At 41.6% G+C, this 72089-nt stretch overlaps 2 protein-coding genes and 1 long non-coding RNA gene across 8 annotated transcripts; 2 read left to right on the top strand and 1 right to left on the bottom strand.

Moving 5' to 3' along the window:
* Positions 1-14194: 14194 nt before the first annotated feature.
* Positions 14195-45723, bottom strand: LOC106567394 (vitamin K epoxide reductase complex subunit 1-like protein 1). The gene is made up of 3 exons (XM_014136576.2): positions 45303-45723; positions 26574-26683; positions 14195-17696 (listed from the first exon to the last, which is right to left on the bottom strand). The coding sequence occupies exons 1-3, from the start codon at positions 45491-45493 to the stop codon at positions 17470-17472; spliced, it is 528 nt and encodes a 175-aa protein (XP_013992051.1). The 5' UTR covers positions 45494-45723; the 3' UTR covers positions 14195-17469.
* Positions 45724-45846: 123 nt separating this feature from the next.
* On the top strand, positions 45847-50763 carry LOC123726229 (uncharacterized). Of its 6 annotated transcripts, none has more exons than XR_006758594.1 (8): positions 45853-46412; positions 47802-47957; positions 48170-48300; positions 48906-48969; positions 49067-49175; positions 49414-49457; positions 49604-49807; positions 49974-50763. It is a non-coding gene; the product is annotated as an uncharacterized lncRNA (long non-coding RNA). The 6 variants fall into 6 exon arrangements; XR_006758592.1 differs by having other exon boundaries at positions 45855-46412; positions 48170-48273; XR_006758590.1 differs by having other exon boundaries at positions 45847-46412; positions 48906-49175.
* Positions 50764-56979: 6216 nt separating this feature from the next.
* ggnb2 (Gametogenetin-binding protein 2) lies at positions 56980-58711 on the top strand. Its single transcript, NM_001146450.1, is given in 2 exon segments — positions 56980-57086; positions 57677-58711. Coding segments are annotated over 2 exon segments (249 nt in total). The 5' UTR covers positions 56980-56993; the 3' UTR covers positions 57833-58711.
* Positions 58712-72089: the final 13378 nt, after the last annotated feature.

The raw sequence follows: 72089 nt of genomic DNA, 5'->3' as shown, positions 1-72089 counted from the left end.
TTCCATTACCGTACTTCGAAGCATGTCAAACGCTGTTTAAAATCAATTTTTATGCGATTTTTCTCGTAAAATAGCGATAATATTCCAACCGGGAGACGTTGTATCCGTTCAAACACTGAAAGTAAAACATGGAGTTGTCACCAGTGCCATTGTTCTCAGAAGGACCACTCTCCAAAACCCCTGCTGTTTTTCGCCCAGAGACTGCAGAGCTATCATTCAACATTCTGGCGCCTTCTGAGAGCCAATGAAAGCCTTAGAAAATGTCACGTTACGGCAGAGATCCTGTATTTTCGATTAAGAGGCTATAGAAGGCCAAGAAATGGTCAGACAGGGCACTTCCCATATAGAATCTTCTCAGGTTTTGGCCTGCCATATGAGTTCTGTTATACTCACAGACACCATTCGAACAGTTTTTGTTTTCTATCCAAATCTACTAATTATATGCATATTATAGTTTCTGGGCAGGAGTAATAACCAGATTAAATCGGGAACATTTTTTATCCGGCCGTGAAAATACTGCCCCCTATCCCTAACAGTTGAAAATAGCTTTACGGAGAAAGCTAATTTTTCAATATTCTGAGTACATAGCTCAGGCCATCAAAGCAAGCTATTCAGATACCCGCCAAGTTCTGGGGTCAACTAAACTCAGAATTAGTATTATAAATATTCTCTTACCTTTGCTGATCTTTGTCAGAATGCACTCCCAGGACTCCTACTTCCACAAGAAATGTTATTTTCGTTCGAAATACTCCATATTTATGTCCAAATACCTGTTTTGTTCGTGCGTTCAGATCACTATCCAAAGGCATAACGCATGAGCGTAAACCCAGACACGAAAAGTAAAATAGTTCCATTACCGTTCATAGAAACATGTCAAACGTTGTTTACAATCTATCCTTAGGGTCTTTTTAACATAAAACGTCAATAATATTCCAACCGGACAATAGCGTATTCATTCCAGAGGAAAAAGAAGGAGCGGCGAACCAAAAGTGCCCGCGCAGTAAACAACTCACTGGTCCCAGGCAGTCCACTCATTGACTGAGCTCCTATTTTCTGCCCAGTAACAGAAGGATGAAACACGTTTCTAAAGGCTGTTGACAGCCTTAGGAAGTGCAACGTGACCCCACAGACACTGTAGTTTCAATAGGGATTCAAAAGAACTACAATTCTCAGATTTCCCACTTCCTGGTTGGAATTTTCTCAGGTTTTTGCCTGCCATATGAGTTATTTTATACTCACAGACATAATTCAAACAGTTTTACAAACTTCAGAGTGTTTTCTATCCAAATCTACTAATAATATGCAAATATTTGACTCTGGGCCCGAGTATTAGGCAGTTTACTCTGGGTATGCTTTTCATCCGAAAATGAAAATACTGCTCCCTATACCTTAAAAAGTTAATGGAAACCTCTCAAATATAATCCAGTTAGAATCAGGAATTTCCCAGGGTAGCTGTTTAGGCCCCTTGCTTTTTCAATTTTTACTTACTGTCTATGTATGCGGATGACTCAACATTATACACATCAGCTACGACAGTGACTGAAATGACTGCAACACTCAACAAAGAGCTGTAGTTAGTTTAAAAGTGGGTGGCAAGGAATAAGTTAGCCCTAAATATTTCTAAAACTAAAAGCATTGTATTTGGAACAAAACACTCACTAAACACTAAATCTTGTAATAAAAAATGTGGAAATTGAGCAAGTTGAGATGACTAAACTGCTTGGAGTAACCCTAGATTGTAAACCGTCATGGTCAAAACATATTGATGCAGTAGTAGGTAAGATGGGGAGAAGTCTGTCAATAATAAAGCATAGCTCTGCCTTAACAACACTATCAACAAGGTAGGTCCTACAGGCCCTAGTTTTGTCGCACCTTGACTACTGTTCAGTCGTGTGGTCAGGTGCCACAGAAAAGGACTTAGGAAAGTGCAATTGGCTCAGAACAGGGCAGCATGGCTGGCCCTGGGATGTACACAGAGGGCTAATATTAATAATATGCATGTCAATCTCTCCTGGCTGAAAGTGGAGGAGAGATTGACTTCATCACTACTTTTATCTATGAGAGGTATTGACATGTTGAATGCACCGACCTGTCTGTCTAAACTACTGGCACACAGCTCGGACACCCATGCATACCCCACAAGACATGTCACAAGAGGTCTCTTCACAGTCCCCAAGTCCAGAAAAGACTATGGGAGGCACACAGTACTGCATAGAGCCATGACTACATGGAACTCTATTCCACATCAAGTAACTGGCGCCAAGCAGTAAAATTAGATTTAAAAAAACAGATTAAAAAAGTACCTTATGGAACAGCAGGGACTGTGAAGCAACACAAACATTGGCACAGACACATGCATACACTCTCTCTCACTCACACACACACACACACACACACACACACACACATTTACATTTAAGTCATTTAGCAGACGCTCTTATCCAGAGCGACTTACAAATTGGTGCATTCACCTTATAATATCCAGTGGAACAACCACTTTACAATAGTGCATCTAAATCTTTTAAGGGGGGGTTAGAAGGATTACTTTATCCTATCCTAGGTATTCCTTAAAGAGGTGGGGTTTCAGGTGTCTCCAGAAGGTGGTGATTGACTCCGCTGTCCTGGCGTCGTGAGGGAGCTTGTTCCACCATTGGGGTGCCAGAGCAGCGAACAGTTTTGACTGGGCTGAGTGGGAACTGTGCTTCCTCAGAGGTAGGGAGGCGAGCAGGCCAGAGGTGGATGAACGCAGTGCCCTTGTTTGAGTGTAGGGCCTGATCAGAGCCTGAAGGTACGGAGGTGCCGTTTCCCTCACAGCTCCGTAGGCAAGCACCATGGTCTTGTAGCGGATGCGAGCTTCGACTGGAAGCCAGTGGAGAGAGCGGAGGAGCGGGGTGACGTGAGAGAACTTGGGAAGGTTGAACACCAGACGGGCTGCGGCGTTCTGGATGAGTTGTAGGGGTTTAATGGCACAAGCAGGGAGCCCAGCCAACAACGAGTTGCAGTGCCTGGATTAGGACCTGCGCCGCTTCCTGTGTGAGGCAGGGTCGTACTCTGCGAATGTTGTAGAGCATGAACCTACAGGATCGGGTCACCCCCTTGATGTTAGTGGAGAACGACAGGGTGTTGTCCAGGGTCACGCCGAGGCTCTTAGCACTCTGGGAGGAGGACACAAGGGAGTTGTCAACCGTGATGGCGAGATCATGGAACGGGCAGTCCTTCCCCAGGAGGAAGAGCAGCTCCGTCTTGCCGAGGTTCAGCTTGAGGTGGTGATCCGTCATCCACACTGATATGTCTGCCAGACATGCAGAGATGCGATTCGCCACCTGGTTGTCAGAAGGGGGAAAGGAGAAGATTAATTGTGTGTCATCTGCATAGCAATGATATGAGAGACCATGTGAGGATATGACAGAGCCAAGTGACTTGGTGTTTAGCGAGAATAGGAGTGGGCCTAGAACAGAGCCCTGGGGGACACCAGTGGTGAGAGCACGTGGTGCGGAGACAGATTCTCGCCACGCCACCTGGTAGGAGCGACCTGTCAGGTAGGACGCAATCCAAGCATGGGCCGCGCCGGAGATGCCCAGCTCGGAGAGGGTGGAGAGGAGGATCTGATGGTTCACGGTATCAAAGGCAGCAGATAGGTCTAGAAGGATGAGAGCAGAGGAGAGAGAGTTAGCTTTAGCAGTGCGGAGAGCCTCCGTGACACAGAGAAGAGCAGTCTCAGTTGAATGCCCAGTCTTGAAACCTGACTGATTAGGATCAAGAAGGTAATTCTGAGAGAGATAGCAAGAGAGCTGGCCAAGGACGGCACGTTCAAGAGTTGGAGAGAAAGGAAAGAAGGGATACTGGTCTGTAGTTGTTGACATCGGAGGGATCGAGTGTAGGTTTTTTCAGAAGGGGTGCAACTCTCGCTCTCTTGAAGACGGAAGGGACGTAGCCAGCGGTCAAGGATGAGTAGATGAGCGAGGTGAGGTAGTGGAGAAGGTCTCCGGAAATGGTCTGGAGAAGAGAGGAGGGGATAGGGTCAAGTGGGCAGGTTGTTGGGCGGCCGGCCGTCACAAGACGCGAGATTTCATCTGGAGAGAGAGGGGAGAAAGAGGTCAAAGCACAGGGTAGGGCAGTGTGAGCAGGACCAGCGGTGTCGTTTGACTTAGCAAACGAGGATCGGATGTCGTCAACCTTCTTTTCAAAATGGTTGACGAAGTCATCCGCAGAGAGGGAGGAGGGGGGGGGAGGATTCAGGAGGGAGGAGAAGGTAGCAAAGAGCTTCCTAGGGTTAGAGGCAGATGCTTGGAGTTTAGAGTGGTAGAAAGTGGCTTTAGCAGCAGAGACAGATGAAAATGTAGAGAGGAGGGAGTGAAAGGATGCCAGGTCCGCAGGGAGGCGAGTTTTCCTCCATTTCCGCTCGGCTGCCCGGAGCCCTGTTCTGTGAGCTCGCAGTGAGTCGTCGAGCCACGGAGCAGGAGGGGAGGACCGAGCCGGCCTGGAGGATAGGGGACAGAGGAAATCAAAGGATGCAGAGAGGGAGGAGAGGAGGGTTGAGGAGGCAGAATCAGGAGATAGGTTGGAGAAGGTTTGAGCAGAGGGAAGAGATGATAGGATGGAAGAGGAGAGAGTAGCGGGAGAGAGAGAGCGAAGGTTGGGACGGCGCAATACCATCCGAGTAGGGGCAGAGTGAGAAGTGTTGGATGAGAGCGAGAGGGAAAAGGATACAAGGTAGTGGTCGGAGACTTGGAGGGGAGTTGCAATGAGATTAGTGGAAGAACAGCATCTAGTAAAGATGAGGTCAAGCGTATTGCCTGCCTTGTGAGTAGGGGGGGAAGGTGAGAGGGTGAGGTCAAAAGAGGAGAGGAGTGGAAAGAAGGAGGCAGAGAGGAATGAGTCAAAGGTAGACGTGGGGAGGTTAAAGTCACCCAGAACTGTGAGAGGTGAGCCATCCTCAGGAAAGGAACTTATCAAGGCGTCAAGCTCATTGATGAACTCTACAAGGGAACCTGGAGGGCGATAAATGATAAGGATGTTAAGCTTGAAAGGGCTGGTAACTGTGACAGCATGGAATTCAAATGAGGAGATAGACAGATGGGTCAGGGGAGAAAGAGAGAATGTCCACTTGGGAGAGATGAGGATTCCAGTGCCACCACCCCGCTGGCTCGATGCTCTAGGGGTATGCGAGAACACGTAGTCAGACGAGGAGAGAGCAGTAGGAGTAGCAGTGTTATCTGTGGTAATCCATGTTTCCGTCAGCGCCAGGAAGTCTAGGGACTGGAGGGTAGCATAGGCTGAGATGAACTCAGCCTTGTTGGCCACAGACCGGCAGTTCCAGAGGCTGCCGGAGACCTGGAACTCCACGTGGGTCGTGCACGCTGGGACCACCAGGTTAGAGTGGCAGCGGCCACGCGGTGTGGAGCGTTTGTATGGCCTGTGCAGAGGGGCGAGAACAGGGATAGACAGACACATAGTAGACAAGCTACAGAAGAGGCTACGCTAATGCAAAGGAGATTGGACTGACAAGTGGACCACACGTCTCGAATGTTCAGAAAGTTAAGCTTACGTTGCAAAAATCTTATTGACTAAAATGATACAGTACTGCTGGCTGGTGGAGTAGGCTAGCTAGCAGTGGCTGCGTTGTTGACTTTGAACGTGTAGCTGGCTAGGTAACCTCGATAGTTTCAGTACTACACCTTGTCATGATACAAAGCAACTTTGTAGCTAGCTAGCTAACATAACACTAATCAAGACGTTCCTTGTATGTATTTAGTTTCTACAATGCTGCTCGTCGGTAATAGTTGGCTGGGTTAGGAAAAATGGCGTCGCGGGGGATGGAAATAGCTGGCTAGCTGACCTCGATGGCTGGCTAGCTAACCTCGGTAATTACTAAACTACACAATTATCAAGCTATGACAAAGACAACTATGTAGCTAGCTAGCTAACACTACACTAGTCAAATCGTTCCGTTGTAAAGTATTAGTATCTACAGCGCTGCTAGTCGGTAACGGTTGGCTAGCTAGCAGTGGGTTAATGATGACTAGGTGTGTTGACTAAGTCTGGCGCCGCGTCGCGGCTGGCTAGCTCACCTCGATAATTACTCAAACTACACAACTATCTTAGATACAGAGACAGCAAAGACAACTATGTAGCTGGCTAACTAACACTAACACCACACTAATCAAGTCATTACGTTGTAATGTAATAGTTTCTACAGTGCTGCTAGTCGGTAGAAGTTGGCTAGCTAGCAGTGATGACTAGCTAGCTAGCAGCTAGGAGTGTTGACTACGTTAGGAGGACGAAGATAGCTAGCCTCGATAATTACTCAATTACTCTAAAACTACACAATTATCTTTGATACAAAGACGGCTATGTAGCTAGCTAAGAAGAATTGCTCAGATCAAACAAATCAAGCCGTTGTAATGTAGTGAAGTGTAATATTACCTGTGGAGCGAAGAGTAGTGCGACTGCTCGCTCCAAACCGGAAGCAAAACAAACACACACACAAACACACACATGGATTTAGTGCTGTAGATATGTGGTAGTGGTGGAGTAGGGGCCTGAGGGCACACAGTGTGTTGTGAATGTATTGTAATGTTTTTAAAATTGTAGAAACTGCCTTAATTTTGCTGGACCCCAGGAAGAGTAGTTGCTGCTTTGGCAGAAGCTAATGGGGATCCATAATAAATACAAATACGTGATTAAATTAAACCATGCAACAATTAAACCATTAATAACCTGGGGCACCACGGAAGCATTCATTTATATAGAGCGGTTATCTCCCGAATCCACTCTCTTAAAGATCTGAAGATCTTTAATATCAATAGCAGTCAATTGTTAATTGCTACCTTATTCAATCTCATTCTGATGGTCGTAAAGTACTTGTTTATCCATAATAAATACAAATGTACTTACATTCAGTAATCTTGCTCTGATTTGTCATCCAGAGGGTTCCAGAGATAAAATGTAGCGTAGTTTCTACAGTTTGACTCCACTGCTGTCTCTGGCTCCACACCCACCCCGCCCGGCCATCTAGAAGTGTGAGGTTAGTGTCTTTTCTGTAGGGAAGCTAATGATCCATCATGTATGACATTCCTGGGAGTGTGCAAACTTAACATTTTTATTACCATAGCATTTTTGTATGTTCTCTATAGTTATGTACTTGAAAATGTATCAATTGACCAATTCGGTCACTTTGGTACATTTGGGCAAAATCGTCAAGGACACCTGGCAGGTGTGTCTGGGGGTGATTACATCCTAATATTGAATTTCATGAACATGTGTACAGTACATGTCTATACAATAGTGACCTATCCATTTAGCTAGATGTGTCTGGGGGGTGGTTATAGCATTTATTTCACATGACCCATCAATTTAGACAAGTGTGTCTGCTAGGGGTATGCCGACATGGCCATACTGGTATTCATAATCGTATCCGTAAATTGACAGTTGATAGTCAGATCGGATGATACACATAATCGGAAAAAACTGAAGTGTTTTAATATGCCTAAATAGATGTTGGAAAAATACATCCCTGCATGTTTTCACTGCAAAAAAAGCTGCAGATTAGGAGAAGCGCACAGAGGAGTGGGTGTGTCTGTGTGTGTGTCCTCAATTTACAGTGGGCAGCCAAGTTTGCTGTCAGTCAGTCAGAATGCACATTTTCCCTACCCTTGCCCCACTTGTCAGATATTATGCACATTGATTGCTTGTTAGCAAACAACCTCAATAATGTGATTTATCATAGTAGTAGGCAGCAGCAATCGAAATGATCAGACCGAAAACATGCAAGGAAAAGGGTGAAATTATGAAGCTAGTGGAGGGAGAAATACAGCTTCACTCTATCCAATCAGAGCAGCAGAATCAACATACAGCCCGGCCTTCTCTTTACAGACAGGAAAATTAGACAGTTGAGTTATTTTGACCATGCAAGTGACTAACTCAAAGACAGTACAGTATGGTTCACATTTTTGTATGTTCTCTATAGTTATGTACTTGAAAATGTATCAATTGACCAATTCGGTCACTGGTACATTTGGGCAAACTGTGAAGGACACCTGGCAGGTTTCTCATGCTTGCGGGCACCTGAATTTTTCTTCTTCTTTCAGATTACAGATAATTACAAAAAATACTGGGATCATAATCATATCTAGAAAATTGCATCCTACACAGTAGCAGTGGTGTAAAGTACTTCAGTAAAAATAATTTAAAGTACTAGTTGTAGTTTTTGGGGTATCTGTCTGTACTTTACTTAACTATTTATATTTTTGACAACTTTTACTTCACTACATTCCTAAAGAAAATAATGTACTTTTTACTCTATACAGTTTCCCCAACACCCAAAAGTACTTTTTGGGTGTCATTTTGACAGGAAAATGGTCCAATTTACACACTTATCAAGAGAACATCCCTGGTCATTCCTACTGCCTCTTATCTGGCGGACTCACTAAACACATGCTATGTTTGTAAATTAAATTGTTGAACTTGGGTCAAACGTTTCGGGTAGCCTTTCACAAGCTTCCCACAATAAGTTGGGTGAATTTTGGCCCATTCCTCCTGACAGAGCTGGTATAACTGAGTCAGGTTTGTAGGCCTCCTTGCTTGCACACGCTTTTTCAGTTCTGCCCACACATTTTCTATAGGATGGAGGTTAGGGCTTTGTAATGGCCACTCCAATACCTTGACTTTGTTGTCCTTAACTTCTTTGGACTCAAATCCTGTTAACGGGATCGATTTGACAACATTCGGTGAAATGGCAGAGCGCCAAATTAAAAAAGAAATTGCTAAAAATATTGAACTTTCATACATTCACAAGTGCAACACACCAAATTAAAGCTTAACTTCTCGTTAATCTAGCCACCATGTCAGATTTCAAAAAGGCTTTACGGCAAAAGCAAACCATGCGATTATCTGAGGATAGCACCTCACCAAACAAACATAGACAATCATAATTCAACCCGCCTAGGCGCGACACGAAACTCAGAAATAAAGATATAATTCATGCCTTACCTTTGACGAGCTTCTTCTGTTGGCACTCCAATATGTCTCATAAACATCACAAATGATCCTTTTGTTCGATTAATTCTGTCGTTATATATCCAAAATGTCCATTTATTTGGCAAGTTTGATCCAGAAAAACACCGGTTCCAACTCGCGCAACATGACTACAAAATATCTCATAAGTTACCTGTAATCTTTGTCCAAACATTTCAAACAACTTTCCTAATAGAACTTTAGGTATTTTTTAACGTAAATAATCGATACAATTTAAGACGGGATAAACTGTGTTCAATGCCGGAGGAAAACAAAGAAAGCGCGTTCCAGGTCGCACGCATCAAAACATCAGAGAGCCCTAGGCTGGACCCTCGTTCTGGACAGCCGTACTTCTTAATTTCTGTAAAGAAAAACATCAACCAATTTCTAAAGACTTGACATCTAGTGGAAGCTATAGGAACTGCAAGCATATTTCTATTAAAACGGGCTTACCATAGAAAACCAATGGAAAACAGATTGACCTCAACAAGTTCTGTTATACTCAGACATTATTCAAACAGTTTTAGAAACTTTTGCATGTTCTATCCAAATCTACCAAATATATGCATATCCTAGCTTCTGGGCCTGAGTAGCAGGCAGTTTACTTTGGGCACACTTTTCATCCGGACGTGAAAATAGCGCCCCCAAGCCTAGAGAAGTTAAGCCATTTTCCACAACTTTGGAAGTATGCTTGGGGTCATTGTCCATTTGGAAGACCCATTTGCGACCAAGCTTTAACTTCCTGACTGATGTCTTGAGATGTTGCTTCAATATAGCCACATAATTTTCCTACCTCATGATGCCATCTATTTTGTGAAGTGCACCAGTTCCTCCTGCAGCAAAGCACCCCCCCCCCCCCCCGTGCTTCACGGTTGAGATGGTGTTCCCCCATGTGCAGTTGCAAACCATAGTCTGGCTTTTTTATGGCGGTTTTGGAGCAGTGACTTCTTCCTGCGTGAGCGACCTTTCAGGTTATGTCGATATAGGACTCGTTTTACTGTGGATATATATATACTTTTGTACCTGTTTTCTCCAGCATCTTCACAAGGTCCTTTGTAGTTGTTCTGGGATTGATTTGCACTTTTTGCACCAAAGTACGTTCATTTCTAGGAGACAGAACGTGTCTCCTTCCTGAGCGGTATGATGGCTGCGTGGTCCCATGGTGTTTATACTTGCGTACTATTGTTTGTACAGATGAACATGGTACCTTCAGGCGTTTGCAAATTGCTCCCAAGGATGAATCAGACTTGTGGAGGTCTACAATATTTTCTCTGAGATCTTGGCTGATTTCTTTTGATTTCCCCATGATGTCAAGCAAAGAGGCACTGAGTTTGAAGGTAGGCCTTGAAATACATCCACAGGTACACTTCCAATTGACTCAAATGATGATCAATTAGCCTATCAGAAGCTTCTAAAGCCATTACATTATTTTCTGGAATTTTCCATGCTGTTTAAAGGCACAGTCAACTAAGTGTATGTAAACTTCTGACCCACTGGAATTGTGATACAGTGAATTATAAGTGAAATAATCTGTCTGTAAACAATTGTTGGAAAAATTACTTGTGTCATGCACAAAGTAGATGTCCTAATAAACTTGCCAAAACTATAGTTTGTTAACAAGAAATTTGTGGAGTGGTTGAAAAACGAGTTTTAGTGACTCCAACCTAAGTGTATGTAAACTTCCGACTTCAACTGTAGCATATCGTGCTCACTAACTGAAGTTCTATTATCTTCGTGATGCTTCGCTCTGGCAGTAAGCTACCCTGAAGAAGCAGAACCCTAACAAAGACATGCATTAATAAATGGTTAAATGTACACGTGGTGTTTTCTTTCTCAAATAAAGCTAACCAGTTCAGATGGGAAACCTGAGTGTGGCGGCATCAGCGGATATTGTGCCAGTTGGATTCACACAAATTACATGTGGTCTATTTAAGTTGACCAGTTCCACACGTTTTCTCAATGCCAGATGTCACGCGCTCGCATGTGCTGGGTTCTCTTGCTGCTGCTAGCTGTTACTCGCTATGCTCGCTGTGCCCTAACACCAAGACATGCATTGTTATCTTTTCTAATGAACAGTTAAATGTATGTGGTGTTTTTTTCCCTGAAATGTATTATATCCAGCAGAGAGGAAGATAACCCATTTTAACAAAATACTTTTATGATAAGACCTTTCAGCCTTTATACAAAGTAGGTAAAAGTCTAAACAAAGATGTCTAGCTATAGTGCCATTGCCGATATAACCTATTATACTCAGTGGTGTAGTGCTATTTTTGTAGGTGCCAGAGCGCAAAAAGAAAATGTCATAATTTTTATAACACTTGCATCGTAGCCTGTTAAATAATATAATTTTATATGCATAAAACGCATCATCCAAATGCAACGCATGCCTACACACATTGACTTTAACAAATGTTTGTATTTTTAATCCCCTCAAACTGTAATGGAGATGCAGGGAGTCAGGAAGCAGGTGCAGTTGGTGAGTTTAATAATAAACAAGGAGTGATAAAGAAACAAGAGCAGCGTCTGGACATGAAAACAGAACCAATGCTTCCTGATGAGTGAAGCTACAGAGTGTGAAATAAAGGGAAAGTAATCAAAGGTGGTGTGCATGATGATGGTTGCCAGGTGTACATATTGATGGGTTGCCAAGACCGGTGGTTTGTAAACCGGTGACGTTGAGCGCTGGAGCGGGAGTAGACATGACACAAACACCAAATTAGGCTTCACTAATTTCAAAATAGGCCATCATCACTGTCAATCGTGAATTATAATTCTTCTCGTTTTACAGGTAAAATGTCCAAGCTGCATCTGAATGACAACCACAACCATTTGATCTCACTCAGTTTCATGAGAATATGCATTTAGATCATCTTGAGTGATGTGAGTAAATACTCTTTGAGCGGATGATATTAACAAGCTACAGACTAGCCTACCTTTATTGTTTCCATCAGAACACATTTATCTTATGGCGTGCGCTGTTCAATTTTGGCAGCATCATGAGACAAAAATGTGACCTTTCAGGACTATCATCCTTATATCTCATAAGAAATGTGGTGTTTTTGGTATTACAGTAATGTTATAGTATGCTATAATATTCAGGTTGTTATGCAGAATACGAATGACTAAGTGAGTCATTCTTATATTTTTATGTACATATTCGTATTAATTCCTTTACACTTGTCTGTATAAGGTGTTGTGAAATTGTTAGGTTATATTACTTGTTAGATATTACTGCATGGTCGGAACTAGAAGCACAAGCATTTCGCTACACTCGCATTAACATCTGCTAACCATGTGTATGTGACAAATAAATTTGATTTGATCTTGCAAAACATTGATTCGTCGCTCCGGTGCACTCCTGATTATACTCAGTTTACCAAAATGACCCCCAACTAACTCCATATTGGACAGTATTCACATGCCCATATCTCCATAAATAATTGGTATATACAGCCCAATGATGGCTTAAAATGTTTGAGGGGGTCTGAAGAACACAATAAAATGGTCCAAGTATGCCATATACTGTCTACAGTGCCGTGAAAAGTATTTGCCGCTTTCTGATTTTCTCTATATTTGCATATTTTTGATACTGAATTATCAGATCTTCAACCAAAACCAAATATTAGATAAAGGGAACCTGAGTTAACAAATTACAAAAAAAAATGTATACTTATTTTATTTATTTAATTTATTAACAAAGTTATGCAACACCCAAATCCCGTGTGAAAAATATATTTCTCCTTTACACTCAATAACTGGTTGTGCCACCTTTAGCTATACTGACTCCAACCAAATGCTTCCTGTAGCTGTTGATCAGTCTCTCATATCACTGTGGAGGAAATTTGGTCCACTCTTCCATGCAGAACTGCTGTAACTCAGCGACATTTGTAGGTTTAAGCTAGCATTGCCCGTTTCAAGTACTGGCATAACATCTCAATTGGGATTAGGTTTGGACTTTGACTAGGCCATTCCCAAAAGTCTTGCTTTTTAGCCATTTTCATGTAGAATTGATTGTGTGTTTTGTATCATTATCTTGCTGCATGACCCAGCTGTGCTTCAGCTTATAGACAGATGGCCTGACATTCTCCTGTATAATTCTCTGATACAGAGCAGCATTCATGGTTCCTTCTATTAAGGCAAGTTGTTCAGGTCCTGAGGTAGCAAAGCATCCCCAAACGATCACACTACCATCCCCATGCTTGACCGCTGTTATGTTCTTACTGTGGAATCCAGTTTTTGGTTTTCGCCAGGCATAATGGAACACATGTTGTCCAAAAAGTTGATTCAAGTTTGCCAAAAAGCACCTGGATGATCATCAAGACTCTTGGAAGAATGTTTTATGGACAGATGATTCAAAAGTATAACTTTTAGATGACATTACCCAAATCCACTATGCCTGGTGAAACCAAACACTAAATTCCACAGTAAGAACATCATACCATCGGTCAAGCACGGTGGGTCAAAAAATTAATGGATGTGAATAAGGCATTTCCATTTCAAATGTATACAGGTCATTCCACAGTAAATTCTTAATTTTTCTGAGCTACTTATGTCTCTCAGATATAGGAGACAGACACTTCATACTTCCTTGGGACTTATTTTGGGACTGTTTTGCCATGTATGAATGTGTTATTGTCAACATAGAAACTCATTGAATAAGGCCAAATTCAATGTTTAGTAATAATAAAAAGTGATACCTACAGGGGTCCTAAAATTCAAAATGAAATAGCTAAATGATCCATGGTATAACCATTTTAAATCAACCCCCCCCCAAAAAAAACTAATGAGGTGTGTAGACTTTCATTGGGTACTGTATGTCGGCACAATCGAAAATTAGGTTTAAATTTAAATCAAGCTAAATAACATGGATCTTCAATGTCCAGATTGAATCTAGCCCGTAGTAATGAACTGTAGAGATTCTTAAATATTGTTCCTTCCTTACCAGTAAGTCCGTTCCCTGGAAGAGAACCTCCACAGCTTTATACTGTGAAACCTTGACATTATCAACCCAATGGATTTAAGTTATTTTCAACACCCAACGTTACGTGTTGAGACAGCAAACATTGAATAGCTGTTGCCAATTAAACATTTTGCTAGTTGATAAGATTTTCAGTTACATATTTTCAGTGAAATATTATTAATTCAAGAGTGAGATGTCATAGGAAGAGGCACAGAAAACTCACTTCAGAAGGTGTTTTAATGGTAGACCATTTCCACACAACGACACAATTAAAAATGTTCACTCGTGTCAACTTCCGCAACAGTTTCTCACAAATACAGAATTTCATCCGATTGTTTCTCTGCACCCATCTCATCAACCATTCATGTAACACTTGTTCCATGTAAGAAAATACAGCATTTTTTCAACTTAATATTTGGCAAATACAAAAGCAAACCTAGTCTTCCTCCCACAAAGAAATGTGATGACATGGATTCCTAGACCTCCAATCCTTTTTCTACTAAAATAACCCATAATTTTAACTCTATACAGCTGGGTGTAGTTACTAATGGAGTCCATTTATACAACATTAGGGGAGAAATAACTATTTCACTAATTCACAGTCAGAGAAAGAAATATTGTAATTTGGACAATGTATTTTTTTTTTTTCAGAAACAAGTGTCCATCTCTAATAACAGAGAAATTAAAGATAACATTTTAAGACGAATGTACTGAAAATATAGTTAAGAGAATTGGGGGAAAAAAAGGGGAAAAAAGAACAATGACCGTTTAAATACAAGACGGGGCTTTTTGGTGGGTCATTTCTACCCACAAGGTCTATGGAGTAGCCTGGTCTCAGATCTGCTTGTGCTCTTGCCAACTAGCCAACAGAAGGCACTTTTGATGGCATTTGTTGATGCAGCGAACATGACTGTCTTAGTTCGAAATCTTGGGACCTTTTAGAATTCACTCAACACTTCATGAACAGGACACTGATCAAGATTAGCCGAGGGCGTATTATGCATTTAGCTGTATTTCTATTGACTTTATTAATAAATTATTTTAATTTGACGTAAAAACATACGTCAAATGTGGTGACTCTTTATCTAACAGGTAAGGAACACCGCATGTAAGCTTCTTTTAGGGACTTTGACTTGTGTGATTTAATAAGCCAAACATATTCCCCACCCACCTCTCTGGAATTGTGGGACTATTATTAAGTCTCCCAAATAATTCCATAGTAACATGGTTTATGTCCCAACATTACTGAACTACTGTAGCAACGATTGCTATTGTAGTTTGTTGATGGCTGACAGTGCCAACATAGACACAGTGAGTAACCCATAGGAAAGTCTGTACTGTGCAACCAGATTACTTTAAATCAACCTCCAGGAGTGGAGCTTTAGAAGTGAGCACACAGGCTTATTTCTTGATCAGTGTCATCATGCCCAATGACCTCAGTGAGTTTGTCACTGCTAAAATTCTGATGCAACAACCATGTTTTGAATACCAAGTGCAGAGCTAGTGAGTGAGTTACAATGCAAACAATATGTACCTCATAAACCAACTTGTGTAACAATCTGAAATATAACATGTAGCTATGATAAGTGCCCATTTAAAACCATATCAATGAGATTGTTCAATGTGAGCCAGGGGATGTTGCATTGGAAAGCAACCTCACAAACAAGTGCAATATTATTTGGAGTTGAATGGCTTTAAGCTGATCTATCAGCTAGTCTGCTTCCCTTGGCGCTGGTTCTGGACGTTCCAACTGGCTTGGTTTGTTCCACACACCTTAGGCAATACTGAGAGGTAGTGGCAAGGACACCGAGTACTGTGTGGTTTCCTTCCCCACAAACAGTGCTGTTGTACCATTAAGAGAGAGACAATGCACCTTACTTCTCAACCAACAACAGTAACCTACAAAAATGCCTTAAGAGCTTTTTTTTAACAAAACAGCCTACTACTACTACCACCACCACCACCACCGAGCGGACAGACAATCATTGCTTGTTTAGCCGCATGTGCTACATTACCATTAGAATATACAGGAGAGGGGTGAGACACTAACATAGCATTTAAGTACCCAATTCAGGTAATAAAAATAAAAAAATCTAACAATGGTGAGAATGAGCAAAAAGTAGTGATACATTACATATATCCCTCCTCCCAACAAAATAAAGGTAATTCTCTTCATCTCTTTTAGGCACATAAGTCTTAATGGATCCCACTCCTACAGTAGCGTGTGGTGTCAGGAATGCTTTTCACACGTAATAAAAGACAAGACAGTGAAGGTGCCATTATGGAGAGTAAGTAGTCTCGGCAGAGGAGAAATGAACTAGGGCCATGTTCATTAGGCACCAAACGTAAGAAATCTAAATAAAACACCTGGGACTACCTGGACTTTGTTTTCCAGTGTAAATAGTTGAACACTGAGGAAGGGCTTATCAGATGCCTTGGGACCTCAGTGAGTGCGACTGAGAAAGAACTGATCAGTGAGCACTTGACTTGACTTACATTAGATCCACACAACTTAGAGCAGCATGCCTCGCTTGGGATTGTAGGAACTTAAGATGTCACACACTGACTGACTGCAAAACAGATCTTCATATATACTCAGATGACGACTTGATTTCAGTTACTTTTTTGTTCCTCATTTTGTGATTCAATTATTTGATTTTACTTAAAGTCTATGTTAACACTAAATCACAATCTAGCCTGGAATACTGCTCAGCAGCTATTTACAGAATTTCTAAAAGAAAACAAAAACACAATAATGTGACTGAATTACACACAATCTCAAATGTTTCATATTAGTGGTCCTTTTCAAAAGACAAAATAAAATTGCTGTAAAGTGTAAACATAAAAACTATTGTATGGTCTTTGTTGTTTCTCTCTCCTCATGGAATCATAGCTGCTGCTGCGAACTGTATGATTGTTCACCCCATGACCATGCATTTTGTATTCTGACCCATTTTTCAGTTCCGCTCAGGTTGTAGTAATGTTACAGCTAGCTTCCGGATCCGGGCAGGTGTGCAGGAACAGGACCTTCCTATTTATTTCAAGTATACACCTTTTTATAAGTCCCAGTTTTCTTCCATGTTCTGGTCCTTCTGGTTCAGAAGGGTGTCCTGTCCTCCCATCTTCCACAGTGAAGACCGGCATTCTGCCTTTGCTTTCCTGCTTGCTTGGATTGAATGTGTTTTTACCCCCATAACCCTATTTATCACCTGTGTCACAGGGGTTGGATAATTTTTTTTTTTTTTAAAGAAACAAATTATTCCCCCTCTTTTTTTATATCCTTCCATCACGTATGCAACAATGAACTTGAGAGATGTCTGGCCCAATTTTTTTTTTTTAAGGTAACCTTGTTTCTTTTATAACACACAGCAGAATAAACATTGTTTTGGAAGCAAGGTCTCCTGGTGGCAAGTCAAAATGTTCTGTTCAAGAGGTCACATTTCATTTTTTGTTTGTTATATTTTTCACTTGCCTACTGTACTATACAACCCATCTTAGTCCTGTTTGGCTGGCACCTGCTGCTTCCAGGCCTCATTCAAGTAAACCAGTCGCTTGTAGTTGAGCATAAAGAGAATGAAGTTCAGTGCATATGTGGTGATGCAGATGATGCAGAAGTCCTTGAGGACAAAGTAGAGGATGTAGCCCAGATAGAGCGAGCCCATCACCGATAGGATAGACGTCGTCATGAGGATCAGGGCAGCCATCGCACTCACGGTGATTCCTGTAACCAACCACATAAGAGAGCAGGGGCTTAGGCTACTGCCATGACGTGCACTGCACAAACAAGTACAGTAAGACATACTGTGCAAAGGTGGCAGTGAAGAAATATAATCACTTTGACAAACACTACTACATGGAAAAGACAAAAGCAAGAGTGTTGGATAAAAACAGTGGTCACGAAATGCCTGGACCTTGAATCAGGGGGGAATACATTTGGTGACTTTGTATGAGAGCCAGTCAGCTTGAAGTCTTAACACTTATTTGCTTACTCATGCTTGACGTTGATGTACATAAATACAGAGATCAGACACCTGGCTGTTAATGGCATCCTATTTCCCATATAGTGCACTACTTTTGAACAGGGCCCATAGGAATCTGGTCAAAAGTAGTGCACTATATAGGGAAAAGGGTTTGCAGTTTTAGGACTTGTCTTGGTCCAATAAGCCAGGCAAGCTCAATCAAACCCAGAAAGTTTTTGAAATGACTTAGTCAACATGGATGTGGAGTCTCTATACACCATCATTGAACATGAAAAAGGATTGGCAGCTATGCACCATTTCTCGAGTACCCGGCCTGAGACAGATGCCTCCCACAGAATTCATCGTCTCACTGACTGAATGGACTCTAATAATAACATCTGTCTTTCAGAACAAGTCAAAGGATGTACCATGTGAGCTTGCTACAGCCCTTACTACGCTGGTTTGTACTTATGGGAAAAATACTTCAGTTTAGATCCTTCTAAAAACCAGTTATTTGACCGGATTATATGGTGGGGATACTATATTGATGTTTGCCTGTTCTGATCTGGCTCAGAAGATTAACTTATTTTCTTCCACCAATACCTTAACAGCATAAACTAACATCACACTATGGAGTACAGCAAGGCTAACATTTTTTGGACCTTGATTCTGAGGGCAGACAGCTTCCAACCCAAAAGGCTAAAAGAACATTCCATATGGCCAATTCCAAAGAATCCGCAGAATTTGCGATCAGGAAACAGACTAGTGTCAAATCTGCTGAATTGGAGAATCGCTTCTTGAAATCGGGGCTACGGCACTCAGGTCCGGAAAGATGTAGGTAATAGGGCTGGACGACTTGACAGAGAGAACATGTTGCGAAGGGGAGCGCCTCGTGATGCACCAGAGTGTACTTTCTCACAAAATACAGGACTGAAGCAGAGCACATTAAAATAATAATTAAAAAGAATTGGGGAATCTTCCAAACTGATACGCCACTACGCCAAGTCTTCCCAGAGCCACCAGTTAAAAGCTTTAAGTGATGTCCTACCCTAAATGACAAATTAGTCTACAGCTATCTTCCTGGTGACTCTCAAAAACTTTGCTATACCACAAAACCAGGGGCTCATTTAAATGCAAGTATTTTGTTGACAGCTTCTAAAATGGAGTATCAAGTCAAGCATTTCATTAACTGTAAAACCACTAATGTGGTTACAGATTTATCGGCATCATCTTGAAGGCAAGATGGCGCCGATAGAGATGGCAGCTTCGCTTCTAGTCCTTAGGAAACTGTGCAGTATTTAGTTTTTTTTTATGCATTATTTCTTACATTGTTAGCCCAGAAAACCTTAAGTGTATAAGCATTTCACTACACTGGCAATAACATCTGCTAACCATGTGTATGTGACCAATTAAAATTTGATTTGATTGGAATGTCCACAGTGCAAGGTGTTATACATTGGACGGACAAAGAGACGCCTTCAAGACCACTTAGTTGAACACAAGTATGCCATATGGGTAGGCAATGAAGACTACCCCATGGCAAGGCACTACAAGTCCTTACAGCATTGCAACCCTGCCTCCCTACAAGCTATGGGCATTGATCATGTTCCAGCCTCAATTAGAAAAGGGGACCATCTTAAACAGCTAAACCAAAGGGAAAGTTTTTTTATTTGCAAACTACAGGCCACTAAGTACGCTGGTTTAAATTAAGATATGGATTTCTCCCCTTTCCTGTAGGGTCGTGAGAGGTCCCTTTGCTGTCATCTAGTGGACATTTTGCTCTATTTCCCTCAGCTATATTTAGACTGTTGTGGTCCTTGTTAGCTGTGTAATAGTGTACTATAAAATAAATGGTTATCCTATTCTTAACACTGTGACCAGTTATATTCAGGGTTGGAACTGCCTTTCTCGGGGTTCTGATGCTTCTAGCCTTGAGATGCATTTCTGCTAACATATCTACAGTATTTCACTTTTTAATGTGTATAGTATTGCTTACTAGGTGTTAAATTATTTCTGTAACCAACCACTCTTCAAAATCAGGGTTGATCAAATCAAAGATTATCATATCTTTGCACTCACTGACGAAGGCCATGTACCCGAAAAGCGTTGGCGTTTTTAAACTTTGTTTCCATTGAACATGCCATACAAATAAAGGCATTTTATCTTGGTCCTCCTTTCTTTCTGATGACTTCAAATAAGTGTTTGAACAAAGGTCTGCTTAAGAAAGTAAACCACTGAGCCAGATACATGACAGGACACAGGACCCTCTGGTTAAAGGAGGAAGAAGAGCAGGTGTTCTAGAGTAGAGGACATTCTAAACAGACATGTTCTGGTTCTGGCACAGGCTTCTATTCATAGTGATGAAATTATATTAGAGGGGAAAGGGACAAACAGTGCTCACATATTCTGTACAAGGGCGGGAGTGCTACAGGATAAGGTTAAAAGCTACCGGTTTTTAGTTAACAGGGGGAACTGTGTAAATACAGTGTGAAAGAAGCAGCAAGAATGGGGCAACAGAAACCAAATGTACAGTAAGCCTTAGGCCATATCTTTTGGCCTAAGTCTTCTTAGCTGACTTGATCATGAGAATAAAAAATGTCCACAATGTCCAGTGGCCACAGATGAAAAGGCCCTCTCGCTCAAGCTCTTTTTAGGAGAATTCCCATTCTGAGACACCAGCTAATCTATGGTCCCTTCAACCTACGTGTCTAAATGATTTTTTTTTTTTTAATAACTTATCTTCACTAACCCAACAAGGCCTGGACAAGTTTCACCCACTGTACCACTGTTGTGTTAGTCAAATCCAGCTGTGTAGTAAATAGATATGGGTAATCTGGCTCTAGTTCTGAGGCAGCACCAGTTGGCTAAGCAGGGCCCTTAGGCCAGTCAGCAGGGGAACAGATCTAAACCAGCAGGACTGAGTCAGAAAAACCTCCAACCTGCCACAAGGACATCAGACAGTCAGGCGGGAGTGTATAGTATGACTTCACACAGGGAAGGGGCCCTTAGAGGGGTGCAGCAAGAAGCATTATTACACTGATCTAGGCCTACTACCTTAAGGACACCAACATTTCAGGTATATAATAGAGCAGGGTTCCCACAACTGGCTTCCCGTGGGCCGACTTTGGCCCGTGGGTGATTTTATTTTCCCCCCCAAGTTTATTACTATTTATTTAAAAAAAAAAAAAAAAATTGTTGGACATAAGACTGTAAAAGCACAGGCAAATAAGCTCCAAGTGATTTTACATTTTGGAAATCTGTTCCAAAGTATTCCCACGCATAAAATAGAGATGTGATCGTATACAAACGTAAGCAAGATGTGAAAATATAAATGTTATCGGTTTGAGCTTCTTGCGGTCAATTTGCAGTCCCCAAATTATTTAGAATTATGTTCCAGCCCCGACCATCCCCGTAATAAAAAATATATAAAAATAAAAATAAAAAAAAATCGTCCCACGGCTGAATCTATTTGTTGATCCCTATAATAAGTTTGTTAACAAGCATATAATATTTATGCATCCAAATTTAAGTGGCTTTGACCTCTAAAAATATACACAGTGGTGAAGGACATAGTCAAGTGTTCCTAATTCTATGGAGGACACTGAAAGGACGCTTTAGGTTTCACTCCTCTAATTAGTGTTGTACGGTATACCTAAACATCGGTACTTATTCGATACTATTTTAATTTTTGTTGCTTTCGGTGCTGCTGTCAAAATGTCTCTCACATAGTATACTGGTTGAGAGGACCAGGTCCCCTCATCAAAGCTTGTCCCCAAAAACATGAATTCACTTAATCTCTCCCTCACGTCCAAATATATACTTTCCCCTTTTGTCTAAAGCCTTCCACATGCGTCAGTTTGATTAGGCAAACAAGTGTGCCCGCATTCTTCCTTAATACCGAGAAATATTTTATTTTTCACACATTAGGTGGAGCACAGTGTCTCATCTATCTGGTCAGATGCGCTGGGGAAAAGGAGAGAGCAGGGAGATGGACCCGTAAGAGACGGACCCTTTGCTGCTCTCTCCGTCTCCGTCCCGAGACTGACCATTAAATGGAGGCGCCATCAGTCCAGTAAAATAAAAGTGAATTATTTACAAGTATACTCAGCTGTGCCTCGCAAGTAATACAACTGATCTATTTTGTTATCATAGCTCGAGTTTTGAAATATAATATGGTCTGACACAGTGGTTCCCAAACTGTTTAGTCACGTACCCCTTCAAAAACATTCAACCTCCAGCTGTGTACCCCCTCTAGCACCAGGGTCAGCGAACTCTCAAATGTTTTTTTGCCATCATTGTAAGCCTGCCACACACACAGGATACATTTATTAAACATAAGAGTGTGTTGTCACACCCTGCTCGTGGGAAGTGACAAAGAGCTCTTATAGGACCAAAGCACAAATAATAATAATAATAATAATAATAATATTATAATAACCAATAATTTTGCACTTTATTTAACATTCTTACATATAAAACCTTATTTGTTCATCGAAAATTGTGAATAACTCACCACAGGTTAATGAGAAGGGTGTGCTTGAAAGAATGCACATAACTCTGCAATGTTGGGTTTTATTGGAGAGTTCCAGTCTTAAATCATTTTCCACAAACAGTCTGTGCCTGTATTTAATTTTCATGCTCGTGAGGGCCGAGAATCCACTCTCACATAGATACATGATTGCAAAGGGCATCAGTGTCTTAACAGCGCGACTTTTCAAGGCAGGATACTCTGAGCGCAGCCCAATTCAGAAATCTGGCAGTGGCTTCTGATTATCCTGTTTGGGATAGAGGGCAGTATTTTCACGTCCGGATAAAAAAAACGTACCCGATTTAATCTGGTTATTACTCCTGCCCAGAAACTAGAATATGCATATAATTAGTAGATTTGGATAGAAAACACCCTAAAGTTTCTAAAACTGTTTGAATGGTGTCTGTGAGTATAACAGAACTCATATGGCAGGCCAAAACCTGAGAAGATTCTATATGGGAAGTGCCCTGTCTGACCATTTCTTGGCCTTCTGCTGCCTCTTTATCGAAAAAAACAGGATCTATGATGTAACGTGACATTTTCTAAGGCTTTAATTGGCTCTCAGAAGGCGCCAGAACGTGGAATGATAACTCTGCAGTCTCTGGGCGAAAAACAGCAGGGGTTTTGGAGAGTGGTACTTCTGAGAACAATGACACTGGTGCGCGCGTGCATGTGACGATTCCATTTTCTTCTTTCAGTGTTTGAACGGATACAACGTCTCCCGGTTGGAATATTATCGCCATTTTACGAGAAAAATCACAAAAATTGATTTTAAACAGCGTTTGACATGCTCTGAAGTACGGTAATGGAATATTTAAAAAAAAATTGTCACGAAACGCGCCGGTGCGTCACCCTTCGGATAGTGATTTGAACGCACGAACAAAACGGAGCTATTTGGATATAACTATGGATTATTTGGAACCAAAACAACATTGGATGTTGAAGTAGAAGTCCTGGGAGTGCATTCTGACGAAGAACAGCAAAGGTAATCCAATTTTTCTTATAGTAAATCTGAGTTTGTTGAGTGCCAAACTTGGTGGGTGTCAAAATAGCTAGCCATGATGGCCGGGCTATCTCCTCAGAATATTGCAAAATGTGCTTTCACCGAAAAGCTATTTTAAAATCTGACACCGCGATTGCATAAAGGAGTTCTGTATCTGTAATTCTTAAAATAATTGTTATGTTTATCGTGAGTAATTTAGTAAATTCACCAGAAGTTTGCTAGTATGCTAGTTCTGAACAAAACATGCTAATGTAAAAAGCTGGTTTTTGATATAAATATGAACTTGATTGAACAAAACATGCATGTATTGTATAACATAATGTCCTAGGAGTGTCATCTGATGAAGATCAAAGGTTAGTGCTGCATTTAGCTATGGTTTTGTTTTTTGTGACATATATGCTTGCTTTGAAAATGGGTGTGTGATTATTTCTGGCTGGGTACTCTGACATAATCTAATGTTTTGCTTTCGTTGTAAAGCCTTTTTGAAATCGGACAATGTGGTTAGATAAAGGAGAGTCTTGTCTTTAAAATGGTGTAAAATAGTCATATGTTTGAAAAATTTAAGTTTTTGCATTTGAGGTATTTGTAATTCGCCCCACTCTATACCATTGGATATTGGTGAGGCGTTCCGCTAGCGGCACGTCTGTCCCTAACAGGATATTATAATCAAATTTTCACAGAACCGCTTGTTGCAATTTTGATGAGGCTCTCTTGTTCAGATATCAGTAAGTTGACTGGAGGCAGGGCATGAAATGGATAACGAATCTAGTGTGTCATCCGTTTTGGTAAAGTACCTGTGTAATTGCGCAACCAACTCACTCCGGTGCTTCGCTATATCACATTTGACATTGTCCCGTAAACTTGAGTACATTTGCACATAAAATCATACAACGATGGAAAGACCTGTGTGTTGTCCTTGTTAATGCAGTCAGAGAAGAGCTCCAACTTCTTAATCATAGCCTCAATTTTGTCCCGCACATTGAATATAGTTGGAGAGTCCCTGTAATCCTAGATTCAGATCATTCAGGCGAGAAAAAACATCACCCAGATAGGCCAGTTGTGTGAGAAACTCATCATGCAAGCGGTCAGACAAGTGAAAATTATGGTCAGTAAAAATAACTTTAAGCTCGTCTCAATTAAAAAAAAAAAAAACGTGTCAATTCTTTGCCTCTTGATAACCAGCGTATGTTGTAAAAGCATTACATGGTCGCTGTCCATGTCATTGCAAAGTGCAGAAAAAACACGAGAGTTCAGGGGCCTTGCTTTAACAAAGTTAACAATTTTCACTGTAGTGTCCAAAATGTCTTTCAAGCGGTCAGGCATTCCCTTGGCAGTAAGAGCCTCTTGGATGCTGCAGTGTACCCAAGTGGTGTCAGGAGCAACTGCTTGCATGCATGTTACCGCTCCATTATGTCTCCCTGTCATGGCTTTTGCACGATCAGTACAGATACCAACACATCTTGACCACCAAAGTCCATTTGATGTCACAAAGCTGTCCAGTTCTTTAAAAATATCCTCTCCTGTTGTCCTGGTTTCCAGTGGTTTGCAGAAGAGGATGTCTTCCTTAATTGACCCCCCCATAAATGTAACGGACATAAACCAGGAGATGTGCCAGGCCCGCCACATCCGTTGACTCATCCAGCTGTAATGCATATAATTCGCTGGCTTGTATGTGAAGCAGTAATTGTTTCAAAACATCTCCTGCCATGTCACTGATGTGTCGTGAAACAGTGTTGTTTGATGAAGGCTTTGTCTGTATAGTTTTTTTGGCCTTTTCCCCCAGGATTGTCCCAGCCATATCCATGGCAGCAGGAAGAATTAAGTCCTCCACAATAGTATTGGGCTTGCCCGTCCTAGACACTCGGTAGCTCACCATATAAGACGCTTCTAGCCCCTTCTTATTAATGGTATCTGTTGCTTTTATACACGTCTTACTACTCGAAAGTAGTCTTAATTCTCGCTCAAACTCCTGTGGCTTATTTTTCAAATTGGAATGTTTTGTTTCTAAATGTCTGCGCAATAGTGAAGGTTTCATCGAGTTGTGAGATAGTACTTACGCACATTTATCACACTGTGGCTGAGGAAAGGCACTACTCCCAATATAAGTGAAGCCCAAATCAATGTAGTTCTCATCATATTTGCGCCTCTTCGATGGTCCAACGTCCCTGTCTGTTGTTCGGTGCTTTCCCGGGTAAGGAGGCAGTAGCTCTTCGGCCGCATCAGACTCACAACTGTCAGGGTCCATGCTAGCTGAGCTAACAACAAATGTAGAATTACTGACGCCAGCATTGGATCTGCTCGTGGAAGCAGAACAACTTGTGTCATCGACAGGTGCAGTGCTGCTGGTATGTGTCTCTATGGGCCTTAGTTTAAAAAAATAAAAATAAAATGTTTATCCATTTTCGAGCAAACGGAATGAGCAGCAGCTAAGTTTGGCTACATACGGAACGTTAGTGGAATTCCCACAAGAGAGGAACGGTTAATGTGATTGGATGTTAATTATTTGACTAGGCTACCTGCATTTGACATTGTGTTGTTATTTTGCTCAACACTAGATAGTTTACATTTTATTTTTGGCAGTGAAACGAGGCTACTCAGGCAAGAAAAATACCTCACCCAAATGTATTGCCCCGTTGGAAAATATAAATGGATTGTTTGAAAATGTGAAGAAAAATGTTACTTAACTTTTTTTAAATTATGAATCACTTTTTGGTGTACCCACGACGGCATTGCGCGTACCTCTGGTTTGGGAATACCTGGTCTGAGAACACCAATATTGGCAGACCATGCCAATATGTGAATGTGGCAATGTATTAGGCCTACTGCACAAACCCAATTCCTACAGAACGTTTATTAGGTTAATGTTGTATATGCTTACATTTTGTAAGTCTTTTATTTTTTAATCTGAGAGGTAAGGCCTAACTCAGGACTTATCTGAGCCAGGGTGCAGTCAAATATGGTAAAGAGGGAGTGAGGGCCTGACAGGATGGTGTGTCAGCACAAATTGCCCAAAGTGACTATTCAAGGAGGCTTGTCAACTAAATTCTCTCCATACTTTGAATAGCATGTTTGGGAATCCCATCAGGTGGCTGTGGAATCTAGTCTTACCTAGTAACAGTTGAAAGACATAAAAGAAAATTCCATAGACACTGTTTGGCTGGTTCATTGCACTGTCGATTCCGAAGATTGAGCCCAACAGTCCAAATCCTCGACCCCACCTACACAGGGAAAGAAATTAGAAAAAAAACGAATGGAAATTTGTTAGTAATTTTGATGATGAATTGCAGGGCCAAATTCACATGTATTCAACCTGAAAAACAAATAGCAATGTATGCCAAGGAAAATGTCTGAGAAGGTTATTATTGGGTGAGATTTTGATAAGGTGATACACCAAATTACACCATTTAGGCAAAGTTATAATCATAAAGATATGACGGGTGACGTCTACAATCATAAGTTATATAACCATGTTGATACAGTATCTCAATAGAAAGGCTTAACAGTGTCATTTACAAGTTACATTGGGGCAAAAAAGTATTTAGTCAGCCACCAATTGTGCAAGTTCTCCCACTTAAAAAGATGAGTGGCCTGTAATTTTAATCATAGGTACACTTCAACTATGACAGACAAAATGATTTAAAAAAATCCAGAAAATCACATTGTAGGATTTTTAATGAATTTATTTGCAAATTATGGTGGAAAATAAGTATTTGGTCAATAACAAAAGTTTCTCAATACTTTGTTATATGCCCTTTGTTGGCAATGACACAGGTCAAACATTTTCTGTAAGTCTTCACAAGGTTTTCACACACTGTTGCTGGTATTTTGGCCCATTCCTCCATGCAGATCTCCTCTAGAGCAGTGATGTTTTGGGGCTGTCGCTGGGCAACACGGACTTTCAACTCCCTCCAAAGATTTTCTATGGGGTTGAGATCTGGAGACTGGCTAGGCCACTCCAGGACCTTGAAATGCTTCTTACGAAGCCACTCCTTCGTTGCCCGGGCGGTGTGTTTGGGATCATTGTCATGCTGAAAGACCCAGCCACGTTTCATCTTCAATGCCCTTGCTGATGGAGGTTTTCACTCAAAATCTCACGATACATGGCCCCATTCATTCTTTCCTTTACACGGATCAGTCGTCCTGGTCCCTTTGCAGAAAAACAGCCCCAAAGCATGATGTTTCCACCCCCATGCTTCACAGTAGGTATGGTGTTCTTTGGATGCAACTCAGCATTCTTTGTTCTCCAAACACGACGAGTTGAGTTTTTACCAAAAAGTTTTATTTTGGTTTCATCTGACCATATGACATTCTCCCAATCCTCTTCTGGATCATCCAAATGCTCTCTAGCAAACTTCAGACGGGCCTGGACACGTCTGGCACTGCAGGATTTGAGACCCTGGCGGTGTAGTGTGTTACTGATGGTAGGCTTTGTTACTTTGGTCCCAGCTCTCTGCAGGTCATTCACTAGGTCCCCCCGTGTGGTTCTGGGATTTTTGCTCACCGTTCTTGTGATCATTTTGACCCCACGGGGTGAGATCTTGCGTGGAGCCCCAGATCGAGGGAGATTATCAGTGGTCTTGTATGTCTTCCATTTCCTAATAATTGCTCCCACAGTTGATTTCTTCAAACCAAGCTGCTTACCTATTGCAGATTCAGTCTTCCCAGGCTGGTGCAGGTCTACAATTTTGTTTCTGGTGTTCTTTGACAGCTCTTTGGTCTTGGCCATAGTGGAGTTTGGAGTGTGACTGTTTGAGGTTGTGGACAGGTGTTGTTTATACTGATAACAAGTTCAAACAGGTGCCACTAATACAGGTAATGAGTGGAGGACAGAGGAGCCTCTTAACCTCTTGGGGCTAGGTGGGACGCTAGCGTGCCACCCGTGGTGCACTCCATCAACAGCAGGTGCATTTCAAGAGCGGCAAATTTGAATCCAAATAAATGTCAAAATTCAAATTTTTCAAAAATACAACTATGTTACACCATTTGAAAGATAAACATCTCCTTAATCTAACCACGTTTTACGATTTCAAAAAGGTTTTACGGCGAAAGCATAAATTTAGAGTATGTTAGGACAGTACATTTACAAGAGTTGTGTGTAATGTTTTGTCAAGTCAAAGACAGGGTCACCAAAACCATAAAACCAGCTAAAATGATACACTAACCTTTTACAATCTCCATCAGATGACACTCCTAGGACATTATGTTAGACAATGCATGCATTTTTAGTTCTATCAAGTTCATATTTATATACAAAAACAGCGTTTTACTATGGCATTGATGTTGAGGAAATCGTTTCCCTCCAATAACCGGCAGTCAAGTCAGCGTCACAAATTAAATAATTAAAATTAGAAAACATTGGTAAAATATTATATTGTCATTTAAAGAATTATAGATTTACATCTTTGGAACGCAATCAACTTGCCAGATTTAAAAATAACCTTACTGGGAAATCACTTTGCAATTATTGAGCACTCGTGCCCAGAAAATAGAATATGCATATAATTTTTAGCTTTGGATAGAAAACACTCCAAAGTTTCTAAAACTGTTTGAATGGTGTCTGAGTATAACAGAACTCATTTGGCAGGCCAAAACCTGACAAGATTCCATGCAGGAAGTGCCCTGTCTGACAATTTCTTGGCCTTCTTGATTATCTCTATCCATTACAGGGGATCTCTGCTGTTACGTGACACTTCCTACGGCTCCCATGGGCTCTCAGAAGGCGGCAAAAAGCTGAATCGTGGCTTTGCAGGCTCTGGCTGAAAAAAAGTAGCGCGTTTGGATAGTGGCTGGTCACAGTACTGTGAGACTCAGGCGCGTGCCCGAGTCGACCCCATGCCTTGTTTTCTTTCGTCTGTTTACCTAAACGCAGATTCCCGGTCGGAATATTATCGCTTTTTTACGAGAAAAATGGCATAAAAATTGATTTTAAACAGCGGTTGACATGCTTCGAAGTACGGTAATGGAATATTTAGAAATCTTTTGTCACGAAAATGCGCCATGCTCGTGACCCTTATTTACACTTCGGATAGTGTCTTGAACGCACGAACAAAACGCCGCTATTTGGATATAACTATGGATTATTTTGAACCAAACCAACATTTGTTATTGAAGTAGCAGTCCTGGGAGTGCATTCTGACGAAGAACACCAAAGGTAATCAAACTTTTCTAATAGTAAATCTGACTTTGGTCAGGGCTAAACTTGGTGGGTGTCTAAATAGCTAGCCGTGATGGCTGGGCTATCTACTCAGAATATTGCAAAATGTGCTTTCACCAAAAAGCTATTTTAAAATCGGACACCTCGATTGCACAAAGGAGTTCTGTATCTATAATTCTTAAAATAATTATGTTTTTTGTGAACGTTTATCGTGAGTAATTTAGTAAATTCACCCGAGGTTTGCGGGGGGTATGCTAGTTCTGAACGTCACGTGCTAATGTAAAAAGCTGGTTTTTGATATAAATATGAACTTGATTGAACAAAACATGCATGTATTGTATAACATAATGTCCTAGGTGTGTCATCTGATGAAGATCATCAAAGGTTAGTGCTGCATTTAGCTGTGGTTTTGTTTTTTGTGACATTATATGCTAGCTTGAAAAATGGGTGTCTGATTATTTCTGGCTGGGTACTCTGCTGACATAATCTAATGTTTTGCTTTTGCTGTAAAGCCTTTTTGAAATCGGACAGTGTGGTTAGATAAAGGAGAGTCTTGTCTTTAAAATGCTGTGAAATAGTCATATGTTTGAGAAATTGAAGTTTTTGTATTTTTGAGATTTGTAATTCGCGCCACGCCTATCATTGGATATTGGAGCAGGTGTTCCGCTAGCGGAACGTCTAGATGTAAGAGGTTAAAGAAGAAGTTACAGGTCTGTGAGAGCCAGAAATCTTGCTTGTTTGTAGGTGACCAAATACTTATTTTCCACCATAATTTGCAAATAAATAAATTAAAAATCCTACAATTTGATTTTCTGGATTTTTTCCCCCTCATTTTGTCTGTCATGGTTGACGTGTATCTAAAATTACAGGCCTCATCTTTTTAAGTGGGAGAACTTGCACAATTGGTGGCTGACTAAATACTTTTTTGCCCCACTGTATAACCACAAAAGTAAAAGCAGAATTTCATCAACCCTACCATAAAAGGCTAAGTGATGTGGCTTATTTATTATACTTCAGGGCGCAACGTTGATATTAAAAAAAATCTAACATTTTACAAGGAGTACATGTGCTCCTAATTAGAAATGTAGTAGCACACAAATCTAGAAGGACTAAAGATTAAAGTTTTGATAAGAAATTACAAAAGGTTTATGAATAAAAGTCCTTAGGAGTGATCCATGCTCAATCAACCACAATCATTAGGTGAGACAAAAATGTTCAGCTGCCCCTTTAACCTCTCTGGGCTAGGTGGCACCAAATCGTCCCACCTACGTAACTTCCAGTTGAATCCTGTGGCGCGATTTTCAAATACCTTAGAAATGCTATTACTTCAATTTCTCAAACATATGACTATTTTACAGCTATTTAAAGACAAGACTCTCGTTAATCTAACCACACTGTCCGATTTCAAAAAGGCTTTACAACGAAAGCAAAACATTAGATTATGTCAGCAGAGTACCCAGCCAGAAATAATCAGACACCCATTTTTCAAGCTAGCATATAATGTCACATAAACCCAAACCAGAGCTAAATGCAGCACTAACCTTTGATGATCTTCATCAGATGACAACCCTAGGACATTATGTTATACAATACATGCATGTTTTGTTCAATCAAGTTCATATTTATATAAAAAAACAGCTTTTTACATTAGCATGTGACGTTCAGAACTAGCATACCCCCCGCAAACTTCCGGGGAATTTACTAACAATTTACTAAATTACTCACGATAAACGTTAACAAAAAGCATAACAATTATTTTAAGAATTATAGATACAGAACTCCTCTATGCACTCGATATGCAGAATAAAAACAGAATATTGCAAAATGTGCTTTCACCAAAAAGCTAAGTACATAGCCCAGCCATCACGGGCTAGCTATTTAGACACCCAGCAAGTTTAGCCTTCACCAAAATCAGATTTACTATAACAAAAATTGTATTACCTTTGCTGTTCTTCGTCAGAATGCACTCCCAGGACTTCTACTTCAATAACAAATGTTGGTTTGGTCCCAAATAATCCATCGTTATATCCAAACAGCGGCGTTTTGTTCGTGCGTTCTAGACACTATCCGAAATGGTAAATCAGGGTTACGAGCATGGCGCATTTCGTGACAAAAAAATTCTAAATATTCCATTACCGTACTTCGAAGCATGTCAACCGCTGTTTAAAATCAATTTTTATGCAATTTATCTCGTAAAAAAGCGATAATATTCCGACCGGGAATCTGCGTTTCGGTAAATAGAGGAAAAAAAAGAAAGACGGGGAGACCAGTGCATGCGCCTAAGCCCACTGTCCCCTGATCGGCCACTTGACAAAGGCGATAATGTGTTTCAGCATGGGGCTGGAATGACGACATTCAGCTTTTTCCCGGGCTCTGAGAGCCTATGGGAGCCGTGGGAAGTGTCACGTTACCGCAGAGATCCTTTGTTTTGGAAAGAGATGTCAAAGAAAGCCAATAAATGGTCAGACAGGCCACTTCCTGTAAAGGAATCTCAGGTTTTTGCCTGCCATATGAGTTCTGTTATACTCACAGACACCATTCAAACAGCTTTAGAAACTTTAGGGTGTTTTCTATCCATATCTAATAAGTATATGCATATTCTAGTTACTGGGTAGGAGTAGTAACCAGATTAAATCGGGTACGTTTTTTATCCGGCGGTGTAAATACTGCCCCCTAGCCCTAAGAGGTTAACCTCTTGGGGCTAGGTGGGACGCTAGCGTGCCACCCGTGGTGCACTCCATCAACAGCAGGTGCATTTCAAGAGCGGCAAATTTGAATCCAAATAAATGTCAAAATTCAAATTTTTCAAAAATACAACTATTTTACACCATTTGAAAGATAAACATCTCCTTAATCTAACCACGTTTTACGATTTCAAAAAGGTTTTACGGCGAAAGCATAAATTTAGAGTATGTTAGGACAGTACATTTACAAGAGTTGTGTGTAATGTTTTGTCAAGTCAAAGACAGGGTCACCAAAACCATAAAACCAGCTAAAATGATGCACTAACCTTTTACAATCTCCATCAGATGACACTCCTAGGACATTATGTTAGACAATGCATGCATTTTTAGTTCTATCAAGTTCATATTTATATCCAAAAACAGCGTTTTACTATGGCATTGATGTTGAGGAAATCGTTTCCCTCCAATAACCGGCAGTCAAGTCAGCGTCACAAATTAAATAATTAAAATTAGAAAACATTGGTAAAATATTATATTGTCATTTAAAGAATTATAGATTTACATCTCTTGAACGCAATCAACTTGCCAGATTTAAAAATAACCTTACTGGGAAATCACACTTTGCAATAATCTGAGCACTGCGCCCAGAAAAATACGCGTTGCGATACAGACTAGACGTCATGTTGGGGAGATCTAAAATCGAAAATACTATGTAAATAATCCATTACCTTTGATTCTCTTCATCAGATGTCACTTCCAGGTATCACAGGTCCATAACGAATGTAGTTTTGTTCAAAAAAGCTCATCATTTATGTCCAAAAATCTCCGTCTCGTTAGCACATGATGTAAGCCAGCCGGACTTCTCGTCATGAACGAGGGGAAAAAATATATTTCCGTTCGTTCAAACATGTCAAACGTTGTATAGCATAAATCATTAGGGCCTTTTTTAACCAGAACATGAATAATATTCAAGGTGGACGAATGCATACTCTTTTATAACGTATTGGAACGAGGGTACCCAACATGAACTCGCGCGCCAGGTGTCTAATGGGACATCATCGTTCCATGGCTCTTGTTCTGTCAGATCTCCCTCCAGAAGACTCAAAACACTTTGTAAAGGCTGGTGACATCTAGTGGAAGCAATAGGAGGTGCCAAAATATTCCTAAGCCCCTGTGTTTTTCAATGGGATAGGTTTAAAGTCAATACAACACATCAGGTATCCACTTCCTGTCAGAAAATGTCTCAGGGTTTTGCCTGCCAAATGAGTTCTGTTATACTCACAGACACCATTCAAACAGTTTTAGAAACTTTAGAGTGTTTTCTATCCATATAAGTATATGCATATTCTAGTTACTGGGTAGGATTAGTAACCAGATTAAATCGGGTACATTTTTTTTATCCAGACGTGCAAATGCTGCCCCCTAGCCCCAACAGGTTAAGGGACAGGCCATTAGGGAGTATACGTTATTTATAATAAGAGTCACCTGGAGAAAATCTGACCTCAAATGAAAATGGATGGCCCTCCCATCAGCAAAAATTGACCTTCCCCTTTAGCAAAATAAAAATGTAAACAAAGTGGATAGCAGATTTTACATTTACATTCATGTCATTTAGCAGACGCTCTTATCCAGAGCGACTTACAAATTGGTGCATTCACCTTATGATATCCAGTGGAACAACCACTTTACAATAGTACATCTATATCTTTTTTGGGGGGGAGGGTTAGAAGAATGATTTAATCCTATCCCAGGTATTCCTTAAAGAGGTGGGGTTTCAGGTGTCTCCGGAAGGTGGTGATTGACTCCGCTGTCCTGGCGTCGTGAGGGAGCTTGTTCCACCATTGGGGTGCCAGAGCAGCGAACAGTTTTGACTGGGCTGAGCGGGAACTGTGCTTCCGCAGAGGTAGGGAGGCGAGCAGGCCAGAGGTGGATGAACGCATTGCCCTTCTTTGGGTGTAGGGACTGATCAGAGCCTTAAGGTACGGAGGTGCCGTTCCCCTCACAGCTCCGTAGGCAAGCACCATGGTCTTGTAGCAGATGCGAGCTTCAACTGGAAGCCAGTGGAGTGTGCGGAGGAGCGGGGTGACGTGAGAGAACTTGGGATGGTTGAACACCAGACGGGCTGCGGCGTTCTGGATGAGTTGTAGGGGTTTAATGGCGCAGGCAGGGAGCCCCGCCAACAGCGAGTTGCAGTAATCCAGACGGGAGATGACAAGTGCCTGGATTAGGACCTGCGCCGCTTCCTGTGTGAGGCAGGGTCGTACTCTGCGAATGTTGTAGAGCATGAACCTACAGGATCGGGTCACCGCCTTGATGTTAGCGGAGAACGACAGGGTGTTGTCCAGGGTCACGCCAAGGCTCTTAGCACTCTGGGAGGAGGACACAATGGAGATAACATGCCTACCGTTTACCAGAGATTTCGATTTGCAGTTTTATAAACTGTTCTTCGTACTGTAAGCATTTGCAAAACATACATCCATAGTAGACCTGATTACCAACAATGACGAGACAGCCTACAGGGAGGTGGTGAGGGCCCTGGCGGAGTGGTGACAGGAAAATAACCTCAACGTCAACAAAATGAAGGAGCTGATCGAGGACTTCAGGAAAAAGCAGAGGGAGCACGCCCCTATCTACATTGACAGGACTGCAGTAGAGAAGGTGGAAAGCGTCAAGTTTCCCGACGTACAAGTCACTGACGATCTGAAATGATTCACCCACGGCATCCCCAGCGGTGCAGTGGTCTAACACACTGCATCGCAGTGCTAGCTGTGCCACTAGAGATCCTGGTTCCAGTCCAGGCTCTGTCGCAGAACAGGTGTGACCGGTAGACCCATGGGGCGGCGCACAATTGGCCCAGCATCGTCCGGGTTAGGGGAGTGTTTGGCCGGCCGGGATGTCCTTGTCCCATCGCGCTCTAGCGACTCCTGTGGCGTGCCAGGCGCATGCATGCTGACACGGTCGCCAGGAGTACGGTGTTTCCTCTGACACATTGGTGCGGCTGGCTTCCGGGTTAAGCGGACATTGTGTCAAGAAGCAGTGCGGCTTGGCCGGGTCGTGTTTCGGAGGAAGCACAGCTCTCGACCTTCGCCTCTCCCGAGTCCGTACGGGAGTTGCAGCGATGAAACAAGACTAGACTAACTACTCGTGATATCCAAGGTATAAACACCTTGGATATCACGAAATTGGGCAGAACAAGGGGTAGAAAAAAAATTACAGGTTGGAGTCAAATTTCTTGTTAATAACAAACTATCGATTTGGCAAGTCGGTTAGGACATCTACTTTGTGCATGACAAGTCATTTTTCCAACAATTGTTTACAGGCAGATTATTTCACTTATAATTCACTGTATCACAATTCCAGTGGGTCAGAAGTTTACATACACTAAGTTGACTGTGCCTTGAAAAAGCTTGGAAAATTCCAGAAAATGATGTCATGGCTTTTGAAGCTTCTGATAGGCTAATTGACATAATTTGAGTCAATTGGAGGTGTACCTGTGGATGTGTCTCAAGACCTACCTTCAAACTCAGTGCCTCTTTGCTTGACATCATGGGAAAATACAAAGAAATCAGCCAAGACCTCAGAAAAAAAAAGTAGACCTCGACAAGTCTGGTTCATCCTTGGGAGCAATTTCCACACGCCTGAAGGTACCACGTTCAACTGTACAAACAATAGTACAGTATAAAGTATAAACACCTTGGGACCACGCAGCCGTCATACCGCTCAGGAAGGAGACACGTTCTGTCTCCTAGAGATGAACGTACTTTGGTGCGAAAAGTGCAAACCAATCCCAGAACAGCAGCGAAGGACCTTATGAAGATGCTGGAGGAAACAAGTACAAAAGCATTTACATCCACAGTAAAACGAGTCCTATATCGACATAACCTGAAAGGCCACTCAGCAAGGAAGAAGCCACTGCTCCAAAACCGCCATAAAAAAGCCAGACTATGGTTTGCAACTGCACATGGGGACAAAGATCCTACTTTTTGGAGATATGTCCTGTGGTCTGATGAAACAAAAATAGAACAGTTTGGCCATAATGACCATCGTTATGTTTGTAGGAAAAGGGGGGAGGCTTGCAAGCCGAAGAACACCATCCCAACCGTGAAGCACGGGGGTGGCAGCATCATGTTGTGGGGGTGCTTTGCTGCAGGCATCATGGCATCATGAGGAGTAAAATTATATGTATATATTGAAGCAACATCTCAAGACATCAGTTAGGAAGATAGAGCTTGGTCGCAAATGGGTCTTCCAAATGGACAACGACCCCAAGCATACTTCCAAAGTTGTGGCAAAATGGCTTAAAGACAACAAAGTCAAGGTATTGGAGTGGCCATCACAAAGCCCTGGCCTCAATCCTATAGAACATTTGTGGGCAGAACTGAAAAAGCGTGTGCGAGCAAGGAGGCCTACAAACCTGACTCCGTTACACCAGCTCTGTCAGGAGGAATGGGCCAAAATTCACCCAACTTATTGTGGGAAGCTTGTGGAAGCTTAGCCAAAACGTTTGACCCAAGTCAAACAATTTAAAGGCAATGCTACCAAATACCAATTGAGTGTATGTAAACTTCTGACCCACTGGGAATGTGATAAAAGAAATATAAGCTGAAATAAATAATTCTCTCTACTATTATTCTGACATTTCACATTCTTAAAATAAAGTGGTGATCCTAACTAACCTAAGACAGGGAATTTTTACTAGGATTAAATGTCAGGAATTGTGAAAAACTGAGTTTAAATGTATTTGGCTAAGGTGTATGTAAACTTCCAACTTCAACTGTACATAGACATGGAATCACTGGTCACTTTAACAATGGAACACTAGTTACTATAATGTTTACATACTGCTTTACTCATTTCATACGTATATACTGTGTTCTATTCTACTGTATTTTAGTCAATGCCACTCCGACTTTGCTCGTCCAAATATTTATACATTACTTAATTCCATTATTTTACTTTTAGATGTGTGTATTGTTCGATATTACTGCACTGTTGGAGCTAGGAACACAAGCATTTCGCTTGTCATGACTTTCCTGTGAGGATCCAAATAGGTCAGATCAGCTTTGTAATAAATAACTTCAACCAGACCCCTTCTCACCCACAGAGGAGGGTGAAGAAAACTGGTGGGGGTTGACAGCTCACACCCAGTTGTAAATCAAGGAGAGAACATTCAGCAAATCCCTCTCTAAATTCACCTAAGGAATGTGCTTTTGTTTCAACAGACCTTCTCCCGCCGAAACTAACACGTTCTAAAGCGAATACTGGAACAATATTGCTAACATAGGACGTGGGGAATGGTCAGGGGCGATCTGGAGAACACTGGTGACGTTTGGGTGTTATTTTATGTCAATAAAAATTCCATAAAGGAAATACTGTAACTTGGAAAGTTTATCAACTATATGTGTGGTGTCCAGCCGATGCATTGTGCATGAAAAATTCTGAGTGTTTTTGTTAAGAGAGGGACATGATTTTAGGAGCCATTGTTTTTGACAAGGCACGCCCTTGAGTGAGGTCAGAGAGCGTGTCAGCCTGACTGAACCGCCCCTTTTGAATGAACTGTATAAAATGATGGTTAAGAATGAACATATCAGACCAGAGACGTTGAGCTACAGCTCACGTTTAAAGTGGTTTGAACTCTGAATCTAAACACAAGGTAGAGACAATAAAGTCACCTCCCGGACAATCACTGGTAAGGCTGATTAGTTGTCCTTAGTAAAAAAGCAAATTGAAGTGGGACAATTCTAGTACTTGGCTCAATCCACCGTAGTATACTACTCTCATCACCCCACTGGGATCCATCAACACGGCTGACTAGCCTATTTTCAAAGCAGCATCTTCCAGAGCGGATGGAAGGAGAATAAACTTTTAGTTATGTTCAGGACTACACGACAACTCACCGGATACCGGACAACTGCAGAGAAGAACAGTAGAAGACAGGTTGGGATCCCTTTTGGACAATCAGAGCCTTACAAGCGTGCCCGCAAAAAAGGCCCAACCAACCCCCTTTCCAAAGCAGCCCGTTTCAGAGAGATACATGGCGAACCAAGGAATTTCCACGTGAATACATTAATGACTTCTTACTCCAAGCGGGCGGCGGTTCGTGTGCAAAGTATAAGTGAGAGTAGTTTCAAAATGTTAAGTGTCTGTCCCTCTCTCTCACCATCTCCATGTCTTTTGGAACAAGCAGCCATATTCTAGTCAGTCCGCTAGGGACCTGTTTCCAATGCATTAAGTGTGTATGTTTATCCTGTGCTAACATTTAGTTAACTAGTAAATAAATAATTCAACCAATTTGTGTAGTACTGAATCATAAGTAAGGCTTGGGTTTTTGCAGAAGCAAGGTTATGACTGTTCAGAATGATATGATAAGAGGTTATGATTAATAAGCTGACTGTTTATGGATGTGATAGGTAAAGACCTTAAGAGTTTAATTTCGGAGATGGTAACTCTTTAAAAGAACCGCTCTCGTGGTGCCCCAGATCCAAATTAGGTAATTGTTACATGATTAATTTAACCGAGTAACAAAACATAGTTAATTGGTTAGATAAATAAGTCTTCAAATTAATGAAAGTAAAGTCGTGCTACACCCGCAATAACATCTGCTAAATGTGTAATGTGACCAATACATTTTATTGGATTACATGGCAATGCAGAAATTGATAGCGCACATAGCTGCGAGCAAGAAGGTTGTGGGTCAGCAGACCACCGTGGACAAGAGTAGGGGTGGAAATATCTTTATAGTAAAAGCATTGCATGAATCATGTATAGTATTTGCGGGTCCAAGAAAAAAAATAGCCTTTTTATGTCAAGCAGTTCTACGGTATTTTACATGACTGGAGACCTTAGTATGATTTTTTGTAATACCACAGAAATTAAAGGCTAAGCATGTACAGAGATGGGCCTATGTTAATTGTATCATACACTAAAATAACACATCCTAGATCTGAATGAATGAAATAATCTTATTAAATACTTTTTTCTTTACATAGTTGAATGTGCTGACAAATCACACAAAAATAATCAATGGAAATCCAATGTATCAACCCATGGAGGTCTGGATTTGGAGTCACACTCAAAATTAAAGTGGAAAACCACACTACAGGCTGATCCAACTTTGATGTAATGTCCTTAAAACAAGTCAAAATGAGGCTCAGTAGTGTGTGTGGCCTCCACGTGCCTGTATGACCTCCCTACAACGCCTGGGCATGCTCCTGATGAGGTGGCGGATGGTCTCCTGAGGATCTCCTCCCAGACCTGGACTATAGCATCCGCCAACTTCTGGACAGTCTGTGGTGCAACGTGGCGTTGGTGGATGGAGCGAGACATGATGTCCCAGATGTGCTCAATTGGATTTAGGTCTGGGGAACGGGCGGGCCAGTCCATAGCATCAATGCCTTCCTCTTGCAGGAACTGCTGACACACTCCAGCCACATGAGGTCTAGCATTGTCTTGCATTAGGAGGAACCCAGGGCCAACCGCACCAACATATGGTCTCACAAGGATCTCATCTCGGTACCTAATGGCAGTCAGGCTACCTCTGGCGAGCACATGGAGGGCTGTGCGGCCCCCCAAAGAAATGCCACCCCACACCATGACTGACCCACCGCCAAACTGGTCATGCTGGAGGATGTTGCAGGCAGCAGAACGTTCTCCACGGCGTCTCCAGACTCTGTCACGTGCTCAGTGTGAACCTGCTTTCATCTGTGAAGAGCACAGGGTGCCAGTGGCGAATTTGCCAATCTTGGTGTTCTCTGGCAAATGCCAAACGTCCTGCACGGTGTTGGGCTGTAAGCACAACCCCCACCTGTGGACATCAGGCCCTCATACCACCCTCATGGAGTCTGTTTCTGACCGTTTGAGCAGACACATGCACATTTGTGGCCTGCTGGAGGTCATTTTGCAGGGCTCTGGCAGTGCTCCTCCTGCTCGTCCTTGCACAAAGGCGGAGGTAGCGGTACTGCTGCTGGGTTGTTGCCCTCCTACGGCCTCCTCCACGTCTCCTGATGTACTGGCCTGTCTCCTGGTAGCGCCTCCATGCTCTGGACACTACGCTGACAGACACAGCAAACCTTCTTGCCACAGCTCGCATTGATGTGCCATCCTGGATGAGCTGCACTACCTGAGCCACTTGTGTGGGTTGTAGACTCCGTCTCATGCTACCACTAGAGTGAAAGCACCGCCAGCATTCAAAAGACCAAAACATCAGCCAGGAAGCATAGGAACTGAGAAGTGGTCTGTGGTCCCCACCTGCCGAACCACTCCTTTATTGGGGGTGTCTTGCTAATTGCCTATAATTTCCACCTGTTGTCTACTCCATTTGCACAACAGCATGTGAAATGTATTGTCAATCAGTGTTGCTTCCTAAGTGGACAGTTTGATTTCACAGAAGTGTGATTGACTTGGAGTTACATTGTGTTGTTTAAGTGTTCCCTTTATTTTTTTGAGCAGTGTATTTCTCAAATTCCAAATCAATGTGTTTGCAACAAAAATGTCCCTGTTTGCAAATAATTAAATCTAAGGCATCATTATGAATCTGAGCATGGTACTTTCAAAAGTTAAGACTACCTTTTCAACCCAGACAGAGTAGGCCTACCAACTCAGAAAAATGTAAGCTTTAACTTCTGACTACTCTTCTCCGGTGGCTTAACCCAACGAGAGAAAGTCACAAGTGTTTCCCTAAAAGCTGTCTTGGTTGAAACATTTTCTATTGTAAAGAAAGTGAATAGCTTAATCAATTGATAGTGACATAATTAGATTACTTCCCAAGCTATAGGTTGTAGCTCAGCCTCAAAGTCAAAGAAACAAAACAAAGATATCACCATATGCATTGGAGTCACCTCTAACCCGTGTATTTCACAACTTGTTTCTAGCATAAAGCATTGTTAACGATCATTTCATATAATTGAATCCGATTTATTTTCTTCTAAATCTTAAGCTAAAAGGCATAGGCTTTTTGCCATTTTCTTTTAATTCAAGGTATTCCGATGGCATACCCTCTCAATTCAAGTCCTGGTTTTAACTTAATAGCTCTTCACTGACACAGAGGTAGGCTATTTAAAGACTGTATGGTGGGTGGAGGAATTGGCCGAAAAAAAATAAATAAATAAATTTAAAAAAAGGTAGACATACCTTTTATTTCTTAAATAGGAAGAAATAGGCTCCAACAAAGCCCTCTGGTTGTTAGTTTAGTCAAAATGAAAATTTGACTGTTTAAATTAACTATGCCTACTCGAATTTGCCTACATTCAGCACTATGAGCTGTCCATTTCAGATTGACTGTGCTGCAGCTGCTGCTTCAAGTTTCAGCACCAAGTTACTTGAATCTGGATATAGCGAGGTCAATAACTCTGATTACTACATCATAGGCAAGAAACATACTGTTTTATTCAAATCAATTATAGTAGTAGCAAGCTATCAAAGTTGACCCTCAGTCCTCACATTCGCCATCTCAAACTGAACAGATCATATAGGCTAGTCCACGCGTACAATATATACTTTTTTGGACTAGGCCTAACCAAAAATTACTTTGAGAAGAAGCCTTTGACTCTTTTCATGATCAATATTCCCAGGTAAGAAGTTTTAGGTTGTAGTTATTATAGGACTATTTCTCTCTATACCGTTTGTATTTCATATACCTTTGACTATTGGATGTTCTTATTGGCACTATAGTATTGCCAGCCTAATCTCGGGAGTTGATAGGCTTGAAGTCATAAACAGCGCTGTGCTTCAAGCATTACGAAGAGCTGCTGGCAAAAGTGTGCAGGAAAGTGCGGTTTGAATGAATGCTTACGAGCCTGGTGCTGTCTACCACTGCTCAGTCAGACAGCTCTATCAAATGATAGACTTAATTGTAATATAATAAACACAGAAATACGAGCCTTTGGTCATTAATATGGTCAAATCCGGAAACTATCATTTTGAAAACAAAACGTTTATTCTTTCAGTGAAATACGGAACCATCCCATATTTTATCAAACGGGTGGCAACCTTAAGTCTAAATATTGCTGTTACATTGCACAACCTTCAATGTTATGTCATAATTATGTAAAATTCTGGCAGATTAACTAGTCTTTGATAGGAAGAAATGGTCTGCATATACCCTGACCCTAATGCGCTTTTGTGAAATCATCACCCGTTTGGCGAAGTAGGCTGTGATTCGATGATAAATTATCAGGCACCGCATTGATTACATGCAACGCAGGACAAGCTAGTTATACTAGTAATATTATCTACCATGTGTAGTTAACTACTGATTATGTTAAGATTGATTGTTTTTTATACGTTTAATGCTAGCTAGCAACTTACCTTGGCTCCTTGCTGCACTCGTGTAACAGGTGGTCAGCCTACCACGCAGTCTCCTCGTGGATTGCAACGTGATCGGCCATAATCCAAAAATGCCGATTACCGATTGTTATGAAAACTTAAAGTCAACCTTAATTAAATCAGCCATGCTGATTAAATCGGTCACCCTCTAGTTAATGTCTTGTTAAAAAGAGGGGAGTCACAGCTTTCCATTCCTACTTTATTTCTCAACTCCTAAATATGTGCGAACTGCACCATTTTAAACCCAGGGTTTTTAGCAGAAGCATGGTTAAGCACATTACCAAAATAATTGATTTAGAACTACTCAAATTGTGATGAGACAGATAATATTTTTTGTTGAGCAAGAGTAGTGGAAACCAGGGAAAGTGTTGGGGGAGAAATTGTTACATGAAGTGGTTTCTGTGAGAAGTACAGGCAGGGGGCTTTTTACCCCGGGTGGCGAGTTACCAAGTTACCCTAACAGGTAACATTATATTCAGTGTTTATGCAAGTTTTTTGGGACATAAAATGTATCTATGATAATAACTAGTTAAAAGATCACATTTGAGATCTGGCTAATGATTAGCCTAATAGGGTAAATGCAGATAGGAACCCCATGCTTCAGCCTATTTATTTGTACTTTGCTGCATCAGTTGGGCTAAAGGTGATAATGTTTATTGCTAATGGCTTGGTCCATATCAGGTATGCTTAGGCTATATGTGACTCGTTTAAGAAAACTAGGTGTATGTTGCGTGTCACTACTTCACAGGAGCGCCATTTGAATGTAAACTTTCTTTTCTCTTTCTTTTTTTTTTTTTTAAACGTTTTTTTTGGGGGGGGGCAGAAATGCATTCCGGAACATGTGAAATTTCATGTGCCTTAACAAAATTGTATGCCATCTGTAAATACAAATACAATTGTTAATTAATGAGCCTAGTTGGTTTAGCCATGGAAAAAGCCCGCAACCTTTCCGCTAGCCATGATTGGCTGAGATAATGAGTGGGCTGGACATGCCGAGAGATAAGTTGATTGGTCTGCCATGTAGCAAGGTTCCGTCTATAATATGAGCTGGTTAGTATGTGTAGGTAATCCTTTCTAACATGGCTGTTTTGAAAGATATCACGTAGAAGAACTGCTTAAGTGGTGCTCTCCACTTTCTGGAGGACCGAGTTTTGAAATCAGTGGAATGCCCGGTGGAATTAGAGTATGATAGCTAAGGAGAAAATTCTGCCGTTTGATTGCAAATATGAAGACGGAGTCGAAAAGAGAACACACAGAAGGCTCCGGATTACATGTTCAAACTAAGGGCAACCATGGCATCCGTGACAGAAAGGGAGAAGCATCCATCCATGTATACGGGTAAGTGAGTCTAGCTAGCTACATTTTCAGATATTACACATTTCTAATTTTATCAGAAAGTCGTTTTCATTTCAAGTTAAAGTGTACTTCCTAGCAGTTAGGGCTACTTCCCTATAGGATTCCTGTATACAGTTCACAGACATGCCACACAGACAAAGAGCATCCAGTCAATACTCTCTACCATAAAAAAAAAAAAACTCCCCTTGTTGAGACAAAATACTGTAGTCCTACACAATGACACTTCACAGGGCAGGTTGGTTATTTGCTTCGGTGTTATTCAAGGCTGCTTATGATGGTGTTTGGCAGGCAGATTGTGGTTTGTTAACTGAATGTCCCAGCAGTGTTGTTCTCATGACTTGTGCATCATGTCTGAAAAAACGATTCCCTGCATTTCCCCCAGAGACCTGACATTGCCTGGATGTCTGCATTTGTACACCAAACAGGAGTGTGTATGTCCTACAACCCATATAGCTACTCACAAATAAATTACCTAAGATCACTTGGACACATGAACTATGTATGACCAACAATCATGAACTGAACTCTAATGACACTTTCACTTTATGACTATAGTTTAATTCAACAGACTATTCAACAGTTTCAGACAACAGATGCCCTTATGTGAATTCAGCTTTGTCAATATACAATTATCTGTATTTCCCAATCTAAGGATTAGGTTGTTTCTTGTCATTGACATATTACAGCCCACATTCCAACTAATCGCATCGAGGGCAGAAATGCAAGGCCCATATTTGAGATTGCTATGGAATTATACAAATGCAGCATAGTTTCTAAAATTGTAGTGAGACTTATTAAAATGATATCAGTTTAAGATCTTGGTAAACTTGTTTAAGGTACTCTAATGTATTTAATGTATAGAGTAGACAGCTGATTCACATAGTTAAGAAAATGTTACACAAAACTGGCTGAATGGCTACGCCTCTCGTCTAGCTAGCCAATGTTAACTTAATAAGGGTGGCGCCCCATTCGCTAACTAGCTAATTTAGCAATCTAATTAAAACTAAATATCAGTGTTAAGGTTGGAGAACAAGTGTGCATCCATGCAAATTAAAATACACTATTTCATAGCATCTAACAGCCAGCTAGTAGCTAACTTAGTTGTTGCCTGGTGAATAGCTAAGTAACTTACCGTAGTGTTAGCAATTTGGCTACGATAGCTTCGACACACTAAACAGACTACGTTAATTATCAATAGAGTTGAAATGTTTAATATACTAAAGTTTAATATACGACAGTTTGGCACAATGATGGCAAAAAACCGCCCAGTCTCATCCGGAGCGCTGCTAGTACTCGGCGCCGCTGTTGAATTAAAATTACCTGGAGGTGAAGACTTTTGAACAGCTGATAGAATTGCTCACGTCGCACATGGCCCGATAATTCGAGTCTCTAGCCTTTTCCGTTTCCACATGATAGGCGTATAAAGACAACAATATGCCCAATACGCAAACAAGGAGCCTGGCTATTCTTTCCCATCGAGGGGTGGACACTCTCAGGACGGGCGCCGCCATCTTTCCGGCCTCGCTCGAGTCGTGCACGCAACCGATGACGAGAACTGCGACGTGGAAAACCGTCAAAACGTGCCACACGACCAGGGCAGAGGCAATCGGTGTTGATGCCTCATTCAAACACTAGTCGGAACTAGGAAACTCGAAAATGTCCGACTTGCTGATTCGATGTGGCACCTGTATAACTACTGTTAGTACGTCGGAAATGTCCGAGTTTCTACTTCCGAATAATACGTAAATGCTGATTGGCTGACAGACGTGGTATATCAGAACGTATACCACGGGTATGACAAAACATGTATTTTTACTGCTCTAATTATGTTGGTAACCAGTTTATAATAGCAATAAGGCACATCTGGGGTTTGTGGTATATGGCCAATATACCACGGCTAAGGGCTGTATCCAGGCACTCCACGTTTCATCGTGTTAAGAACAGCCTACACCACACCCCATCATGCATTATTGCTTAAGTATAAGTCCTAATACCCATATGCTAATTACCTCTAATGTGGCTATCATACAGAACTAACTACACATCCTGCCTCAAGCTTTGACGTCATTACCAAGGCACGTTTCTCCATGCAAACTCATCGACAAGTAAACTACCATGTAGATACAGTATAGCCTTTTTAGTTTCTCGTGTAAATTATTGTAAGTGTGTATTTCTCGTAGTCTTGTTTAGCTTTTTTATTTTTTATTAACTAGCTACGTTTTTAGCAGTTTTTAAATTACTAGATATTTTTTATTTTATTAACCTCTGGCCTTTTGTAGCGAACTAGCTAACCTTAGGTCTCTCCGTCGATCAGAAGCACGGATGGTTCTGTGCTATGTACCGGATTGTAATCACTACTCCAATAAGCGCGCACACATTTATTTTATTGTTTTCTGACCTCGAGAGACGTCGCTGGAGCAGTGTGTTAAGGTAAGCCCTGCTTGCTAGCTACCAACAAGCTATTTTGGTTAGGTCAAAGCTCTGTGTTTAGCTATATACTTATGAAAATTGGCTAGATAACCACCGACCGTAGGTAACGTGCGTGTACAATGCACGTTACCTACCTTAGAAGTAAAAAGACAACCAGCATGTGCTAGAATGACTGTTGAGTGAGCTATTCAGCTAGTTAACGTTAGCTCACGGTTTGTGTAGTCATACTTTTTCACGTGGTGACATGCTAGTTAGCGTTAGCCCACCAGGGAAGATCCAACTGACTTCACAGATCATTTGATTAGTCATGTACAACATATGCACTTGTGGAACAAAACCGTTTCTGTGTTTTGTATGGGGGAAAACATTGAGGCCGCAAGTCCCTTGTGAGCTAGCTAGCCAACTTTAGCAAATGTAGTTAACTAGCCAACCAAGGTGCCTAACTAGCTATTCAACCAGGCAATATTTAGCTAGTTAACTAGTTAACATTAGTTCACCATTTGTGTAGTCAGACTTACTACATTAACTAACATTAGGGCGACACCACGGCAAGGATAGTTGGTTACTTAGTATGTCACCACTTAGAAAAGTCTGACTACACGAACGGTGAACTAATATTAACTAGTTAGCTAGCTAAATATTGCCTGGTTGGCTAGCTAGTTAGGCACCTTGGTTGGCTAGTTAACTACATTTGCTAAAGTTGGCTAGCTAGCTCACAAGGGACTTGTGGCCTCAATGTTTTCCCCATACAAAATACAGAAGCGGTTTTGTTGCACAAGTGCATCTGTTGTACATGACTAATCAAATGACCTGTGAAGTCAGTTGGAAATGTCAACAGGGATGGAAATTAAGCTTGCCCGAGGCTAGTACTTTTCAGACTGGGCTTGTAGACAATGTGCCAAACTAGCCTGACACAGCAGTGAAATGTTGCCTTTACAAACATTGCATGCCACAGATTTAAACCTGATTGTTACCCAGGCTAGTAGAAATCCTTATGTTCTACCCCTGCATGTCAGTCCCCTTCAGACGATTCCCTTATCACTGTTGATCCTCCTCAGTGACCTCACGGCTGAGGGTTTTAACTTTCCTCTTGAGAATTAGAATCATAAGTACAGCCGTATAGCTCATCGCAATACTTCACCTCTTCGGGCAAATAGTGTCTTAGACTGTCTTGATCATCTAGTTGAGCATTCCAGATAATTCCAGCAGAAATGTCCCATCCACATAGTAGGATTTTAGATGTGCAGATAGACCAAAGTCCAGTCTATTTTACCGTTACTATAGTCAAGTCTGTGGGTTATGGTGTTTAAATATAGATGTTACCATTTTAGTAATCAACCTATTGGGGGGGGGGGACTACCACTGACTGAATGTATCTTTGTTTTCCAGTCCAACAGGAGTGCATCCCTCAGACCATGCGGTGCATGGACATCCTGTGCCAGTGGTATGACATCCTGTGCCAGTGGTATGACATCCTGTGCCAGTGTGATCCGAGCACAACCGTCCAGTTGTAGACTACAGCAGATCGAGCCTGTGGACAGAGAGGTCAGTAACTCATCAAATGTGATACAATGAATTTGTAGATATATCTGCACAGTATGGTTCCCATGAGTTAAGATTGGGTGGTGAGGGGCCACTTGTCACATTGTCCAAGGTGTGTTTGTGTTATGAAAAACTGTGTTTTCTGTCCAGATAAAGATGGTGATACAGCATTGAAAAAGACCTATCACTGACCAAATGTCTCTTTTGTTTTCCAGTCCAACAGGAGTGCATCCTTCAGACCATCCGGTGCATGGAAATCCTGCGCCAGTGTGATCCAAGCATGAGCGTCCAGTTGTGGAGGCTACCAGTAGTGGAAAAAGTACTCAATTGTCATACTTGAGTAAAAGTAAAGATAACTTAATAGAAAATGACTCAAGTGAAAGTCTTCCATTTAAACCTACTTGAGTGAAAGTCAAAGTATTTGGTTTTAAATATACTTAAAGTATCAAAAGTAAATGTAATTGCTCAAATATATAAATATCAAAAGTCTAAATCATTTAAAATTCCATATATTAAGCAAACAAGACAGCACCATTTTCTTATTCTTTTAATTTACGGACAGCTATGGGGCACATTCCAACACTCCGATGTAATTTACAAACAAAGCATGCGTTTAGTGAATCCGCCAGATCAGAGGCAGTAGGGTTGATAGGGAATGTTACATTTACATTTTAGTCATTTAGTAGACGCTCTTATCCAGAGCGACTTACAGTAGTTAATGCATATATTTCATTTCATGCATTTTTTGTACTGGCCCCCCCGTGGGAATCGAATCCACAACCCTGGCGTTGCACACACCATGCTGGTGTTGCAAACACCATGCTCTACCAACTGAGCCACAGTGTGTGTGAATTAGCCGATTTTCCTGTCCTGCTAAGCATTCAAAATGTAACAAGTACTTTTGGGTGTCAGAGAAAATGTATGGCGTAAAAAGTACATTATTTTCTTTAGGAATGTAGTGAAGTAAAAGATACCCCAAAAAACTAAAGTACTTTACACCACTGGAGACAGACAGGTCAGTAACTCATCAAATATGATACAATAGTTTAAAACATTGAATTTGTAGATGCATTGAAATTGTCATTTTATGTCCCCTTTTCCCCATGTTTTAGATGAGGCGTGACATGCGAAACATCAGTCTCACCCCACGAGAAGCAGTGCATGATCAACGTCATCCTCAGCAAGGAGACCTGCTGGAAGTGATGTACTCTCACACTGGGGGTAAGACATAATTTAAACATCACAGATATAAATTCCTACTGTGACCATGATAATATGCAATGTGAATTGTGTTGTACTACTTATTAACAAAACTAAGGAGCTGCACTGACCAGACTTTGTGATTGAACTAAATTACTTTAGTTGGCTGCTTTGAGCAAAACTTTAATGTAATAACCTATTATAGGAGCCTATTATTTGTATGGTCTTTATATATTTTTCACTTTTTCAACAATGTCAGGTACAGGTAGATGACTGGGGCTTTCAGCAAGTAAGACACAAGGGGTAAGAAATAATTGGAACATCACAGATAAATTCCCACTGTGCCCATGATAAAGCTGCTTTGAGCCAACTTGTATATAATATAACCTATTCTAGGAGATTTGTGTGTATGAACCATGTGGAATATTTTTGGACCATTGGCTTCCCAGAAAACGGGTACCGACAGGAGGAGCAATACGAGTCTGTCAGAGGTCGTCATGCTGGATAGTGATGGAAGCTTGGTGGTCCACAACACAGAATCAGGTGTTCCTTCGTGATGTGGCCCTGACCTTGGACCTGGTTCCAGTAAGGATGGTCTTCACGGAGGCTGAAAGACCCTCCCTCCTTGATATAGAAATCCTTTGACTTCAATGGTAAGGCCCTTGCACCATAAGGACACTTGACCTCTAACCACTGCAGTGGTGCTCACCAGACCATCCAGTGAGTCTCCCAGGACCTAAAGCCCTGACTCCCACACATCCATCCCTGTAGCCATTTTGAATGCCTGATGCCCTCCTCTTTATGTGCCCCACTTTACAGATAACACCCCATCCAATGAGTCTGATCCCCCGACAGCACCATGCTAGCCTGGTTGCCTGCATGCCCCAGGTGCCCTTGTTTTTGAACAATGTCTGGTACAGGGAGGGTTGCTGTTGTTCTAGCTCAGGTTCAAGGAGAATGCCATTCCACTGAACCTTCCCCGGGGACGGTTCCTTAGCCACTGAAGATCCTTCTCTGTGGGCTCTCGGGACAGAGGGTTGTAGTCTTTGGCCAGGTACAGGTCCTCCACTGACTACACCTGGTTGGGCATGGCTGGCCTCCTCACATTCCACATCTGTGCAACCGATACTGTGAACCCCCAAAATAGGCTGCATTCCTACACTTATGAGCTCCACGGAGGCATTTGCATGTAGGAGGGAATTACCTGGTCACTTAGAGAGACCTGACCTGATGTTAAGTGCCACATGCCTTTCAATGTTTGACTTTGAACACCCTGAAATGCATTTGTTGTAAGAAAGTGCTATATAAGTTTGACATTAACTGTAGAATATTTAAACTGCTATTTTCATAAGGACAAGTGCAGTTATTCCATAAACTTTTAATTCATAATTTGGGATTTTATCACTTGACATCAGTCAGAGTGCAAAGTATCCTATAATCAAGACTGAATACATGTACCACTCTGAATAAATAAATACTTTGTTTCTCTGGTCATGAAACTAAAATACAAGAGAATGTCTAAACAAAGTCAATTCTGAATGTCAATAGATTAAGATTAATTCTCAATGACAACATTCTATACTGAACAAAAATAAATGCAACATAAGGTTTTGGTCCCATATTTAATGAACTGAAATAAGAGCCCAGAAATGTTTCATAAGCAAACTTCTCATTTTGGGCACATTTGTTACATCCTTAGTGAGCATAACTCCTTTGCCAAGATATTTGATTCACCTAACAGGTGTGGCATATCAAGAAGCTGATTAGAGTATGATCATTACACAGGTGCATCTTGTGCTGGGGACAATAAAAGGCCACGCTAAAATGCTCCGTCTTGTCACAACACAATACCAGATGTCTGGTATTAGCATGCTGACTGCAGGAATGTCCACCAGAGCTGTTGCCAGAGAATTTACTGTTAATTTCTCTAACATAAGCCACCTCCAATGTCGTTTTAAAGAATTTGGCAGTACATCCATCCGGTCTCACAATCGCACACCACGTGTAACCACACCAGCCCAGGACCTCCACATCCGGCTTCTTCACCAGCGGGATCGTCTGAGGGGGTGCTGATGAGTATTTCTGTCTGTAATAAAGTCATTTTATGGGGGAAAACTAATTCTGATTGGCTGGACCTGGCTCCCCAGTAGGTGGGCCTATGGCTGCACCCTTGCCCAGTCTTGTGAAATCCATAGATTAGGGCATAACTAATTTATTTCAATTGACTGATTTTATTTAAGCTTTAACTAGGCAAGTCAGTTAAGAACAAATTTGTATTTACAATGACGGCCTACCAAAAGACAAAATGCCTCCTACGGGGGCTGGGATTCAAAATATAGGACAAAACATCACAACAAGCGAGACCTAAGACCACAGCATGGTAGCAACAACATGGCAGCAGCATTGCACAAACATTATTTGGCACAGACAACAGCACAAAGGCAAGAAAGTAGAGACAATACATCACACAAAGCAGCCCTAACTGTCAGTAAGTGTCCATGATTGAGTCTTTGAATGAAGTGATTGAGATAAAACTGTCCAGTTTGAGTGTTTGTTGCAGCTCGCTCCAGTCGCTAGCTGCAGTGAACTGAAAAGAGGAGCGACCCAGGGTATTGTACATATATATGAACTTAGTAAAATCTTTGAAATTGTTAAGTTTATATTTTTGTTCAGTATCGCAGTGAGTTATCACTCATCCAAGTCTGTTATCCAGAGTAATCTGGTTAATGATTATATAATTCATTAAGTGGCTATTTTCGTGTAGAACACATTGTATTGCTGATGCTCAAACTTAACAGCTGCACTCACCGACACAGGATAAACTTTATCCCTCATGCCGGCCGTGACCAAACCTGAAAGTTGCCTTAACTGTAGCTGCACTTCTCAACATGACCAGACTTCTCCCATTTTAATGTTCTTATGCACATCCTTAAAATGTCATAAGGTCTGAAAGAGACACCAAGGTTGACATACTGTATAAATAATTATCTAGGCTAAATAATAAATACTTTTTTTGATCTACTGCTATTCTAACTAGCTAAAGTACAGTCAGTGGCTAGCTATGAAAGAAAGGGGACCAAAGAAAGAACTACACGGTTATCAAAATGTCACACCAAGATAAGCCTACACCAAACACACTTCATTCTACGTGTTTGTAAAATTCACTGTGAAAAATGAAGGGTGGAAAAAAGTATTGGAACCTTTTCCATGTTTTACCGCTAGGTTTTATGGGTATTATGACACCTCCACTGTGGCGGACTATTAAAACGTTGCGGCCCGCACGGCCGTGTGGGGGAAAACAGTCTGGTTACCTAGGTTAACCCATTGGCTTACAGCAAAAACTTCCCTTACAAAAAAACTTGTAGTTTTAAAGTTGCAATAAAGTGCAGTAACTGCAGTCAACTGTGATATTTTGGACGCAGTATTTGTAACATACTGCACTCTAACAGCAAAAGGTTTGACTTTTTCCAAACGCAATTTTCTTGTCTGCTTGTTTTAGTCAATTACAAAACTTAATTTAAGAAAAGTACTTGTCTAAAGATTACTCTCGAGCGTTCTCACTATGTAAAATAACGTAATGTTGGGCTTCCCTCATGCCCCTTTTCATGACAGTGCTAGCAGCCACGTGAGCTAGCTAAACTCAGCAAAAAAATAAATAAATGAAGTTCTCACTATCAACTGTGTTTATCTTCAGCAAACTTAACATGTGTAAATATGTATGAACATAACAAAATTCAACAGACATAAACTGAACAAGTTCCACAGACATGTGACTAACAAATTGAATAATGTGTCCCTGAAAAAAGGGGAGGGGGTCAAAATCAAAAGTAAGTCAGTATCTTGTGTGGCCACCAGCTGCATTAAGTACTGCTGTGCATCTCCTCCTCATGGACTGCACCAGATTTGCCAGTTCTTGCTGTGAAATGTTACCCCACTCTTCCACCAAGGCACATGCAAGTTCTGAGATCCAGGCTCTTTGCTGTCCATGGCAGAACACTGACATTCCTGTCTTGCAGGAAATCAAGCACAGAAAGAGCAGTATGGCTGGTTGCATTGTCATGCTGGAGGGTCATGTCAGGATGAGCCATCAGGAAGGGTACCACATGAGGGAAGAGGATGTCTTCCCTGTAACGCACAGCGTTGAGATTGCCTGCAATGACAACAGGCTCAGTCCGATGATGCTCTGACACACTGCCCCAGACCATGACGGACCCTCCACCTCCAAATCGATCTTGCTGCAGAGTACAGGCCTCTGTGTAACACTCATTCCATCAACGATAAATGCGAATCCGACCATCACCCCTGGTGAGACAAAACCGCGACTCGTTAGTGAAGTCAGTGCACTTTTTGCCAGTCCTGTCTGGTCCAGCGACGGTGGGTTTGTGCCCATAGGCGACGTTGCCGGTGATGTCTGGTGAGGACCAGCCTTACAACAGGCCTACAAGCCCTCAGTCCAGCCCCTCTCAGCCTATTGTGGACAGTCTGAGCACTGATGGAGGGATTTGTGCGTTCCTGGTGTAACTCGGGCAGTTGTTGCCATCCTGTACCCGTCCCGCAGGTGTGATGTTCGGATGTACCAATCCTGTGCAGGTGTTGTTACACGTGGTCTGCCTCTGCGAGGACGAACAGCTGTTCGTCCTGTCTCCCTGTAGCGCTGTCTTAGGCGTCTCACAGTACGACCATTGTAATTTATTGCCCTGGCCACATCTGCAGTCCCCTCCTAGCAGCATGCCTAAGGCATGTTCACGCAGATGAGCAGGGACCCTGGGCATCTTACTTTTGGCGTTTTTCCAGAGTCATTGGAAAGGCCTCTAGTGTCCTAAATTGCCTACCGTCTGTAAGCTGTTAGTGTCTTAACGACCGTTCCGTTAAACATGCATGGGAAACAGCGTTTAAAACCTTTACAATGAAGATCTGTGAAGTTATTTGGGTTTTACAAATTCTTTGAAAGACAGGGTCCTGAAAAAGGGACATGAGTTTAGTTACAAACATGAACATTATCTAGTCAACACTCAACACAAGCGGACTATACAGCTACAAGTAGTGAGTTGAGTTATAAATGGACTAGACTAAACAAATTACAGTAAATGTCTACCTGTGATGAAATGTTTTCCACACACAATGTCAATATAGCACAGGATTTCTAAACCCTACTTAACACGGGGCTATTTGGCGCGCGAGGCCGGATTGGCAGATGTAGCAAATGCATGAGCCCACAGAACAGTTTTTCGAGGGAGGGGAGAGAGACAGCCGCACGAGATCAGCCACGTGTGCAATTTAATTATTGAACTGGGAACATTTTAACTCTGAGAAATTATGTCACAATAATAACACAATCAGAATGATTGGGAAATCAATTTTTTTTATTAACAAATCAATACAGAAAGTAAATGGGGGAACACAAGGATATATAAATATTATACAAAGGACATTTGGGCAAGGGGGTACAATATCACATTACACAAGGACCTTAAGGGGGATACATACACTTAAATCAAACAGCTTTTTGTTAGAGTATTTAATGGTCTTAAAATATAGTTCCATTTATTGTTGTAAGGTAAGAAAATGTGGTTTTGTTTGAAAATGTAAATTTCTGAATATGAAATTTGGCCAAAAGGATAATGAAATTAATTACATAATTGTAGCAACTTGTTCTATCATAGGTAAAGAATCCAAGCAGTACATCTCTCCACAATATTGTAAAATCTTCATAAATGTGTTCAATTATACTGATGTCTTGCCAGTTTCCTTACATGAATACAATGCCAAAAAAGATGCAACACCGTTTTTGTGTGGTCATTACAAAAGCTACAATTTGAGTTAGCTTTTCTTAAACTAATTCATATAGTGGTTGGCAGGATAATATTTACTAATAATTTTAAAGGAAACTTCCTTAATTTTGTTAACAAGTAGGTATGTGTGTGGCAACATCCAAACTTTTTCCCCAACAGATATTATCAATAAAACTGTTCCAATAAGGCATGACAAAAGGTATCGCTCTGTTGTTGAATGGATGAAAAGAGAAACAAATCTTTCCTATTGATGAGTCAACAGGGAAGGTAGGTTCTAAGGGTCAGGTCTTGACACTTTCCTGAATAATAAATCAACACCTGAGGGAATGGCATCTAAAACAATTGCAAAATATTTAGGTGTTACAGGGATCTTGTAAAGTGTTAAGAATTCCTTATAACTAAGTTTTAAACTCTGCATTTACAAGTTGGCTCACCAACAGGATATTATTTCGGAACCAGTATTCTAAAAACAAAAGTATTTTTATACCATATATATCCCGATTATTCCACATATAATAGCTGTGTGGAGAAAAATCATGCTTAGAAATTAAGGACCATGACAAGAAAACCTGATGATGAAAAGCAGAGTTTCACTGGAACTTCAATATTAATAATTGCAAACCAACATGAAATTAAGGCCACCAAAAGTAGAGAAGATGTGATGAGGAATACAATTCCACAGAAGTGGGTCTTCTTGGGAATTGTTTTATCCAATTGATCTTAAAAGTATTATTTAAGGTAGTAAAGTCCAGAAAATTCATCCCACCATACTCATAAGTGTTCACTACAACAGTTTTAATACGATTGGGAACTATTTGGGGACCAGTACAGGGAAAAAAATTAATAATAATAAATGAAATGTATGCACTCACTACTGTAAATCGCTCTGGATAAGAGCGTCTGCTAAATGACTAAAATGTAAATGTATTTATGTTGGGAAGATTTTAACATGACACCGGCCACTAGGCTTCCTCTCACTACCATATTTGGAAGTGAGTGGAAACGCCAAGTTGTTGCACATTTATACATTCGGTGAAATATTTCTCATTGTTCTAGCTGTTCTTACCATCTCGAGCGTACAACTGGAATTTATTTTTGTTGCTACGTCTTGTGGGCAAAGGTTACGCATGAAGATTCCTCCGCCTATTACGCGCTTGTTTGTTTTTGTATAAAAAGGCAACTTTCAAAAGCCTGGTAAGTAATGTACGATGATTGCTTGCGTTTACAAAATAATGTAATTATACATTTGTAAATTCGGAAAGAAGTTTCAGTTGTCAAGAACATGAAACAAGATCAGTAACTTACAGATTGGACGACATAGCTACTTTTCCGGCGAAGAATTAACGTTAGCTAGCTAAATTAATCAGTTTTTTTCTGACGCTTCAATTTGATTCGAATTTCTTCAGACCCTGGTGCCAGTGGAGGTAGCTGCTAGTTAACCAAATAACGATTGCTACTCAGTTTAAAACATACTTCAGTTAGCTAACTATCGACTGTGCCGCAAAAGCATGCTCGAGCGGCAGAGTCGATATCCGCGCTTTTAAACCCAGGGTCGTTACACTACTCCCTCCTTTCAAAGAGCGCGTACTCGCGCTAGCTTGAGACTACGTTTTATAGGAACGCGCTCACCGGGCAAGCACACGCACTGTTGTGGATGCAAGGTCCGATCACTTCTGACACCAATGTAATAAAACAGCTGGGAGCAGGTCTCGAACCCTCGACCTTCTAGCCCGAAGTCCAACGCGCAGCAGCCAGCCAGAGAGCCAGCCAGTTATCCATGACTAATAGATCATTGACTTGCTACAATGGCATTTATCAACCACAGAAGCGTTTACAATTGTTGGGATCATTTCATATCACAATATTACAATGTATTTTCCCCAAATTATAATTCACTGCGTGTTATGACAAGGCATAGAACTTGAAATGACGCGCGGTGTGTACGTTAGCCCTAGCTATTGGTGAAACTGTGACTGTTGGATTTGCTCAATCTGTCCCCACTGTATACAGGCAATACGTGATACCACCGCGACAGGAGCTGTAAGACATGGCGCGTTTGGTTGCGGTTTGCAGGGACGGGGAAGAGGACATCCCTTTCCTCGCAAGACAGATTCCCCTGTACATCGATGACACTCTTACAGTAAGAAAGTGCAGTGTTTCCATCTCCCATATGGTGCTCAAGTTGTTTAAAGGCTTTTACAATCAGGCACTCTTCTGAACCTAGCTTGCTACCTATGTCGACCACGAAACACGGTTGCGAACGAGAGACCGAGAGGACTAGCTAGGCCTCTCCAACAACTAGCGCCAGCAGCTAGCCGGATCCACCAACCGGCTTTCTAGCTAGCTAGGGATGTTCTAGCTGTCACGTATTTCCAATGACACCTTGATGTAGGTTAACCAATGCATTTTTCCATTACATTTCTGAGCTGTTAGGCTGGCCTAACTGACCAGTTAACTAACCGGCAAGCTAATCATGACCGCAAACTGGATGTGGTTGCTGGGTGGCTAGCCTAAATGGTTATAATTTGAGCAGTGGTAGTATATTAGATACTGGGCTTGGACCTATGTTGGCGATGCAGACACTGTATGGACAGGTTAATGTTGGAAGAGCTTTACTTAATGCTGGAACAGCTTTACTTCCTCTACTTTACATAGTGTAGAATTTCCCAGTTGTGTTGTGGAATACTTGTGCTGATGACACTTTCAATGTATGTCCTCTTGTTATTACAGATGGTGATGGAGTTTACTGACAATGTCATGAACCTTGACAGTCACCAGATCAACAGCTCTGAGATGAAGCAGTTTGTTGAGGTGAGTGAGTACTGTCAACATCCTAGTCATGAGGAAGGAAGAAGATTTGTGTGTATTAGGGACGTTACCCATTAACCGTTAGTCGGTTAGCCACTGAAAACACATTTGACCGGTCATTCTTAATTTAATTTATCTCCAGAGTGGCGCTGCGGTCTAAGGCACTGCATCTCAGTGCTAGAGGCGTCACTACAGACCCTGGTTCGATTCCAGGCTGTATCACAACCGGCCGTGATTGGGAGTCCCATAGGGCTGCGCACAATTGGCCCAGAGTCGTCCGAGTTAGTGTTTGGCCGGGGTAGAACGTCATTGTAAATAAGAATTTTTTTCTTAACTGACTTCCATAGTTAAATAAAGGTTAACATTTTTTATTTTTTTTTGCATAATTAGGTGGAATTAAATTGCAGTGTGTTTCGTTAGTCGTCATGCATCTTATTAACCAAAATGTAATTTTTTTTGTTTTTTAAACAACTAATTGACATATGTCAGTTAAATTATTTGAATTCCATTTTGTTCGTTGTTTCTTCTTCTGTGCACTCAATGTGCTCATTGATAGTTTCTCTAGAGATAAATCAGGTCCAGCCTGAACTGTGTGATGTACTAGGGAGTTTCCAAAAGGCCAATATTCTACATAGTTTAGTGCTTAAAACGTGGTTATTAACTAGAATGACCATAATCCATTGCGCATCTACTTATCCGGTCTGTGTTTCTTTTATGCCTCCTACGGAAGAGGCAGAAGAATGCACGATTGTGAGGGTATCTAGAAAGCAGCTTTTGCTTTGCAATGTATCTCTATCTGAAAATACATGATCTAAGTGATTGATAGTTGGAATTGAGCAGTCATTAAAGGTATGCCTTATTTACTTTGAAAAACTACAAAATAGTGATTTTGTTAGACAGCATATGCAGGAGCTCTATAGAGATGAGATGGTGACTTGGAATGAAATAATGGTAATCAAAAAAAAAAAATGCTCAGACTGATGCTGATAGAATGTAGCTGAACTTTAATGATACTTTCAATTATATAGATATATGCTGAACTCCATCATGTTTGACAAATATAATGTAGGATAACTAATATTAACGTCTAAAGCAGGGTTTCCGTTAGGAACATGTGGACCCGGACATTTGACCAACATTTACCGGACCCGTATGCATTGGGTGCGTAACCTAATTAGGGCATCCACCCATGGTGCTCAGAATGAGAAATCACATTTTGAATATGGTCATTCATATTAACAGAACATGCAAGTTGAGGATGCAATGATGTGCGGTCCTTAACGATTTCTGATGTGCACTTTGAACATGTTCGAATAACTGTCCACATTTTACTTTTCCTCAGCCAGCAAGTTGAGTAACAAACAGCAAAATCACTAGCCTATGTCAATCTGCTATAGTCAAAGTTTAGGCTACCTATTCTATTGGTCAGCTTGTCAAAAGAAATATCCTATTCCAAACAGACTCTGGGACAGTTGTGGGACGATCGATTCCAAATTCATACAACCAGTAGGCCTAGGCTACGTAAAAAAATATGTTTAAAAGCAAGGAGTCTGATGCAACGTTTATCTTAAAATGTTGAACTATTATTTATTTACATTATAAGCGCACAAGGCAGTAGTCTATGTGCAAATGTTCGTTCCATAATGCAGTTAGTGAAAAACTCCATTGTCGAAAGGGCACTGCATATGTGAGTGGTTTCATGTGACAGATGACAATATCAGTTAGAAATTTAGAAAGAGGAGATCTAATAGGCTACTTTGACACAAAGACATGCCTAATAATATGTATTAAAACTTTAATGTTTAAAACAATAAAGTATGTTTTCAAAGTGATTACTGGCTCCAGCTCATTGCAAAGTGGTGTGTGATGCGCTGATGAAGCCTGCCTTCATTTGCTGTTTGATGCTGCGTTCAAAACAGCTGCAAACTCGGAAATCATCGACTTCAGTGCAGAACTGGGACAAAATGAGCTCCAACTGGGAAAAATAATTTTGAACTGTCATCCAACGCAGAATTCCAACTCGGGAATTTAGGCCTCTTTCTAGAGCTCATATTTTCCGATTGGAAGATCTCTGACGTCATGATTTGTCCTCGTTAGGAGAAATTCCTGAGTTCCCAGTTGTCTTGAAAGTGCCACAAGATGCTGCTCTAGCAGCAGCTCTTGCGATCTCTAACAAATTTTCCACACAAAGGCTCTCTGTATCAGTATGCTGTACACGTGTGATAAATAAGATGCATAATGAATATACTGTACACACGCCAATTTAATTCCTCTAAATTATGCAAATGAACCTATAAGTTGATAAGCATAACCAGTCAAATGTATTTACCCACCGCAATATCAAATCAAACTTTATTCGTCACATGCGTCGAATACAAGTGTAGACTTTACCGTGAAATGCTTACTTACAAGCCCTTAACCTCTCTGGGCTAGGTGGGACGAAATCGTCCCACCTACGCAACAGCCAGTGTAATCCCGTGGCGCGATATTCAAATACCTTAGAAATGCTATTACTTCAATTTCTCAAACATATGACTATTTAACACCATTTTAAAGACAAGACTCTCGCTAATCTAACCACACTGTCCGATTTCAAAAAGGCTTTACAACGAAAGCAAAACATTAGATTATGTCAGCAGTATTATTAGATTAGATTATGTCAGCAGCGGTAAAGAAGGGTGACGCGCCCGACGCGTTTCGTGACAAAACATTTCTAAATATTCCATTACCGTACTTCGAAGCATGTCAACCGCTGTTTAAAATCAATTTTTATGCAATTTTTCTCGTAAAAAAGCGATAATATTTCGACCGGGAAACCGTGTTTTAGTACAAAGAGAGAGAAAATAAAAACATGGGGTCGCCTCGTGCACGCGCCTCAGTCTCATTGTCCTCTGATAGACCACTTACCAAAGGCGCTAATGTTTTTCAGCCAGGGGCTGCCTCGACATCATTCAGCTTTTTCCCGGGTTCTGAGAGCCTATGGGAGCCGTAGGAAGTGTCACGTTACAGCAAAGATCCTAAGTTTTCAATAAAAAGAGTCAAGAAGCCCAAGGAATGGTCAGACAGGGCGCTTCCTGTACAGAATCTTCTCAGGTTTTTGCCTGCCATATGAGTTCTGTTATACTCACAGACACCAAACAGTTTTAGAAACTTTAGGGTGTTTTCTATCCAAAGCCAATAATTATATGCATATTCTAGTTTCTGGGCAGTAGTAATAACCAGATTAAATCGGGTACGTTTTTTATCTGGCCGTGCAAATACTGCCCCCTACCCTCAACAGGTTAACCAACAGTGCAGTTCAAGAAGAAAGTATTTACCAAGTAGACTAAAATAAAAAGTAATAATAAAAATTAACACTAAGAATAACAATAAAGAGGGGCACTTGTACCGAGTCAGTGTGCGGGGGTACATGCTAGTTGAGGTAATATGTACATGTAGGTGGGGGCATAGTGACTATGCATAGGTAGCAAACAGAGTAGCAGCAGTGTACAAAAGGGAGGGGGGTTCAATGTAAATTGTCCGGTGGCGATTTTATGAATTGTTCAGCAGTCTAATGGCTTGGGGGTAGAAGCTGTTGAGGAGCCTTTTGGTCCTAGACTTGGCACTCCAGTACCGCTTGCCGTGCGGTAGCAGAGAAAACAGTCTATAACTTGGGTGACTGGAGTCTGTGACAATTTTATGGGCTTTGCGTCTGACACCGCCTATTATATAGGTCAAGGATGGCAGGAAGCTTGGCCCTAGTGATGTACTGGGCCGTTTGTACTACACTCTGTAGCGCCTTACTCTCAGATGCCGAGCTGTTGCCATACCAGGCGGTGATGCAACCGCTCAGGATGCTCTCAATGGTGCAGCTGTAGAACTTTATGAGGGTCTGGGGACCCATGCTAAATCTTTTCAGTCTCCTGAGGGGGAAAAGGTTTTGTCGTGCCCTCTTCATGACTGTCTTGGTGTGTTTGGACCATGATAGTTCGTTGGTGATGTGGACACCAAGGAACTTGAAAGTCTCGACCCCCTCTACTACAGCCCTGTCGATGTTAATGTTCCGCCTGCCTTTTCCTGTAGTCCACGATCAGCTCCTTTGTCTTGCTCACATTGAGGGAGAGGTTGTTGTCCTGGCACCACACAGCCAGTTCTCTGACCTCCTCCTATAGGCCATCTCATCATTGTCGGTGACCACTGTTGTGTCGTCAGCAAACCTTAGGATGGTGTTGGAGTCGTGTTTGGCCACGCAGTTGTGGGTGAACAGGGAATACATGCGGGGACTAAGTACACACCCCTGAGGGGCCCCAGTGTTAAGGATCAGTGTGGCAGACGTGTTGTTGCCTACTCTTGCCACCTGGGGGCGGCCCGTCAGGTAGTCCAGGATCCAGGGAGGTGTTTTGTCCCAGAGGCCTTAGCTTAGTGATGAGCTTCGTGGGCACTATGGTGTTGAACGCTGAGCTGTAGTCAATGAACAGCATTCTCACATAGGTGTTCCTTTTGTCCAGGTGAGAAAGGGCAGTGTGGAGTGCTATTGAGATTGCGTCTTCTGTGGATCTATTGGGGCGGTATGCGAATTGGAGTGGGTCTAGGGTGTCCGGGAGGATGCTGTTGTGAGCCATGACCAGCCTTTCAAAGCACTTCATGTCTACCAATGTGAGCGCCACGGGGCAGTAATCCTTTAGGCAGGTAACCTTCGCTTCCTTGGGAACAGGGACTATGGTGGTCTGCTTGAAACATGTAGGTATTATAGACTCGGTCAGGGAGAGGTTGAAAATGTCAGTGAAGACACTTGCCAGTTGGTCCCCGCATGCTTTGAGTACACGTCCTGGTAATCCGTCTGGCCCAGCGTCTTTGTGAATGTTGACCTGTTTAAAGGTTTTGTTCACATCGGCTACCAAGAGCGTTATCACAGTCATCCAGAACAGCTGGTGTTCTTGTGCATGCTTCAGTGTTGCTTGCCTCGAAGCGAGCATAAAAGGTATTTAGCTCGTCTTGTAGGCTCGTGTCACTGGGCAGCTCGCGTCTGGATTTTCCTTCGTAGTCCATAATAGTTTTCAAGCCCTGCCACATCCGATGAGTGTCAGAGCCGGTGTAGTAGGATTCAATCTTAATCCTGTATTGACGCTTTGCTTGTTTGATGGTTCATCTGAGGGCATAGCGGGATTTCTTATAAGCGTCCGGATTAGTCTCCCGCTCCTTGAAAGCGGCAGCTCTAGCCTTTAGCTCGATGCGGATGTTGCCTTTAATCCATGGCTTCTGGTTGGGATATTTACGTACAGTCATTGTGGGGACGACGTCATCGATGCACTTACTGATGAAGCTGATGACTGAGGTGGTGTATTCCTCAGTGTCATTGGATGAATCCCGGAACATATTCCAGTCTGTCCTAGCAAAACAGTCCTGTAGTGTAGCATCTGTGTCATCTGACCACTTCCATATTGAGTGAGACACTGGTACTTCCTGCTTTAGTTTTTGCTTGTAAGCAGGAATCAGGAGGATAGAATAATGGTCAGATTTGCCAAATGGAGGGCGGGGGAGAGCTTTGTATGCATCTCTGTGTATGGTGTAAAGATGGTTTCGGATAATTTTTCCCCTAGTTGCACATGTGACATGCTGGTGTAAATTTGGGAAAACTGAGTTAAGTTTGCCTGCATTAAAGTCCCCTGCCACTAGAAGCGCCGCTTCTGGGTGAGCATTTTCTTCTTTGCTTATGGCCTTATAGAGTTGGTTGAGAGCGTGCCAGCTTCTTTTTGTGGTGGTAAATAGACGGCTATGAATAATACTGATTGGAACTCTTTTGGTAGATAATGTGGTCTACAGCTTATCATAAGGTACTCTACCTGAGGCGAGCAATACCTCGAGACTTCTTTAATATTAGACATCGCGCACTAGCTGTTATTGACAAAGACACATATCCCCACACCTCGTCTTACCAGAGGTAGTGTCTCTGTTCTGCCGGTGCATGGAAAATCCCGCTAGCTCTATATTGTCCGTATCTTCGTTCAGCCACGTCTCGGTGAAACATAAGATGTAACAGTTTTAAATGTCCCGTTGGAAGGTTAATCTGAATTGTAGGTCATCAATTTTATTTTCCAATGATTGCACGTTAGCGAGAAGAATGGAAGGTAGTGGGAGTTTATTCATTCGCCTCCGGATTCTCAGAAGAATGCCCAATCTGTGTCCTCTTTTCTGGCGCCTTTCTTCACGCAAAAGGCGTGGATCTGGGCCTGTTCCAGTGAAAGCAGGATATCCTTCTCGTCGGACTTGTTACAGGAAAACATTTCTTCCAGTCCGTGGTGAGTAATCGCTTTTCTGATGTCCAGAAGTTATTTTCGGTCATAAGAGACGGAAGCAGCAACATTATGTACACAATAAGTAAAAAAAAAAGTTACACAAAACGCTACAAAAAATGGCAAAATAGCACCATTGGTTGGGAGAATGTAAAATGTCAGCCATGTTTTTCGGCGCCATCTTGTCATATCCCCTACCTTGGAGTGAAGGATCAACATTTTGGATAAACATTTTGAAACCTTTTTACCCCTTTTTCATGAGAGCAGTTAGCTACTTTTCATCACTCTACACTCAAGGAACATTATTTTCTGTAAAATATCTCTCCTTATACTTGATGAGTTTGAAGCACTTCTGACACCATGTTAGGATCTTAGTCAGATATGACTGTACTGTGTAGCAGTGCACAAGCAAATGGCTCCGCTTCAAAATGTATGTCGAGGCCCAGTGACGAGAACCATGTAGCTATGATGCGTTCCTACACGATTTCCTGATTTCAGATTGAACACTTAGAGAAGGTTAGTTATTTTACCCACTGATCGAACATAGGCTTTCACTGAATTGACAGGAGTTTCATGATTTTTATTTCTGGGGTTGGATTATAACCGCTTAAACGTTTGACATGTTAATGAGGGTCGGTTAGTCAGCAGCAAAATTGACCCAAATTTGCATCCCTAGTGTGTGCCCTTCAAACATGGCTTGATGATATTGACCTTAAGACTGGTTGTCATACTTTTCTCAAGGATGTTGCCTTTATTTCTTCAACACTTTGCTACACACTGTACTAAGTCAAGTTGTGTGTGCGCCTGCCTGCCTCTACCCCCCCTCAGCATCACAGCATGCTGAAGCAGCAGGACCTGAACAACGCCATGATTGTGTCGTCCAGGGTGATGTTCAGCGCCCTGTCCCAGCTGGTGCCGTGCGTGGGCTGCAGGCGGAGTGTGGAGCGCCTCTTCTCCCAGCTGGTGGAGTCTGGGAACCCGGCTCTGGAGCCCCTCACTGTGAAGCCCATCGGCGTGCTCTCTGTCACCAAGGCCTGCGTGGTCAGCGCAAAGAAGCTCTACACCCTCTTCTACGTCCATGGGTGGGTGAGACCTGTCACATGAGACTCTTGTAGTCTTATCTCTTTATTCATACTTTTGACATGTCACAGACTGAATCTTGTGTATCTTAACTTTTTATTAATACTTTATTGACCTGTCATAAGACGGACTCATACTATTGCTGTGGTCCATCTTTTATCTGTACTTTATTGGCCAATTTGCCTTAGAAAGAATCGGTAAACTGTCCCCTTGATGGAGAGCAAAAATATTACTTACCATTTCTCGAGTCCCAGTAAGAATCAGCTGTATTTGTGTGTTGGAAGTTTTTTGTTTGTTTAACTTATATAAGTACTGATCAAATCTGACCACTTGTATTTTTATGGTAAGCTATTAGTTAGTGTTGTCACGATAGCAGAATTTTTTTGTTTGATACCAGTTTTAGCATCATGATACTTTATACCGTCACGATACTTTATACCATCACGAAACTACATACCAAAATGATACCAAGGGGGGAAAAAAGAAGGCGTATTAGCCAAAGTTACGGAATGACACTTGATCCAGATCTTTTGAGTTCAATATCATTACATGTTTTATTTTATTTTTGAATGTATGCATTCATGATTCAATTATAACATAATAGAATCAATTTGACTTTGGTTAAAAAAAAAAGATCTAACTTCATAGGCCTTGGCTACATCTTGATTTACCCAGTTCATCAGACTAGAGATTTGCAGTGCATTCGGAAAGTGTTCAGATACTTCACTTCTTCCACATTTTATTAGTTACAACCTTATTCTAAAATGACTTGTATACATTTTTGACAAAGCGAAAACAGGTTTTTAGAAATGTATGCTAATGAATTACAAATAAAAGACAAACCTTATTTACATAAGTATTTAGACCCTTTGCTATGAGGACCTCAGACTGGGGGCGAAGGTTCACATTCGAACAGGACAACGACCCTAAACACACAGCCAAGACAACACATGAGTGGCTTCGGGACAAGTCTCTGAATGTCCTTGAGTGGCCCAGCCAGAGCCCGGACTTGAACCCGATCGAACATCTCTGGAGAGAACTGAAAATAGCTGTGCAGCGACGCTCCCCATCCAACCTGACAAAGCTTGAGAGGATCTGCAGAGAAGAATGGGAGAAACTCCCCAAATACAGGTATGACAAGCTTGTTGCGTCATACCCAAGAATACTCAATGCTGTAATCGCTGCCAAAGGTGCTCCAACAAAGTACTGAGTAAAGGGTCTGAATACTTAAGTTAATGTGATAAAGTTATTTTTAATAAATTAGCAAAATATTTATAGAAAAGTATTTGCTTTGTCATTATGGGGTATTGTGTATAGATTGATGGACAAAAACAATTTAATCAATTTTAGAATATGGCTGTAACGTAACAAAATGTGGAGAAAGTGAAGGGGTCTGAATACTTTGCTCTGTAAATCTCTGGTCTATCGATGAACTGGGTAAATCATGATGTAGCCAAGGCCTATTTATAATACAGGTGAATGCATATTCAATAGGTGTGTGTGCATGCATTGAGTTATTGAGCTTGTTTTGGCTGATTTCAAGGGGCTACAGATGAAAACCGTCTGTTTCCCTTGCATTTGGGATTTATTTTTGTCTACTGGTCAACATTTGCATGTAAGACGCAATCTCTTCTCCGATAAGTGTTTGCTGTCTCTTTTAAGAACCATGACATCATTCACACACACCCAGTTTGAGGCATGATTGGGGAGACTTGAGGTGTTTTGCATTTTTCAAGTGTGTTAACTTTGCAGCATAAATTGTGATACAGCCCAGACTCCTAGTGAGTGCAATGGTTCCTCAGGACAGGCTAGAGCTAGCAATGAGTAAATGGAGCAGGCACGGTGCTCTCGCGCTATAAGGGGACATAGGCTGCGCTGATAGACAGACTCTCGATCAGTAGCCGACATGAGATGCACTTGACAGAAGTACCGAAAGTAACATACATTTTGAGTACCGAACCATTTATCAGATTCTGGTATTGAAAGAAAGTACAGACGTGTCAGTATACTTTGCAAAACTATGTTAGCAGTTGATGTTACTCTTCAATAACACAGACCCCAAAGCAAATCGGGGAGAAAAGGTTTATTCAAAGAGGACAAATAATAGATTTTTTTCCATGTGCTTTCATTTTCAAAATTGTAACTTTTACCGGTAACTGGAGAGCATTCAGTAGAGCCATCACCTGTGGTCCATTCTTCACAGGAGTTCCCAGTGATGTCATGAATCTTCGTACCCATGATTTTGTAAAAATATGGAAAACACCAAAAGCATACCTTGAGTCTGTGTAGATATTAGTTTTCCTTCAGCCTGTTTGCATGCTACTGTCAAAGCCACCAATTCCACCACCTGTGCTCATGTTCCTGCAGGTAATGTGCCTGTCACTATCACATTGTCCATTGTAGTAACTGCCCAGTCTGCCTTCCTCACACCCCCCTCCACAATGCTTGAACCATCTGTGTATAAGATAAACTCAGGGTTTTCCAATGGATGACTCTTAATAAACCCATCAGAGAGCTGATCCAAAACCAACTCACAACAGTCGTGTTCAAGTAATGTAGTATCTGGAGGAAGCATCAGAGTAGCTGGATTACATAGTGTGCCACGTTGTATGATGTTAGGAGCCTCCAACACCGTCTACCATTTGTTCCAATGAGCAGTTGTGACCTGTGCAGCTCGATTCATTGTCAAGAGTAGAATCTACATTCACTACTTTAGTAGCGTCCATAGTTTTCTTGCTAATGGGATATTGTTTTGTGCAAGGTGGGCCAACACCTGTCAACCACACTGGTTCCATATCAAAAGTTCCACACATGTTTATTTGTAGTCCAAATAGGACGGTTCTGAACTGTAGAGCCCTGCCCCGTCACCTTCCCTTCAGAAATGTTCAGTGTAGGGTCAAATTGCATAATAACATCAAGGCCTAAAATAGGTTGTTCAAATGAGCCGATCCACACCCCTGCATCAATCTTCATTGGACCAATATAAATTGATAATGGTTGTCTGTTTCATATCTGGACATATAAACTCAGCAAAAAAACCAACGTCTTCTCACTGTCAATTGCGTTTATTTTCAGCAAACTTAACGTGTAAATATTTGTATGAACATAAGATTCAACAACAGACATAAACTGAACACGTTCCACAGACATGTGACTAACAGAAATTGAATAATGTGTCCCTGAACAAAGGGGGGGTTAAAATCAAAAGTAACAGTCAGTGACTGGTGTGGCCACCAGCTGCATTAAGTACGGCAGTGCATCTCCTCATGGACTGCACCAGATTTGCCAGTTCTTGCTGTCACATCTACAGCCACTATTTCACCAGGGCACCTGCAAGTTCCCGGACATTTCTGGGGGGAATGGCCCTAGCCCTCACCCTCCGATCCAACAGGTCCCAGATGTGCTCAATGGAATTGAGATCCGGCCTCTTTGCTGGCCCTGGCAGAACACTGACATTCCTGTCTTGCAGGAAATCACGCCCAGAACGAGCAGTATGGCTGGTGGCATTGTCATGCTGGAGGGTCATGTCAGTATGAACCTGCAGGAAGGGTACCACATGAGGGAGGAGGATGTCTTCCCTGTAACGCACAGTGTTGAGATTGCCTGCAATGACAACAAGCTCAGTCCGATGATGCTGTGACACACTGCCCCAGACCATGACGGACCCTCCACCTCCAAATCGATCCTGCTCCGGAGTACAGGCCTCGGTGTAACGCTCATTCCTTCAACGATAAACGTGAATCCGACCATCACCCCGGTGAGACACAACCTGCGACTCGTCAGTGAAGAGCACTTTTTGCCAGTCCTGTCTGGTCCAGCGACGGTAGGCGACGTTGTTGCTGGTGAGGACCTGCCTTACAACAGGCCTACAAGCCCTCAGTCCAGCCTCTCTCAGCCTATTGCGGACAGTCTGAGCACTGATGGAGGGATTGTGCGTTCCTGGTATAACTCGGGCAGTTGTTGCCATCCTGTCCCGCAGGTGTGATGTTAGGATGTACCAATCCTGTGCAGGTGTTGTTACACGTGGTCTGCCACTGCGAGGATGTTCAGCTGTCCGTCCTGTCTCCCAGTAGTGCTGTCTTAGGCATCTCACAGTACGACCATTGCAATTTATTGCCCTGGCCACATCTGCAGTCCTCATGCCTCCTTGCAGCATGCCTAAGGTATGTTCACGCAGATGAGCAGGGACTCTGGGCATCTTTCTTTTAGTGTTTTTCAGAGTCAGTGGAAAGGCCTCTTTAGTGTCCCAAGTTTTCATAACTGTGACCTTAATTGCCTACCGTCTGTAAGCTGTTAGTGTCTTAACGACTGTTCCACAGGTTCTATTAGTTTCCCTCCAAAGCGTCCAGCAAACTGCTGCTGAGCCGGAGAGAGCTTCTTAAATTTCTGCAGCAGCATTGTGTTGTTGGGACTGTTGTACTCCTGTTTCCCTGAGACGGACCCTGCTTTCCCTGGCCATTCCTCATAAGAACACGTTTTCTTTTCCGACAGTCTTGTTGCCAGTGACCAGAAATCCCGCAATAATGACACACCAGGTTTCTCTTCTGACAGCCAGTTTAGTATGTTGGTTGGTGTTCTGTCCAGTCGTGACAGCCTGTCGACGATGTCGCCGTAGTTTTCTCTCCCAGTCCGTAGTTGTAGAAACAAACGTTTTTTTGCAAATCCTCATGTTTGGATTTCATTAGCTGATGAGGGATTTGCCCCATTTTTGGAGGAATTGAGTGCTTCTTCCATGTTGGGTAACCCACTGTCTAACCACTTCTGCTCTAAACCTTTCTTCATATTCAACAAATGGTTATTTTTGGTTTTTGAACACATTTGGTTCTCTCTCCCCAGTTGGTGGTTGCATTGGTCAGGCCCTTAAGGAAAACATGTATGGCTCTCCATCCATCGGCCACATATTGCTCTTCACCACCCACAGCTCTATAAACCTTTTCTTCAAGTACTCCATGTTCACGGTTGTTCAAAGCAAAGGCTAGTAACTGTAACCCATCATAAGGATGTTGATTGTTGAGTTTCTTACAACGCTTCAAATGGTCCCCTGTCTTCATACCCATGTCTTGTGGATGTTTCAAAGTTTTTGACCATTCATCCAACTGTTTTGGAGATGCTGATTTATGTGATTACTGTCACTGGAGGTCTGTCTTTACTACCTTTTTGCAGCCTGTGTTCTGGTTGGCCTAAGACATCGTTCGTAACCGCTGTCAGTATCTGTTGACTCAAAGCCAGGCAGTGCTGACCAGATGGTTGAAACCTTATCTGCCTTGCGCAACTCAGTGTGAGGATAGATGGAGGGAACAAAGGGTCCACATGTTGGGGCCAAGTCTGTTTTTATAACCCTTTCCTGTAATTGTTGAATTTCTCCTTTAAAGGTTTTTATCTGTTCACTAAGAGCTCTCCAACTATCTTTATCTCTCGGCAATGTCCTGTCACGGTTATCAAGACAGAATTTCTCATCCCTCTTCCTTACTTCTGTTAATACAGATAAAGACCATCTTGTTTTTGTCAACGAGTTAGACATTCTCTGTATTTTTTTCCTCCAAGCTTTTTGTACATCAGACAGATTCCATCTTTGTCAACAATGACAGAATATGTATTTATCTCTTGCCTACACTTCTCTGCTTTGAAATGGTTCTTCATATCACTAGACAGTGAATTTAAAATCTTTATCATGCTCACATCCGGAGGAGCTGTTCCGCCCTTTTCCAGAGTGGTTTTCTCACTTAATGTAATGCCATTAACTTCAAACGTTGTATAATATATTTATTTAACCCCCCCCCCAAAAAAATAAAACAAATAAAAAATAAACCTTGAGTGCTCAAACCTCCTTTCTATAGAACACAAATTGTCTCTTACCCATAAAACCTGTAAACTTCAAACGCTTGTTACAAGGCTTACATTACCCACACGTGTAAAAAGTAGCAACTCCTATGCAACAAGGTTTCACAAAATGGACTTGAACCCTTATAATAGAGATTTAACAAACCTGTAACAGAGCAAACAAAGGACTCTAACCTTATACATAACAGATAGGAATCACTCATTGCATGCACTAATATTAGCCTGATTTTTGTACTTTTTAAATGATATCGGTCTAGACTCACCCAGCAATATCTTAGCAGTCAATCAGGAGATTAAGATTTGAATCCCGTGGGTTGCGCTCAGCCCTATTTCTTTTCCCTGGATCAACACATAGTTGAGTTTTTTTTCTTTCTTGTTGGTCACGACCAATCCATCCGGGTCACGGCACCAAGTGTTAGCAGTTGATGTTACTCTTCAATAACACAGACCCCAAAGCAAATAAAGGGGGAGAGAATAGGTTTATTCAAAGAGGACAACTCATAGACGTTATGCTGAGAGGTAGATGTTCATTCTCCCTTGTCCTCAGTGATACTCTCCACAGAACAAAGGGACAGGATGTAGTTTTATAACCCAACCCTAGCATGTGGTTGACCAATTAGAATTCCTTGAATTAAAACTGGACCAATGGCCAAATAACAAGTATCCTATTTCAGGCTCAATGTATAGACAAATTCCTCCCCTGTCTCTAACCCATTGATCATTAATCCCCTATTACAGAAACTACTTTCCATTCATCATTAGTACTCTATTGACTTTTGGTCCTCTGCGTTGTGTAGTTATCTTCAAAATATTCTTACAACTACTACAGTATTAGTAAATGTTATTTTTATTTTTTTGTAGGTCAAAGTTGAATGACATGATCGATGCCATTCCAAAAAGCAAAAAGAATAAACGCTGCCAGTTGCACTCCTTAGACACACACAAACCTAAGCCACTGGGGTGAGTCACATTAACTGGCGCTATTTATCATCTATCTACAGTGCATTTCGAAAGTATTCAGACCCCTTCATTTTTTTCCACATTTTGTTAGGTTACAGCCTTATTCTAAAATGGATTAAATAAATACAAATCCTCATCAATCTACACACAATAATAATGCGAAAACAGATTTTATTTTTTAC

The sequence above is a fragment of the Salmo salar genome, chromosome ssa13 (assembly GCF_905237065.1).
Source record: "Salmo salar chromosome ssa13, Ssal_v3.1, whole genome shotgun sequence".
Classification (NCBI taxonomy): Eukaryota; Metazoa; Chordata; class Actinopteri; order Salmoniformes; family Salmonidae; genus Salmo; species Salmo salar.
This window is presented reverse-complemented; position numbering and strand designations above follow the sequence as displayed.

What these genes read in the sequence shown, in the direction of transcription:
- LOC106567394 (XM_014136576.2), bottom strand. Translation starts at nt 45,493, where the DNA reads ATGGCGGCGCCCGTCCTGAGAGTGTCCACCCCTCGATGGGAAAGAATA. An exon ending in TCAAAAGTCTTCACCTCCAG is followed by an intron (nt 26,684 to 45,302) that starts GTAATTTTAATT and finishes TTCCCTGTGTAG; the next exon opens with GTGGGGTCGAGGATTTGGAC. An exon ending in TGTCTTTCAACTGTTACTAG is followed by an intron (nt 17,697 to 26,573) that starts GTAAGACTAGAT and finishes GGTTGGTTACAG; the next exon opens with GAATCACCGTGAGTGCGATG.